The sequence below is a fragment of the Ptychodera flava genome, chromosome 10 (genome assembly GCF_041260155.1).
Source record: "Ptychodera flava strain L36383 chromosome 10, AS_Pfla_20210202, whole genome shotgun sequence".
Lineage (NCBI taxonomy): Eukaryota > Metazoa > Hemichordata > Enteropneusta > Ptychoderidae > Ptychodera > Ptychodera flava.
The window spans coordinates 12144082-12205335 of NC_091937.1; the positions used below are offsets into that span (position 1 = coordinate 12144082).

The 61254-nt window shown below is 35.9% G+C and overlaps 2 protein-coding genes across 4 annotated transcripts; one reads left to right on the forward strand and one right to left on the reverse strand.

The window, feature by feature from the left end:
• Positions 1-12744: 12744 nt before the first annotated feature.
• LOC139142015 (1-acyl-sn-glycerol-3-phosphate acyltransferase gamma-like) lies at positions 12745-34622 on the reverse strand. Of its 3 annotated transcripts, none has more exons than XM_070711799.1 (10): positions 34545-34622; positions 34304-34437; positions 31200-31444; positions 29450-29619; positions 20242-20403; positions 19802-19955; positions 19565-19670; positions 18859-18937; positions 17680-17896; positions 12745-16826 (listed from the first exon to the last, which is right to left on the reverse strand). In XM_070711799.1, exons 3-10 carry the CDS (start codon positions 31378-31380, stop codon positions 16729-16731), a joined length of 1167 nt encoding a protein of 388 aa, XP_070567900.1. In that variant the 5' UTR covers positions 31381-31444; positions 34304-34437; positions 34545-34622; the 3' UTR covers positions 12745-16728. The 3 variants fall into 3 exon arrangements, with proteins under 3 accessions (XP_070567900.1, XP_070567898.1, XP_070567897.1); XM_070711797.1 differs by lacking the exon at positions 29450-29619 and adding an exon at positions 28750-28922 and having other exon boundaries at positions 34545-34621; XM_070711796.1 differs by lacking the exons at positions 29450-29619; positions 34545-34622 and adding an exon at positions 28750-28925 and having other exon boundaries at positions 34304-34443.
• A 202-nt stretch (positions 34623-34824) lies between these two features.
• On the forward strand, positions 34825-46292 carry LOC139142016 (tyrosine--tRNA ligase, cytoplasmic-like). Its single transcript, XM_070711800.1, has 14 exons — positions 34825-34945; positions 35497-35576; positions 36938-37087; positions 38218-38393; positions 39076-39121; positions 39976-40140; positions 40398-40449; positions 40782-40822; positions 41502-41646; positions 42372-42593; positions 42956-43047; positions 43941-44134; positions 44859-44997; positions 45409-46292. The coding sequence occupies exons 2-14, from the start codon at positions 35520-35522 to the stop codon at positions 45517-45519; spliced, it is 1590 nt and encodes a 529-aa protein (XP_070567901.1). The 5' UTR covers positions 34825-34945; positions 35497-35519; the 3' UTR covers positions 45520-46292.
• Positions 46293-61254: the final 14962 nt, after the last annotated feature.

Below are 61254 nucleotides of genomic sequence, written 5' to 3' on the forward strand. Positions count from 1 at the left end.
CACCAAGCTTATGTTTTTCATGTATATTTCAATTGGTAAAAAATTTATGATGTTGACAATGCTGCTGGTGATGTACATTACACACCAAAAACAAATTGTCATGCAAAGATGTCCACCTTCTACACCTTTAATATTTGACCTTTGACCTGAAGAAATGATTCTTCACCTTCTCCATACTACATGAAGTGGAAATTATATTTTAATGGCTTTTTGTTTTTTTTCCTTTTCTTCCTTTTTCAGTGAATAATGACTTTACTAAAACTTGGCATCACGTAAATCAATCCATCCAGTCCTCTGTTTAATAGTTGGGCCATTCCATTGGTATTCAGTGGTAGGGGTGGGTCACTAATTGGGGATGATACATAAAAAGAATCTGTTCTTTATGCAGACAACGTAAAAATATTTCACTCGTATATCACGCCAAAAACTCCATTTTTGCATCAGTTTCTTAAATATCGCACCAGGATGCAATTTCTACTTTAAAATTTTGTTGTGCATATTTTTTTATTTTACCAGCGATATACAGAAAATATGAATTTAATCTAAATTTCTATCGTCCTAATAAATGATAAGAAAAACTTCTTTTAATTGCTTTAATTTTTGTTGAAACTATTCAGACTATTGAAGCTTTGTAGGGTTGACTTTATCACACAAAAAAGCATGCATTTGTTTAGAAATATTGATTTGGAAATTAATCTCAATCAGAAGCACTCATCAGCCCTTGATTTTCCTACAGTGAAGCAACGAGCCAATTCTAATCCCTTGTCAAATACAAACCAGCATTTCAAATATGGCCCTGGGATATTGATTTTATGAATTGATTTTCACTTTGGATGAAGGATGTATTGAAAAACAAAAACGTAATTGTATTCCATGGCTATAAATCCATGAACAATTCACAAAATTATAAGCCTCCATGAATCTGAATGGGATTATCAGGGGCTTGATATCGTTTACAAATATCTCCATGACGACAAAGACTTGTGTAATCGACCAGGTAAGTCAAAAAATACACAGCATTTGGTGCAATGGACAAGCGGCATCCACTACAGAAAGCTATTGATTGGTTGACACAAGTGATCATCGCAACATTGTTTGTATTGTTATGCAAATTAGGTACAGGAGACATCTTGAGTAAGGCCTGCCGCTGAATATACACACAGCTTTCAAGGGGTGTTGCTTCTTTCATCAATAATTCACAACTTGTGCGGTGCATATTGAAATGGCCCACTTCACCCGTTGACCGCATAGGACAGGCTGTTGCCAATGGCGATAAGTGTACACATTGCAAGTTGAATGACCACACCTGCCCTTTTTAGCTCCCATAGCCACTATTAGTGCAAGATGCGAGGTATAATGATATTCAAATATGCAGATTACACTAATGAGCATTGTTTCGGTATTAAAATTCTATGCTAATGACCCTTAATCAATGTGGAATATTCATGTACCTCGGATCTTGCATTGTATACATAGCCATATGTATATATGGCAATGGAAGCTATTCTTATAGGCTAGGAAAATGTCTGTATGTATGTATGTCTGTATGTCTGTATGTCTGTCCGTCAACATCAAAAACTCACAAACCGCTGCACATTTCATCTTGATATTTGATGTGTACATGGATGATGGGCTGTAGATGAGATTTTGTTCAAATGAAGTTGTCATTGCCAAAAATATGCAAATTAAGTGAAAAATGTAAAAACAGTCAAAATTGAAAATCTCAATAACCACTGAGCAGATTACATGAAAAATTAGCATGTAAGTACTTTGGGCTGACCTGAAATAATTGTGCTTTTTTTGATTTTTTGGATATTGTTGAAAATATACAAATTAGTGCCAAAAAAGGCGTTTTTGGTAAAAAATCTTCTTCATGAACCGCTGGTCAGACAGCTTTGATATTTGGTATACAGGTCCCTAGGGATAACCCAAATTGGATTTGTTCAAATTGTGATGAAATATGCAAATCTGTATTTTTAAGGAATTTTTTTGTCATTTTTGGTCAAAAATTTATTTCATCAAAACCGCTGGTCAGACAGCTTTGATATTTGGTATACAGGTCCCTAGGGATAACCCAAATTGGATTTGTTCAAATTGTGATGAAATATGCAAATCTGTATTTTTAAGGAATTTTTTTGTCATTTTTGGTCAAAAATTTATTTCATCAAAACCACTCGTCTGACAATTTTGATATTTGGTATACAGGTTCCTACAGATAAACTAAATATGATATATAGAATGTATGATGAAATCTGCAATTTTGTATTTTTGGTGCAATTTTTGACATTTTTGGTCAAAAAATGTGTTTCTCAAAACTACTTGTCTGATGCCTTTGATATTTGGTATACAGGTTCCTGGGGGTTCTCCTAGTGTGATATAGTGAAATTTGATGAAATCTTCAATTTTTGTATTTTTGGGTCAATTTTTGCCATTTTTGGTCAAAATATTTGTTTCTCAAAAGTTACTCATGTGATAGCTTTGATATTTTGTATACATTTTTATACATAATTATGATGAAATCATCAATTTTGTATTTTTGCAGCTAATGTTGCCATTTTAGGTCAGGCCATCCTGAAATGAGCTATCAAAGATCTCAACCATCTTCATCAATACATATGTCACAAAAAGTTGCTCTCTACATAACACAGCAGAGCTCTGTCGACTATTGGGTCGCTTGTTTTTTTCAAAACAGCTGGTCCAACAGCTTTAATATTTGGCTAACAGGTCCCTAGGATGACCTTAGTGAGATGATTTCATACAGTCAGGAAATACTTAATTTGTATCTATGTCTATAGTAGCTTCAGGGACATTGGCCCTATGTTTAAGATAATGTTGTGATTCAGTAAGCATTTGAAATGGTAAACTGTATTTGGTGTTGAAATGCGGTAAAAATAATGAGAAAACATAGCTGAGGTGATTTCAGCAGGTTTGGTTTCAACAAATATATTCAAAGTTTTTTTCAATGTTAAAGAGTGATGAGGGGGGGGGGGGGGGGGGTCCTGGCAGATTTGAAAAAAATCCAAACAAATGTCAATAGAAAAATCAGCCACAGAAGGTTTGTCAAAAGAAAAGGTGGGATAGTGGGAAAAAAAGAATGTACAGTGTATCGAGATAAAAAAGATGTTCCTCATCAATCTTCCAGACAACCCCCTTTTATCAAATGGTACACCCCTGATGTATTTTTGTGTGCCATTAAACATGCAGTGTATCAAGTTAGGTAAGGATTTGAAAGGAATAGTCAAGTTCACCACAGTTTAACTTTATCTCTTGTGTCATCATCCTTGTGTAATTGGTTAAGTTTGTAAGTTTCTCCAGATGTGGATATACCAGCTGTTCTGGAAGAAAACAATGTTTACTTTTCCCTATAGGGTTTCTGAGTTAATGATTGCATGTTGAAATCTCTCCATGTATCTGGTGCATGGGCAAAATGTAAATATTGGTTGCATGTTATGTATTTCAGTCTATGTCAAATATTGTAAATGAAAAATCAAGAACAGTTTGCTGTGTGCTTGTAAAAGATAACATGTATGTCAATTAAATTATATAAAATAATTAAATATTAAATTATGTCAATTAAATATTAAAACTGCCTTGCAGTTTGATTGTCTTAAAAATTATCACAGAAGTAGAAAATGAAAGAAACTAATCATATTGCTGTAACATATTCACCCTGAGTGTCTGTAGGCCTATACTTAACTATTTTATCATTACATTCAGTTTTTGTTATATCTTTATCACTCTCCATGGGCCAAGGCACACTTGGGGTCAATGTCATCACTCTCATGTGTTTCAAATTGGGAACAACGACATAGACCTATTTGCCCATAGATCTCAACATATACACTTCAGTGATACTTCTTAATGACCACATTTCCCTGCCCCATCAAGACTAATACTCCTATTACAAGTGGGGACTGTCATTGTCAATGACTTGTTTAGTTAATGGTTGTATCACAGTATACGATATTTCTAATTCTGTATTTTTTCCATTTTATATTCTGAATAAATACATTAAACATATTTCACTGTCTCCAGTACATTACATTTAAGTATTTTCACTTCATGCACTTTATCCCTTTCACACATGTTCAAATATCTGACCAGAGAACAAACACTAAATAGTCCAGGATGGGAGCTACAGTGTCATTGACGCTATTTTTTTACTGGACTAACTTCGCTGCATCTGAGCAGGAACAAAGAGTTCATAATTTATTGGGAAATGCTCAGTAAGTGTGGCTGATAAACACAGCCCTGTCTTTCTCATTTCTGCATTTCTGCATTCATCACTACAATTTTTGTAGCATCCAGGGTTCAAAAATTGTCATGTAAATCATTGCAAAGGTTTAATTTATAAGAAAACATATTGTGAAAAATCAATAAATCCTACATAAACTGACTGAAGCTTTTCTAATAATGTTTATGGTTGGTGAGGACACTACGTCAGTTTGTCATCGTGCATATGTCAGACATGACAGTTAACCTCTTGTTTAGAGGGTGAGTCTTTCATGAGATAAAAAAAAATTCTGTAATGTGTTTTATGCCGACACATTTTATTTGAACTTTAACCCTTTATCACAAACCTGCTCACGAGCAAAATATTTCTATTTCAAACACTGGAAGTGAAAGAGATATCAGTGAGACTATTTCATTATAGATCTTTTAAATGTCTTATCATGGACTTCAGGGGGGATCTGAACACTATACAAGAACCATAGAGGAAACATGAAAGGGTATACACCATACAAAAGCCTAGAATCATCAGCTATACATCGACATTGTCGAACAAACTGATTTATTGTGAGTTGTATACAAACAAGTGTCAACTCACAACAAATCCATTCATCTGATGACTTTGTTATATAGCATTCTACATGTGTTTGTCAGCATTTTAGTGCTAACCCTCTTTTGGCATAAGAAATTAATAAAAAAGTAAACAAATAAGTAAATACCTTTATTATTATTATAAAGGTAAATATATATTTTAAATATATATATATATATGTATATATATGTATATCTATAAATATAAATGTATATATACATATCTATAATTTTTATATATTTGAATATATAAATATTTACTTATATAATAATAAAGTATGTGTATGTAATATATCTATACATGTATAATATATATATATATATATATATATATATATATATATATATATATATATATATATATATATATATATATATATATATATATATATATATATGAAGGATATGGCTGTTGCATACATAATAAAATGTCAAAAGTCACATTCAGGACTATAATATATAAAGCTGCTGCTTGTTATGAAAATGAATTCTTCAAAATATCAAATGTTACAGCTACACTGGCTGCATTTTATGAAAACAGTTAAGTTTGAAATATCATAAATTATGGCTACATTTGCCCAGAGTAAAGACTTTAATCATTGAGAATTGTAAACATGTCAGGTAGTGTGGTCAAACAGCTCCCTCGTCAGGGATTTTCATTATTCCATGAGAATTTTCACAATTTGTTAAATAGTCTGCTGGAAGAGGTAGAAAGGTGATAAACATAAAGGCAGACTGAATGTTGGTGGGAATTTGATTTTAAGGCACCATTGTGTCAGTGAAAGGCATTAGATAAATTTGTATTAAAAATCATGATTAAAAATAATTTCCATTTAGCTGAAAATTTCCGGGTTAATTTCTCCCTCATGATTTTTTTTTCAATGAAGTGAGCGTAGAATTATGTCTGGATGAATTTGTGCCTTGTAAGATAATTTGCTTCATAGTTTGATGTAGGTCAAAGTTCATGGAGCATGATGCGGCAGTATTCCTATTGTGTTTACAGATAGCCTGGATTTCTTGTTCTGAATTGAAATCCGTTCGTATAATTAGAATTTTTGAAGTATTGAGAGACAAATAGAAAATAACTTTATATTGCTAAGAGAGATAAAGCAAACAACAGCATGTGTACTGATGTCTTGCAATACAGGCAGAGAGTCCTGTTAACAAGATGGTTGTAAAAGTGATTTTGAGAAGAAAGCAATTTATGTACAATTTATGTTTTCTTGCTTTAAAAATCAAATTTTCTTGGGTATGATTTTAAAATTTGCATATAAAAATTCTTTCAGATAATTTTCTCTTTTTTGGCCAAATATCCCTTTTGTTTAAATTAGATTTTTTACATTAGAGTGCTGATCAAATTTGTTTGGCTTCTGTCATGAATGTTGTCAAATGTTCTACTTCCATAATTATTTTTTCTCAAAATTTGAAATAGAATAGTCATTTCAGTAAGTTGCTTTTGTGTTTGATCTTAGGTGCTAAGCAGTGAATTTTCATTATTGTTGTGGAAAAAAAAAACTAACAGCGGTGCTATATCAGCCACATGACTTGTTTCACAATGAAGATGATGGTGACCTTTTTTTTGAATGCAGAGATTCAGTCAACACTGTGTAATACAAGAGAGAGAATTCAAGAGTCGTAAAGAAAACAGCCAAAAGTACATGTAACTCCCTGGAGTTTTGTTTCCTTTGTGTGAAAAGTACAGAATGAGTTTCTATCCTAATCACCAAGCATTGTGAAAGCAGTTCATTTATTTCAACAAAGGAGAGGCAGTATTCCTGCATTCTGACCGGCAACAAGAGTGCAAGTCTGTTTTCAGACAGTAGAGTAGCCAGTATGCAGTGATTGGAATGTGATATTACAATCACTACACCTTCAATACCAGCCACACAACGGGTGACTTGGGCCATGAAATCCAGACTCTAATTGTATAAACATGAAGGTTGTGTTTATGCCATGTTTTCCTTTTGACCCTCTAACCTTCAAATCTCGCCGACACAGAAGGAGTCTTGTTTGCGTAAACAATACGCAGCCACAAACACTGTATCAGCAATGAAAAGGTGTAATGAGAGAGACCCATTTCATCAATAAGTGAAGTTTGGCACAGTTCTAGGACTAGGATTTGTTGTACACAGATCCCGGACACAGATGTCCTCCATGTTTGAGAAAAACAGATTGAAGCAATTTTTTGTATGTTTGCCAAAATAAAAGATAACTGATTTGACTATGATGGGGTTTATCACAAAATTTCGCTATTCTTTCATTCATTCAGGAGCTGTTAAGTTTTTGGCAAAGTTGTATTTTCATAGAGGATGGAAAATAAAGGGAAATTTGAAAAGTTGGTTGAGAGGCAGAGGTAAAAGGGAAAAATAAATTTCAACAGAAGAAACAAAATACTTAGTGTAACATTAGCACTAAAGTGGTACTCAAAGGGACCTAGATTTATAAACAAACAAAATGTTGGAGAAAAGGCTTACAAAGAGCTTGAAAGTGCAACTCAAAATTAAGAATTTTAAACTTGCTAGCTGCTCATACTCAATGTATTCAAGGAAATTTAAAAAAGCAATTATTCCCTTTGATAAATGAATGAAAACCAAGGTAACTAGACAACTGTCGCTATTAAGGAAGTAAATTACCTTAAATTACCTCAAATGCCTTGAATTCATGTCCATTGTCTGTGTTAAGTCTACAGGAAAAAAATTAAACTTTCAATTTCCACAAGTTAACTTTCTCAACAGGTGTCATATGAGTTTGACCCACACATGGAATAGACTAAAACAGAATTTTTAGATTTTTGGAGTCTTACAATCTGTTGCAAGATAGATGCTTTGCCTTCACCGGTATGCATGCTAATATCGTGGTCCGATAGATCAAATAAACCAAGATTACATATTAGGGTAGTATGCGCCTCAAAAGTGAAAGACCTCAACTGTTGCTCAAACTTTCCTTAATGAAATTTTCAATCATTTTCCTACCAAATCAAAAATAGAAATCAAGGGGTAAGCTTGCAAACTATAGTACTACTTGAGAAAAAATTGCCTGACATTTACTGATATTTGAACTGTATGGGGAAATGAAATTTTGATTTTTGGAACTATGACAGTGAAAATATTTGTGACTCTAAGAGTTTTACAATGAGCTGTCACAAATGTCACCAGAAAAAATTGTAGAAATTTGAAAGTTTAAAATATCTGTCCTCCAGGTGGATTCTATTTTAATGCCTTTGATTAATTTCATTTCAAAGCGAATGGATTCCTATTAATTTGAAATTAAGGACTTGTGCAGTACTAAAATCAAAAGTATTTTGGTTTTACTGAAACAACCGACAACTTGCAGCAAAGAATCATGGGTATTTTGATCGTACCAGTATAATATGGTCAATTTACCAACACTATTAGCAATTTTAAAAATAGACGATGTCAGCACGGTTTGAGAAAAATGTTCACTCATGCTCACTGCCTTCGATTATGGCAAACTTAAAGTTCAATTTCCGGTTGCCCACTTTGATGAAAGTTTGATGTGATTTATTTCACCTGGTTAGTGAGGGCGTCATGACGAATGCCTGACACTTGACGCCAAGTGTAGTGACACTGAACTAACAAGTTTTAATTGAGAGCTGACTGAAGTCATTTTTCTCCCTCCTGTTTTTCCCCGTTTAATCTTATTTCTCTCGTAATGTGTTTTAAAGGGTACAGCCCCAATATTTCAATCTATAAAACTGCCTGCAATCCATTACTCTATGGAATATTAGAAATGGAGATTTTGCTGGAAAGTACATTTCTCTTTATTGTCACATCCTGTAACTTTTCACATGGCTAAACACAGGCAGTACAGGAAAGTATGTTGACATCAGAAAGTCTTTATGTTCCCTGCAATTTATATTAGGATGAACTTCGATGAGCGATTTTTTCTGGAAAGAGGATGGCTGACTGAGCAATTTCCAACCATCCTATAGATTCATAATCTGATTGTAAAGTTTAGTATGGAAAGCATCAGAAAATTTATATATTTCATTGTCCTTGTAAAAAGGACACAACGTGATAATATATCAAGTAAAGAAATCTCCAAATTATACAAACATTATCATCCTACAGGATTTTGCAGCATTGATACTATTTGATGCACTGTGCCGACAGGAATGGTCGGACAGTCTTACTATATGTGTTTTCATAAATCTTGTAACGAGCAGAAATATAACTTTTGTACTCACAATGACTCTGATAAAATTTTGAAAGCAACGCAATATTATTCTTTTACTTATCACACAATTGTACTTCTTTGTTGATCAGCAATTACAGTACCTGTATTTCTAAGGTTACAAATGCACAGGTATATAATTGGCATTAGTAAACCTTTGAGTGCCAAAGTCAATTTTTGATGCCTTTATAAAATATACTGAAGTGAATTTTTTTCAGATTTTTGCCAAAATTTTGATAGAAAAGTGTAGCCGATGAAATGTGATGTTCCTTTCGTCAAAAATTATCAAAAGTTAACGGAACAATTTCATAAAGACTAGCAAAAAGATTGCACTAAAATTTTGGCGGGAAAGATTACAGCACCTAAAGGGTTAAGCCAGAGCTGTAATTAAAAAACCTGCTGGGGAAACCTTTCCCAAGGCAGACAATGTATGTGTACTTCACCTGTGGGAGAAATATTTTTGACTTCTTCATAAAAAAATGAAAACAGAATCTTTTGATAATCATAATTCATTCACAGTAAATGTATGTGACTACAGTCTGATTAAAACTTTGCTGCAGGCTATTTCAATTTACTGAAAAATTGATTGCAAAATTCAAAACTGAATACCAAAAATGTAATGCATATCAGTATCAGGAGAAAATTTATTGATGATGGAGTAATTTAGCATTGCCTATTTTGTTCAGTTTAGGCCAAACCAGGTAAAGAAGTTGTTTCTGGTAATGACAATTTTCTAGAAATATGGTGATGACTTTATCAATTTCCAGTCTAGTCATTCACATTGCTGTATTTTCTATGCTTTACTTTTGCTAAGTTTTTACAGATGGTTTCCCATGTGTTTTAAATTTGTATAGCACATGCTTTGTATAGAAATTAATCCGACTGCATCTGGCGTGCAGCCATGTTCCAAAATTATTTTGTTTTGCTGTTTGTCACTATTTATGATAAGCAGAAGGTAAGAAATCATGAATTTAGAAAATTCTGTGATTTCCTTTGAAATCACAACATAGGCACCTAGTCAACTGGTGAAGACATCTCAGTCAAAACCGCTCAGCTAAAGCCGAAGGTATTAAAATGATACAAGCTGACCAGTAACAAATATTATCATCTCTATGGCTTATAGAAGCTACATGTATATTTTCAGCAAAAGATATATAAATCATGTACGTACATGATCAGTATACATAACATCAATCTCAATGCCTCTGTAGCTACATACATATGCCCGTCAGTAAAGGTAAATTCGATACCATTGTTACAAAAATCAGAATTGATTGCATAGGTGTACTAGATTTCCATAACCTCGGTAAAGTGCATTTCACTTTGCATGGAAAGAAGATGGATGTCAATGCGGGCTCAGAGGGCATTCCTCCGTTGTCATGGCAACCGGAACAAACACGACGAACCCATTGAACAGTCGATGTCTTCTGATGAACTTCAAAGGTCGCTGTGACCTTGCCGTTCCGTCTGTCCCCAGGGTTGAACAAACCTGATGTAGGATATTGGACGCTTGCCTGATTTATTTAACTCGGCTGTTTAATGAAAGAATGACAGAGTCCCAAGGTTGGGTGAAATGAGAATCGATAGCCAGAGGGTGTTATCATTTCAAAACCATGCATATTTTGTTTGGTTTAATCTTCTTATCTGCTAGCAGCAGGGTTCAATGTCAGTTTGAAGTGTAATATGATGGAACCGAACTGAAATGGAATAGATGTGATTCTCAATATCCAATACAGCAGGTATTGGGATAATAAAAGGAAAAAAATCACCATTATCTGTTTCATGAAATACTCATTTTGGCCGTGCAAGGACACATTCAGTCAAGTTAAATTTCATCTATTCTGAACATTTGGCAGCCTCGATGTTCATACATGGGTGGACTTTATAACTGAATTGTGATAGATGAATTCCATATTTTTCAGAATCATACTGGCTATTTAACATGATCAATGAGAAATGAAGAACTGCCATATCAGTTGAATAAAATTTTCATTTTGGCCAAACTAGATGTTTTTGATTAGTTTTCTGTCTACAATGAAGAAATATTTGGAATATATAGCCAGACATTGAGGCAGGTAACTTGAACAATTGCTTGCCAAAGGAAAATAGTGCTTGCCCTGATAATTATGACCAACATTCACCACACCCATATGCCGCGGCTCTGCTCTTGCCAAACCAAAAATCAGAAATTATTTCTAACTTCATGACAGCCAGGCAGGTAACAGTAAAAGGCCAAAAATTTACCTGCCTTGGGCAAGAGGTCATTTCCTTCTCTAAATAATATGATTTGCTCTGGACATAGGACAGTTGTGTTCATAATGTGATTCAGTCACAAGACTGTGATGCAATAGATGTCATTTGAAGAAATATATTACATCGCAGCTTAGATATTGGTAAATAATAATCTATTTTTTAAAAGTTCTTTTGTATCCCATTTCACTTTCATTTTTTGTGAAGAAAAGAAATTATAGAGAAGTTTAATAATGTTTAATCAGAGTATTAGAACTTCTTGATATCAGAGTTTGGGCAAGAGGGAAGTTGATTACAAAAAGGCCCTACGTAGATGAATGATTATGAAGTACAAAACAAAACAAAAACAAAACAAACAAAAGTACAACAGAGAAGAGCTAAATAAGGTCTTTACGACATGACTTTGTTATTAATAGGTATCTTAATCACAAAGCAATGTGACCTCTGACCTCAAGTAGAATGCGGAACAAAGGACATGCACCAATGCTCCAATGACGACCAGTTTGTTTACGTTGTGGGTTTTCTTGTTTACAGATATTCAAAATAAACATTCGCAGCTACTGGAGTTTCAATTCAGTTTTAAATTTGTCAGATTTGATGTTTATTTGTTGTTTTATGCAATAAAATTAGCATCAGAGGCAAGAAACATAAATTGGCCATGTATGCAATTGAAGATTGAGACAAAACATAAATGCTTGTTGGCTGCTGTTGCGTACAATTACTCGTTGACACAATTACAACAACATTCCTAGTGGACAATTTTACAACGGTATGCTTGTACTCAAAATACTTCATTGAAAGCTCCATGAATGTTCAATGTTTGATGTATTTTCCCACAGTCACAAACTATATTTTTCATTCTACTTTTAAAATTCATTTGAAAATACCTAGTGTTCAACTTTGAAACACTGCCTGTTATTGTTGTTCACAGAATTCTAGTCCGGAGTACATTTCATTTATCAATGACAAAATTCAATCTTGTACATGATACTTTAGTTTGACAAAGTCTTTGTATTTCAACAGCCCCTAACCTTTTGAGCACTGTAATTTTTCCCCCCAAAATATCAGGGCAACATTTTACCTATTTTTATGAATTTTCTGTAATTTTTTCCAAGATTTTGGACCAAGTGGACATAAACTTTCATGGGCTACACTTTTTGACCAAAATTTTGGTAATAATCAGAAAAAATTGTCTAAAGCTGAAAGAAATTGTTGATGTTAAGGCAACAAAAATGGACTTTGGCACTCAAAGGTTAAGGATATGAAGAAAAAATGTTTTCTGGAACAAAATTCATGAAAGTCTTGAATTCATATGTGTTGAATCCATATGTGGATAGCAAGACATAATGACATACTGTGCTTGATGCTGCATCACGAATGACCACCCCTACATCAACAAAAGTTTGGCCCGATCTTATTATTTTCTGACTGTTCCACTGGGAGATGAGGTATAAAGGAATCCACAACCCACACAGGAGGGACAATTCAGTGCTGGGATAGCATTTATTAAAAATAATAACATCGATTGTTCACTGCTCTCCAGAATTCACAAATAAAATTCCAGGTATACATTAACCTTCATACATGTGAACATCTTCAGCATGGTGAGACCTGCTAAATATTACACAATTCAAAAGTATTGGTAAATGGGTTACCTATGAACTTGGAGATTTATTTTCCAGAATTTTGTATCAACAGGGTGACAAAAGACAACATCAACTGAAGATTCACTATCCTGTTTATATGAGATTAATTAATAATAGATTTTGAAAAAGTGCATACATGAAAACATTTTATATCAAGCTTCTGACTGATGGAAACCTATTCTTGTATGTTACTGAGTGAACTTGTAAATTATGTTGTCATGGAAAGCAAATCCTATTCTAGGTACACAAAAAATCCATTTAAGGTAGTATGCGCCTAAAGGAATCGTTTAACCATACTCTTTTAAAATCAAGCATAGAAATGGGGGTACTTATAGAGAAAGAAATTACCCAAGATTACCAATATTTGAAATTCAAAATGGCAGCCATCCCCATGTTAACTCTGTGGAGAAAAAATAAAATTTTCGATTTTCGAAAAACTAAGACTGTGAAAAGTTAACTTACACCAAGAGCTTTCAAATGAATCCCAACAAGTGTTCAGAAAAGAATTGTTAAACTTTGAGAGTCCAAATATCTGTCCCCGAGGCACATTCTACCTTTAAAAAACTACAGAAACTGTCAGCAGACTTGGCAATAGTATGCTGTTTGAGAGAGAAAACATCCTGGTTGAATATCACCATGCACGGTACACTTCACTTTTCTGCATTACATTGCTGATGCTGACCTAGGCTGAATTGCAGTGTGTCGGAAGATACAACCTCATTGGTTGTCAGATTTGTGTATCTGTTCTTGAAATGTGCCGTGACACCGCTGCAGGTCAGCCCTTCTGATTATTGAAAATACAGCGGTCATCTGTTATCACAAATGAATTTCAAAACAGAAAAAAGTAAAGCTGTTATTATTTTATGGGTGGAGAGTAAGGTCAAAATAAAAATCACAGTTCATTTTGTTTAAAGTAAATAGGGCTGTTTGGAATAACATGTTTGTTACTAATATAGCTGCACGTGTGGAGCATCGGCCATTGCTGCTTGACATGCGGACAATTTATGTCAGTGTTGCATGCGTGGCCGTTGTCGCAGCTTGCAGTCTGTGCCATTAAAGTCTTTCCTGGTATTCATTGTAACATTGGCAATGGCCTGTGATAGTTATTCTCGTCATTACTGCATGCGTAATTTCCAAAAATGTGATCAAAATTTGCAGACAAACATTTATTTTTGCATATTAATGAGAGAATAATGACTTCATTTGCAAACAGCCCTATTACATCATTTGTTACAAAAAATGTATAGTTTGGTATCCTACGATGATGTCACATTGGAATTGTGTGAGAGCTTCATATTCAACTTGAACTTTCCTTCGAAAGAACAAATGACATACTTCCTTACTTGGTAATCAAAAGAAGATAGACTAACAATATTTGGGAAAAACTTTTCCATGATCGACATTATCAAGAATAAATCTGCACAGAAAATGACTTGCTTCATAAAATGACATACAGAATGCGCTAATAATTTTTCACAAAAGACAACACCAACAATGTCTTTGCTTTGGGTTGGGGTGACATCACAGAATTGAAAGACATTGTTCACTAAATTAGACTGGACTCAAGAGCTAACATGACTTAAACACTGTAAATTTATCAGCGGTCAGACACATACACTTTCATAGTAAATCAAGCAGCACCGCGTATAATACAAGAAACATAACCGTCATCATCAACAAGCAGATAAAACAAATTTTTATTTTCCGAGAACTAAAACAGCTGAAATAGTATTTCATGGAGACTGTAGCGTAAAATTGCATTTGAAATAAAAAATAAGCATTAGTTTCAAAAGTACAAATATATGGCATTTTTTAAACTGAAAATGGAAATATTTCACAATATCACCTGAGATCAAAATGTTAATATCAATATGCTACGTGTTGGAGGTATTCTTGTTATAAACAAGCTGTTTTATTGTTAGGAGCCTACAAATAAATTAATTTCGCATTGAGATAAACTGAATTTTCATAGTGAAAGTTAATAGAGGGAAAATTGTAACTCTACAAGAGCAAATTCAAATATCCAGGAGTCTGAAATGACATACCAGTTTGTTTATACGCCTTAATTTATATTTCAAATGGTATGAAAACAGTCTGACCAACTGCATGTGAAAGAATGAAACAAGGACAAAACTGTAAAACACTGGGCCCACATTCACTTCAATTCTCGCTTCCTTAAATAGCTTTTATCTTGTGCTCAGGGGTGAAACTGCATGATATTGAAATGCATTGTGGGTTAACAGTCGACCTCTCACCACAACAAAAGTTTCAGATAGTGAACTCACAAACATTTTAGACAAAACTGTAATCACCATCGTGGCTAAAGCTTCTGCTTATTCGTGTCACTAGCTGTACACATTCATTGTTTCATCTTTTAGTCATTTCTGGCATTAAATTCCAGTATAACCTACAGCTTTATTTTTACTTCTGTAATCATCTGTGTTTTACCTTTTAAAAATCTGCCATATTCATATGGTGGTTGACCCCATGAGACTTTTATGACTTACTTGGGTGGCAAAATCGTCTTTCAAATATCGACAATGCAATTCAAAACTAACCTAGGGGTATGCTTTTACTTATACGTCCTGAAAGGCACCCTCAGATACGCACTGATTGATACCATAAGGAAGGTGGGCCCACTGTTCCTCAAGTTTTGCCAAACAAAGCTCATTAGAACAAAGTTGTTGAAACACTGGATGCTGGGTCAAGAGACAAACAAATGCTACCGGACATGAACCACTTGAACATGACAATATTTTTGATCATTACTGCACCCTCTGTTTGCACATTACAAAATTTGAGTTTTAATATTGAAAAGTTTCTGAAAGAAATCTGATACCAGTAAATCTCAAAGTTGAAGTTTTCTGAATAATGCTGTCCTTGAAAAAAAATCAAATGTAAAAGGTACATTGATTATTATAACTTATCATGGCACCCTGTATTAATTATTATGAAGCTGAATGCCTGCTGGCTGACAGCACTAGAGCGCCCTCTAGTGGCACGATATCCGAAGGCGCCTGTGATTCTGAGTGGGCCAAGAGCTTGATCAAATCATGTACAAAGCAAACCATAGAAAACAACAAATGTATTAACAAAAGCTCTGGTTTATAAAACAGAAATCAAAAGTTTATGAAATTACACCTTGCATTGACGGTTGCAAACCCACTACTGGAGAGTCTTTGCCTGAAATTAGTAATCTACTGTGGTATAGAGGATTATGTTTGGTCAGTAAGCTTTATGTGTAGTCGACATTCAATTATTGCAGCTGACTTCAGAAAAGAGACACATTCAAAATATTTAATATAAACGAATCATGACATCACACACATGGAAAAATTTCGAACAATACATTTTTTATCAGCTATCCATGAACCCTTATATTAATTGTTTCATGATTTGCTAATGTTTTTTGTTTCATGATCATATATATATTTATATATTCAATGCCATTTCATATTTAAATACATGTTTCTACTGCCTAGAGATCCCGTAACCTTTGACCTTTAAAGCCATATATGTACTCACACATTCATACACACACATATATATAACCTCATAAATTCCTACCATTCAAACATTTGGTAAATTAGCAACCTCTGAGAGAAAGAGTCTAATTAAATTCTGATTTGCACTAATTTGCATTGAAAGTTACATTATATTTCTTCCACTAGAAGGCATTACATTTGCATAGGTCAAAGTTCACTTGGCACCTTCCACACACAGCCATTGGATTTTCCCTTCTTCACTGCAAAGCGATGGCTTGGTGCTTTGCTGGTGGCCTGGCCCACTACGCTTAATGTTGGACTGTGTTATACCTCTAATTCTGTTTCTTCTGTTCACCATTCTGCACTGCACCATACTTTGATCCCCTCTTGGTGTCCGTCACGTGGATCATGGCACGAATCAACAAAATTGCTGTAATGGGAAAAGGTGAAATTTTGTGTCATTTAACCTTTTAATGCCTGACTTTCTGGCAGCATACACACGCAGGATTTACCTTTAACTTTTTGATGTATGTTTTGTTCACTTTGTCAAATTCAGTCCTTTTCCTGCTCTTAAAAATAATGGTAAATACCAGCTGTTCAACTGTCAATACTGTTTGATGTGAATGTATTGTCTGGTGTCATTGTTGACAACTGAATTTCAGTTTCAGTTAAATTGTCATAGCTTCATTTGTACTTGAAGTGTTTCTTTTGTACTTATCATGGTTTCTTGTATACTTGTCAGTTTCATTTACACTTGTTATAGTTTCATTTATACTTGTCACTTTCATTTAGACTGGTCAAAGTTTCATTTATACTTGTCAGTTTCATTTACACCTGTCACTGTTTCATTTATTCTTATCACAGCTTCATTTATACAAGCTATGTTTCATTTACACTGGTCATGTTTGTCTCGGTTTGATTTCTACTTTTCACTTTTTCATTTATACCTGTCATGTGATTATACTTGTCAGTTTCATTTACAATTGTCACTGTTTCATTAATACTTGTCACTGCTTAATTTATATTTGTCATGGCTTCATTTATACTAGCAATGTTTCATTTTCAAATGTCACATTTTCATTTACTTTTAACGGAATCATTTATATCTTTAACATTTCATTTACACATCATTTTCCATTAATACTTTTAACATTTCATTTGTCATGGTTTGATTTATACTTATCATGATTTCGTTCATACCTGTCATGTTTACTTAATATACACTTGCCATGTTTATTTATACTTGTCACAGAAGACAGAAAACACCATGAAATAATACTTACCGAGTACTATGACCACAACAAGAGTGATGGAATACCATATTGGACCATTGATTAAAAGTCTACCCAGGTAATAAAACGATGGCACACAAAGAATTATATTCCAGAAGATTTCAATCATGAGGGTTTTGATGGTGCGAGGTATCTTACGGCCATGGTATTTACCGCCATCAAATCCTTCAAAAGTCTGGTATTTCTGGAAATACTCATATGCTTTATCCTGCAAGAGGAAATATACAACTAACTATCACACAAAGCTCAACTTGCAATGAGGCTCTGGTGCCAGACGAGGTTGAGTTTTCCAAAATTTAAAAGTTGTTCAGAAGATGATGAAATAAACTAAATAATCAGTGTATTTTTCTATTTTTAACCCATTTTTGTGATCAACAGACAACTTGAACAGACGGCGACTTCTCTACTTTTACATGGAAGTGAAAAGTGACTGTTCACATTTATTATTTTAAAATTTACAGGTTATTATACACATATAATATATAAGTGTATGATAACATGTAAATTTCAAACCAATAAAGTACAGTATGATGTAAGGTTTTTGTTCCTGATTGGAATTTTTTCATGAATTTTTAATTCAAAAGACCATATTATTAATCTAAAATCATTCCGACAGTTGTTGTATCTCAGGATTTGGTAAATAACCAACAGGTATTTTTGCTTATTTCAACATGGACAATCGCAGGACTGGTGCAGTGGATTTGTGTATGTGTTGCAGGGATGCATCGTGGTGTACAGAAGCAACATGTGTGGGGGATGTAACATTATTTACACTATCAATAACAGACCAACTTTACTGTACAAATTTACAGGACTGATGCAATGGATATGTGTGCAAGGTGTGGGGATGCAACACTCTTTTACACTATCATTAACAGATGACTTCACTGTATAAATTCGCTGGCACACATACTGAATGTTGAGTGTAGGTCGTTGTACTTGTTGATGTCTGCCCTGTTGATATTGTCATGATTTAGATCATCTACCAGCATGTTGTCTGGTATTCACAACTAGCTAGTTCCTACTTGATTTTACAATGGGCAATACAGCAGTCACATTATAGGTCCTGCACATCCTAGTTTATCTAGGTCACAGTACAGGATATCCACCATCCTGTGTGTCAGGACAAAACACTATCCTTAGAGTGACCAATGATCCTCACAGACTCACCTTATATTGGTAAATTTTATGACACTCCATTGCACATTCTTCTTCAGACGCTGTTGAAATATCGTTAATTGGAATGCGTCTGAAACATCAGAGAAAAGTTAGAGATAGTAAATTTTAAAAATTTGGCTGTTCTATGTTTTGTTTTATTTCAGCATTTTAAAGAACATCTACTGGGGCAACAACTGGTAAAAAGTTTTCCATAACTATTTTGGTCTCATTTTAATGCACTACAAGTGTGTTTTGTTTATATAAAGCATGCTATTTATCAATTCAACAGTATCCTAAGGAATAGATATTTTTCAGGCTTTTTTTATCATGTGAGATATCCTGCTAAAGGTTATCAAAATCCTACCAAAAAGAGAATTTGATTCGCTGCCGTTCAGTTGCATCCACAAATGGTCCACATAACAGCTACATATGTTAATCACTACATATACTGTACATTATAGCTACATATGGTCTACATAGTAACTACATATGGTCTATATAATAGCTACATATGGTCCATGTAGATACGTATGGGCTACATAATAGCTATGTATGTGAATCTATGTAACTACGAATGTATAGTGGGTATACATCTGAATTCAACATGTATGACCTGTGGCCTCTTGCTGCTTTAATGAACTCTATTCAAGGGTGAACCTGGCCATGATGTCAAAGGTCATAACGGCCAGGATAAGGGTTTAAAAGTTCAAAGTCTCACCTTACTAACATGTGACCTAAACATTTCTTTCCCATCACAATGTTGTAGAGAGTTGGTTGCGCATATTCCTGGGAACAGCCCAGGGTACAGTCATAGATTGCTGGAACTGGGAATAAAAAAGAAACAGAGCAATCAGAACCATTCTTATTCAAATTGCTGAAGGTTAAAGGTCAAATGAGGTGGTGCCCCATGGCCCTTGATCATGGTATCACAATATTTCATGACAAATCTACACACCTTTGCCTTTGAATGCTTCCATGACGACGACAAAGCCCTTGGTTCTTGGCAGAAGGTGATGTTTTAGTTCTGGTAGTCCCTTCTGTCGTGCAATCTCATTACTTTTTACTTTCTTTTCCTCAGTGAATCTGGTGCCTTCACAGAATAGCAATATCTTAGAGAGAGAGAATATTTATGTTAACATAAATTTATAGAATCTTTTGTTCAAAGAATCTTACCAAAAATTATCATTAGTTCTCTTGGATACATGCCAATAGCTATATATATAAAGTTTCTGATTTCAAAGTTTCAAGAAACTGATTTCAAGCTTTTTTTCATACTTTACTACATTTTCATGAACAATGGTTTGGCCCAACTCCATTCTTATCAACGGTTATGCTGGACCTTTGTAGTGAAAAATGAGGGGTGGGTTGTTTAGAAATGATGGACAAGTTTCTTACCCAGCAGTGTACTGGATATTCAGCTAATATCTTCAAACATTTGATCAGATACGGCTTATCTCGGGTCCAGTCTCTCTTCAAGAAGACCATTTCCAGCAGAACCCATGACCATCCGATGAACGGAACGTATCGGAGTTCGTTTTTGGCAAATACCTTGGATGACTGCAAAAGATGGACGAAAAGGCATCCATGATGGAAACAGCACTCTCATAATCCTTCACTATAAATAAATAAGTTATATGTTAAATCACAAGGGACAGTGAAAATGCCCGTCCCAAGGGGTGGGGTGTCTTGGTTTCACCACAAGTTTCTTGTTCCTATCATTTGTTATATTTTTACAGTGATATGTTTGACTATGATATTCCCAATAACGATTTACACTACCAACCTTGGGCGTCTTGGTCTTATCTTAGCACTGGTTTTATAAAGATTTACCTTTCTCCTTAAATGTGTCATGAAATTGTCCTGTGATAACCTTACACAAAGTTTTGCCGCTATATTGCTTCTATTATCTGATATGTTTGATTGCCCTAAGCGCCAAAGCAAGCAGGGACAACCTTGTTGGTGCATTCATTGTTGACTTTGTCAAAGTTAATCCACTGATAATCTGGTGCCAGCGTCCACAGATTAGTAACTTTCCCTTGCTTGCTGTGGTGAATTAGGCGATCAAAGGTAACAGATAATAGACACAACACAGTGGCAAAACTTAGCATAAGATTATCACAGGACAAATACGTAAAAAAGTGAAAGAGAGAAAAAATCTCTACAAAACCAGTGCTAATATAAGACCAGGACACTAAACATTGGTAGTACGAATCTTTATTGGGAATATCATAGTCAAAGGTATTAAAATAAACAATAGCAACAAGAAACCCATGTCGAAACCAAGACACCCCTACCCTATCCCCACTCCAAGGGATAGACATTTTCACTGACCCCCCATGATAATACTGGATGAATTGGGTGAAATTAATGGAGGAACTGTCTAATCGTTGTCATCTACGAGGGAAGGTCAGCGACTTGCTACTTTGATTGCCACGGTAAGAATGATGCAGCGATTACTTCTAGTTTCAGTGCAAATGGGGCATTTGGGAACTATACAATGCTATGAAATTTGGAGGCCATGGTTTTCAAATGTGTACTAATAAAAGCTTAAAATTCAGCACATGGCTAAATCATGGCATTAGATTGTGATAAATTTCCAAAATTTACATTGTTACAGCATTGGAAAACCTTGTGCCTTCCCTTAAGTTGTTGCTAGACAGTGGATTGCTTCCTTTTTGACCAATGAGTTATGAATATGGATTATCAGTCTTTTGCACTCACACTTAAAGGTATTCGGTCACCTATTTTTTAATAGCCAATCACAGATTTTACGCGGGTGGCCGCTTTTTAAAAAGGGCGCCTCCACACGACCAGCCATGGCATACTTAGCAGCGTCGTCTGCATGTTCTTTGACATATCAATTATGGAGGACCGACAGCTACAGGTGTTAAGGGGTAGTACGCTAAGCCCCGCCCCTTTACCATATATGGAATATGCAAATATACGGTGACCGTGTACCTTTAAGTGGATAGATAAGGTAGAATGCGCCTTGAGGATAACTCTGAAATTATTACAATACTTTTCTGGTCTACAGCTTGTTCTGGTTCATTTTGAAGTGCTTTGAATAAACAGTTTTCACAGTGTTATTTTTGTGAAAATCCCAAATTGTACTTTTCCCTGTACAGTTAACACAAAAAATGTTGGCAAAATTTGAATTTCAAAATTGGTAAATTATAGATAACTTGCTTCATTCTTGCCAAAACTTTTTCACGGCAAGCTATAATTTTATTCTTAATTTTGATTGAGAGGAAAATGTGAGCAAAAGTTTAAGTCTTTCTGTTTGGAAGTGCATACTACCTTGAAAGATACTGACCTATGTAAGTTGTTAGCAGTTACGGAATTAGAAAACATTTCCATCTTGTGTCATCTTTGATTTGGAGCATTAAGTTTTATTATATTCTTAGATGTACAGCGTTCCTACTTTAGCAAGTATTTAGGATTAACTCTGACAATGAGCTGTACTGTGATTATGCAAATATTGCCTGTAAATACCATGGCAACAGCAAATGACAAAACACAGCTTTGTTCTTGACTGTGATTATGCAAATATTGCCTGTAAATTCCATGGCAACAGCCAATGACAAAACACAGCTTCGTTCTTGACTGGCATTCTGTTTTGGCAGACTTGTGTACCAAATACATATATACTGTTGTTTGATATTAGCTTGTTAGCTGAAAAGTTGCAAAGCTACATAGTACATTCTACCCCTCAAATACCATTTCTCTCCTTTCTGATAAATTTTACCAAATTGAAAACCCTGACTGGTTTAACATTTTCTTTATAAATACTTCCATTAAAGTTAGGCAAAAAAGTTGTAAAATGAACAAAAAATTCCAAATGATTAATTTCTTAAAAATGATTCATTTTTATCGTATCTGATATAATTTGCTTACCAAAATATTGATTATTATAAAATGATATCAATGGTGGTTCAATCATTTAAAAGTGGCATCATCTTTTTGTAACATCCTTTTAAACATGTCATTTTAATACCAATGGCTGACATTTTGCCATGCAATTATGCGCAGAAAAAGAAAAAAAATAGACAAAAGGGCGATTACGTTTTTGAACAGGTTTGTCATTTGATGGCCTTGTGAAATTTTCAGTTCTGAATACTAGAAATATTGGTGGTGTGTAAAGTTACACAAGGTAAAACTTCCGCTCACTTTCAGGACGAAAACGAAATATTTCAAATTAAAAGAATGGCTAATCAAACACTGACAGTCAACATATTCTTGAATACAGCAAATTGAAGAGACCAGTGCAAACCTCAACAAAGGAATGCCTTGAAGAGTCTGAAAAAATTGTATCAAACAGAAGTGCCACCACTAGGTGGCGCCGGACTCAATAAAATGTTTGTCACTGGCACTATTGCTGATATTGAACACATTCAACGACCAAAGGCACAGAGTGCAGTTACATGTGTCTTGCTTCTCATTTACTCTCTAGAACAGCATCTATCGGTACAAAGACAATCTTCAAATGTGTTCGTTCAGAGTGCAAAACACATGTGAGATCATGAATTCTGTGGTCGTGATTTGGAAGTATCCATTTCCTCTTGCTTTTGTGATTTCCACTCATAATTTCATTGGCATTAAAATAAAATTTTACCGAATGTTACCAAAAAGACAATGTTGCTTTAACTGCAGCGGAAATTTAAAAGGACGCAAATAATGTGATAACAGAAAATTTCTGAATGAAGCGGTTGGTGAACATTAACTGGTAAATGAGGGGGTACATGTACGATGTAAAACAAGCACTATGATAATATTCAAATGACCATACTATTTACTGTTAAATATAAACATAAAACTTCATGCATGTCACTACAGAAAATAGGTTAATACAAAACTTCTAGGAAAAAATTGAATATGTCTATAATAATATACTTTAAATGAGTTGCAGCAGACTACAGATGTTTCAACCAATCATACCTTAGGATTTTTCTTTGGTGGCCATCTTGAAAGTCAACACATTTTGTATGCACACAAATACAAATTTATGGGATAATATTGCCACCCTAGAGTCAATACAAGGCAACCCAAAACTAATTTTCCCTATTTTTTAAGTTAAATTTATCCTTGAATAACCAGAGAACATTTTGAGAAAACTTAAGTGATTTTTCTTTCACTTCAATGAAAATTTAACTGACCAAATGAGTCTTGCACATGTTTTTAACCTGAAGGGGCCTAGATGATTAAATACGTGCATGAAAAACAGAACTCATTGCACTTAAACAGAGGGGGTTGAGCTCTCTTTAGATTATCATGGTAAAATTTGCACTAATGTTAAGGCTTGGAATCCATATAGATATTTGCGTCTAATGTTCAGTCGTCGTTTCAGATTTTGTTTTTAAAGCTCATCAACAGTTATTATTTCAAACATTCAAATTCAGCAATTCATCCTATTTTTGGGCGTGGGGGGAATTCAAATTCAAACTTCATTCGACATGTGCATATTTTCAAATATCTGTGGTACCTTACATTTCTTACAGCAAAAACAAGAAGTCTTCAAACACAAAAACAGAAAAGTGCAATTTAGAAATAAAATTGAGTGACTTCACTTTGCTAACCTATTTACTTACCTCACTGTTCTCCAAGAAAATGGCCGTTAGACTAGAAGTAACAAACAAATACACCTACCTGGATGAGCCAATCAGATTGTTGGATTTCAAATGTCAACCAATGGCGGCATTGCAGAGAGAAATATTATGATAGCATGCACTGAAGTGTCTAGATAGCATGATGAAATAGTTATATGAACCTTATCAACATGAGAAACCGTGGAAATTTGAAAAAATGGAATGAAAAACAAACATGCAGTTAATGATATGGACAGTACAATGAACATGAAATGGCAGACAATAGAATGAAATATAGGTAAAAATGTGAGAAACTTATTCAGCAGCCAAAAGGATTTTTCATTGTAAATTTGATCCATTTATAATTTCTGTAGACTACCGGTATATGCACCCATTGTAAAACACATTTTTGCTTTTTCAAAGACATTGTTTTACCAGCTAAATGATCATTTATCATAAAATAAACTTTGTTGACTAGCCCTTAAACCTACAATTTTATGTCAACCTGAGTGATCAGTTTGCTGCCGAAACATTAAAACAAACAAAAGCAATGAAACTGGAGACCTCTAGAGGGTGCTACTACATAGTGGTGAGGTATTGATTTCTAAAAATCATCAAGCTAAAAGTGGCAAAAAAGGAAACTATGAGATCACTAAAGGTTTTTAAAAAACACTATCAAGAGGTAAACAGATAAGTAAAACGTTGTACTACAAAAAAAAAAACACTTCTAAGTTAGTTAGATGTGCAAGATAAATTTCCACTTCAAAATATTATGTTGTGTTGTTTTCTGGACAGCACATGTGAAAATATTTGCCCTGGAGCGTCAATAAATAGTCTGTGTTGCATCAGTATGCCTGCAATTTATCCTTGTTTGGGATTGTGTTTTATATCTGATTTTGGATAGAGTAGAGAGAATGAAGCTGACAAACAAATCTAAACTCTGGCATACGAGTCAAACTGGCATCAATTCGTTTACAGATTTAATGTAAAAGAAATTACAAATATTGTGCATTTCCAGAAAAGAACACAGCAAACAGCAGAAACAAGAGAAAATACTCATTTCGAGAGTTAGAACATACGTTATTGTGAGAACAAAAAAGATATCAAGAATCTAGAACTATGATGCTCAGAAAGTCACAAGGATTTTTAAAGATCATGGTTTTGCTGAAAAATACAATGGAAATATGAGAGCTTGATCTAATTCTAAAATTCAAAAGATATCAATATATATAGAGACTTCCATGAGTGACTGTCATGGAAGGGATACTAGATAGGAACATTTTGATAGTTTGAAAGATAAAGAAAAGGGGAAAAAGTTACAGGTGAATTAAAAAATATTAAAATAATAGGACTTGAAAAGATGTCTGCAGTTTAGTGTTGTCACTACATTTCTCTTCATCATCATTGATATTTAATGCTGTTATTATTATTATTGTTATTGTTGTTGTACTTATATTAACATTACGATTCTTGTTGTTGTTGTTACTGTTGTTTCAAGATAATCGCACTACAGTTCAAAGTTTCTCAGCTGGTCATATGAAACCATTTGTGTAATTTTCTCAAGCATACAACTATCAAAATGTAATTTTTTGGAATTGTTTATTTAATTTTCAGAGAAGAGTTTTGTGATAAGTGTGGTAATCGGAATAACTCACAAAGACTTCTCATAGAATGTTTTTCTACTATGTCTGTAGGACTGTTTTGGGGAATCAAAAATACACATCAAGTGCCTTGAACTGTACTGCCATCACAGTGCCCTACAGCCCTATTGTTTAACCCATTCACCACCATGGTTTAACCCAAGCCCATTGTTATCAATGGTGAGCGTGGACCTGTTCACAGCAAAGTAGGGTGGACAGGTAAGTTTAAAAATTGGACCTCTATATGTCTCTAATATATAACATTATGTTTCCAATCAATATTTAAAAACTAGACGATAACTACTCCTGGCGTTAGAGTATGCATGTTGCTTTTGAAGATTTTAGACTAAAATCAAGTGTGTTGACAGCTTCCATCAATGTTTGAGAGTGTTTTCATTTTAAATTTTTCCTGACTCATCCTACTGATTTCTTCAAAGTTTTGAATAAAAATTCATTACACTATCTGCTTGCAATCTGGCATTGTTCGGTAAGGTTTATGATAATCTGTAGCTGCAAATGATGTGAATGTTCCCAGATGATTCAAAGTCAATGTAGTTTGTCAGATAGATTGAAGATGTGAGAGAAAATAAACAGAACATTAGCTGAAAATTGGGGAAAAAAGATGGATTGAAAAAAGATGAAAAAGACCATATCAAACTTGTCATGTAGAGAATTTGACAATGATAATTTATATTGCTTGAGTCAAAAATTTCTTCAGAAACACTTTCTGAATTTGACTGATATATCATACATGAGTTTTTCAATGAGCAATGGAATATGCAAATAGAGCATTTGCTCATGTATGTGATTGGATGATCTTTTGAAAATACTTGCATACATTTCCATGGCAACAACCAATCAGATGAATGATCTTATGAATATTAATCATCTTAAACTGCACTGTAGCTGTCCATGTACCTTGGCACATTGTTCGAGCAATGAGCACAATAGAGTTTTCAAAACATTTGAATATGATGATAATATGGAAATGGAAGAGGCAAAGATTTTGAACACGATGTTGACAAATCTGTAGCAGTCTTATGGTGCAAAGTAGCATGCAAAGTACAAAATTAGTCCTTTGCGTTTTGACAATTTCAATACTGTCACATTTGAAGAGTCCCCTTTTCTGAAAAATATACACAGGACTGTTATATGAGTTTAGCCTTCTACAACTGGCTACTGTAGTGGCCTGAACAGACAGAAAATTGGCGACTTTTGATGCACGTTTCATGTATTTATCATGTAATTTTAGAATTGACTTTATGAGACAGTTCCCAGGCTTTCCAACTTCTTAGATATTTATCTGTAAAAGTGGAATAAAGCTCTGAGTATTTTAAATGGTATGAACTGTCAGTCTCATCGACAGCACAGTGTTTCCCTCACACACAAAGGTCAACAATAAAAATAACACCGCAGCATGGTACTTCTGATGATATAGCTTGTGACATAGCCATGCATGAGGTATGAAAAACTCAAACTTCAATATTTTCATGTGAACCTACACATCCCAGCTATTGAAAGTGATGGGCATTTTTGTTTTGCTTGAATCTTCGACATGCAAAATGACATACACAAAATGGAGGAACAATTGAGATCAGTATCAGTTCTTTATAAACAAGTTGCAAATAAAATATACAACAAATGGATAAATAAAAACACAGGCAAATAATAGATACATTGCAAATGTTGGCCATATCAGACAATATGGTACAAGGCAGAGCTGTTTCACCATGCAGACATGAAAAACCACTCTATTGACTAAATATAGACTAATCAGTGTATCCTCCAGTTAACAAACTCTTCGAGTCAAATTAGGAGAGTCTGAAAATTCCTTGGCATAATCCCTATGCCAGTAACCAGTATGCATAACATGTGAGATTTTCTTGCACCAGTGAGGGCGCTCTTGAGATGCATTACTTTTGCTCAGAAGGTACACTGGATGCTATCATTGTGCTTTTCATAAATTGGATGAAAAAAGCTGTGGGTTTTCATGATTATTTTATTACCATGGTACAGGAAATATTGGTAACAATGACAAAAAGACTGCAAAATTTTTTTTTATTTGAAATAGATTGGAGCAAAAAAGGAGACCGAGATTTAAACAAAGGACTAATTTTGTATGAAGATGGAAGAAAGCAGTCTGAGAGCGGTGCATTCATAGTACAGGGATTATAACTGTAACTTTTGACCATGATTTCCATCAGTTTTGCTCCGAAACACAAGAATATTTTCCCATTCTTCTCCCTACAGTGTGTTGTGATACAAAGTTTTGAACTTGCTCATATACCGCATTGCGTACAAAATATGTCTTGTCATTGTTGACAAGTTGTGACTTCTTGTCAATATTAACATTGGACAATACACAGGTTGTGTGGACAAATGAATTAAACCCAGAGCTCCATTGGACCATGGTACAAACAAATTCACATGCACAAACGTGTACAGATATGCACGCATTTCCTGCGCGTATACATTTTGGTTTGTTTGTACCATCATCATGTGATCTCCTGGGTGTACAAAGTTTGTAGAACACTTATGCTTTTTATTTCAGAATAAAACCATTGAATATTTGGCATTTTGACATTATTGTGGGAGTAGAATAAGAAATTCTATCACACAAATGGAACAAAACCGATGGAAAATACATCAGAAGCTACAGCTGCTGGTTTTAGTTTACTCACCCCGAGAACGTTGTAGCGTTGGCATACGATCCAGCCTAGCAACCAGTCTATGTCATGTTTGTGGTTAAGTATCACCAGGTTGGACTCTCTACCCAAATGTCTGTCAAAGAGCGCTGCATCGGAATAAACGATGCAGTCGGTACCGGAGAACCACTCGGCAAGATACACCACTTCTGCTAGAGCGATAAGGAAGACGGATCAGCGTGAGAGAGAGCAAGTGTGATAAATGGAGACCGGACCGGAAAGGCGACACCTTCTGCATATTGAGTCATCCAGCACACTGTGACAACCCTTTCACCGCCATGGTTTGGCCCACTTTCTATGGCAAAGTCGGACCTCATCACATGGAAAAAGGGTGAGAGGGTTGACAGTGATTTGCTCACCATGTTGCCACATCAGTTTTCATAATTTACATAAATGTAGGCACACATTTTTGTTTCAAACAGCTGTGATCCTACATTTCCAAAAATACACCAATTCCTTATCAGCAAAACATTACTTTTTCTGTAAATTTTTTGTGCAAATTTCCCCCCTTATTAAACACTGCTGTTGTTGATTGCAATATATCTATTTTTCATGACAGAAAATGCAAAAATGGCTGAAAGCTAACGAGTATGCCTGGCTTGTTGACTTTTTATGCACAAGATGTTTTCTCTCCATTTACCAGCTCCAGTGCTTCACCACAACTTCGCATACTTACACCAAGAACACCAAATCGCGAACTCAGTGCCCAACACAGTAGCCAATCTATATCCTCGTGATGGTTGTTGATACAAAGCGCACTCTCTTTGCCCCAACGTTTGCTGTCTTCATCTGTCCCATAAACAATGCAGTCGCTGCCGGCCCACCATTCACAAGTGAACACCAACTCTTCATAGAAAAGACCACGGGTGTTAGTGTCCGTGTTCAATAAACAGAACTGCTCATGCATTTGTATTCCTCAACACTTGGCTTAACCAAACTTAGAGCTTGCATATAATTCTGCTTGATTATTCATTCCCCCTGCTAATTCTATCTCATTGTACGTAATAAAGGAGACAAAATTCAGCAAGCTCATTAAATAGAGACACTTTAGCATTCTATTCACACCTGTCATACTTTTCTTATACTTTATATTAGCATATCTGATGTCTAAGACACCTGCTAACACAGGCTACTTGCCAACTTGCACACAAGTTTCAAACATTTTACTTTCACTCTATTTGTAAACATTTGTTGTATGAGCTGAAAATAATTATTTTTAGGTCAAGGTCAATGGCTATAAATAGAGCATGGAGACATGTGCTTTGGTTTCCTAAAATACCATACAATCGGGATGGCTTCATCTGAATGCATACTGCAACTAGAAACTGGAAATATTTACAAATGGGGAATATTTCAAATAGTTGTATGGTAATGTATGTAATCACAAAATAATATTCGTTGACGCAAATGTTTTTCATTTCTAAATGATAAAGCTCTAAAATCCAAATCATTATTCTGTTAAACCCCTGGCTTGAAAAGGCCCAGGATTGGGATTAATTGAACTGTTAAGAAGATTATGCGTATCTGTCTTTTGTCTTTTTTTGATATTGCAATCATTATATAAATATGTTGCTAGATTTTGGATTAAATCAGCAGGGGGGGGGGGAGGTTAACCCTTTCACTAGCATGGTTTGGTCCAAACCAATTGTTTTGAGCAGTGAATATGGACCTCATTACATGGTATAGGGGTGAACAAATTAAGCTCTATTTACTGGTATGTAACTTACCCATAACCAAGAAGGATTTCTTAAATTTCACATTACAGTCCATACTGAAAAATTAGCAATCACTGACAAATTTGTTGATAATATTTCTATGACCAAATAGATTGCTAGATCTGTTTTTTTGGTTTTTTTTTGCTCGAGGGCGCTAAGGGGAAGAGCCCTCTAGAGACAGACCTCACAGATCTCACAGACAGCTGAGAGAAATTTACTTACACTGTGATTTGTTTTCTATTTTGGCAATTTCCATAATAGATGATGAAATCTGATTAAACCACATACTTTTTACATTTTGATGATGAGGAGTTGTCATGTTTTTCTACTTTTGTTCAGATGACACTATATCAACAAGCTAAATACAATTAATCATTAATTGTAACTAATATTACACACACACACACACACACACACACACACACACACATATATATATATATATATATATATATATATATATATATATATATATATATATATATATATATATATATATATATATATACACACATGTATGAATATATATGTGTGTGTCTCAGATTTCCTGAAGTGAAAGTGAAACAGGAAAAATCAACAAAATATGAAACAGAAAGATATTTGAAAATCATTCTCAAATACAGGATTGAAATAAAACCCTGCATGACACATGATCATCAATTTCATAACAATAAACTAACACTTGACAAACACGCAGTTCGAATGACTTACGACTCCAGTGCTGGTTGGCCAAAGTACAGTTGATGCGTCTGTAGAGATTCTTGTGGAAGGGCCAGATGACCAGGGAGCAGCACTGCAGCAAATTGATGATGATGCCACTGACGATGAAAGTGTAGCCGAAGAGAAACAGACCCAAGCAGAGCAAGATGGTCCTGAAAAATCCTTGCAACATGGCTGGAGGTGTTAGGCTTGTAAAGGTCAAAGTTCAAAGATTGCCTGGTCCACTTCTAGTTGCCCTATAAAAGAGACCACATCAAGTTTGGTGACCTGCTTGCAGAGACAGTGTATACTACCGGTATGATGAAAATGTACTATGCTTCTTACTGAGACAGTGAATCTATGTGTGAATGCACTATACTGCTTGCTGAGACGGGATATATTATGTGTAACACTGTAAATGCACTATACTCCCTATGTGTAAACGCTCTATGTCCCTTACTGAGGCAGGGTATACTTTATACTATGTTTAATCACGCTATGTCAACCTAATACCCTGTTCATACATTGCATCATAGAACTTGAAGCGAGACTAATGTCTATTACTGCATGGTTTGATTAGTGTATGGATACAGTCTTGATACAATAAATGATGAAAATTTCTAAAGAGTAACTTAGTGTGATCTAATAATATTATTTTGTGGTCATTTATATTTGTCGCAACAGAGTTGTGTTTTAAACAACAGTGCTTTAATTAAGGCATGGTGAAGACAATTTTTTATCAATTTAAAAAAAATTTGTCAATAACAAATAAGATAAATATCATTTCTGATATGTTGGGATAATATAAAGCACAATATGTAGAATACAGACTTGTCTATTAGTCACACACTATCACTGCACCCCCATTGCTCACAGCAATGTAACATTCCAACAGCATTACAAACATTTATACAATCTGTGTAGTGCTCTATTGGTTGATATGATTGTGAAACTCACAAAAGAACTATTGAAACCAACAGAAAATTTCCATACAGAGAAAATAATTTTTCTCTTGAAAGCACGCTCATTTTCAGAGTTTATAAATTCCACGGGAGACCTTTCCTGTTTACACATAATAACAAAGTCACTATTTTCAAACAGTAGCTGTTCAAGAATGTGACAGAGATGCATGTACAAAGACAGATGAGACAAATGTTTCTTAAACATGTTAAACTGAACTGGGAATTTTCTTTACAACAGACTAAAAAATTGAATGGGTATTGCATGCAGCCAAATGTAGACTTTGAACTTTTAAGATAGCGGTGATACAATTGCACTGTGATATAGTAGAGTCTTCATGAATAATATTGATTCAGTGATAACTCTGGAGATAAACTGATGTAATTTCAGTCATTGTGACCTACCCTGATATGTGGCATGTCAGTTTACTTCTGTGAACTGGAAAATGGCCAATTGATGTACGGTCACAATGACTTTTTGAAAAAAAAAACATTCAATAACATGCCCTGACAGATGTCATTTGAGTCTTTCTGACCAAGCTAGGTCACATAGTACCATTGTGTGGCTGGTCAAGGTGACCGATGAAAGGCCGAGTTTGAGACATTGTCAAGAACTCCTGACTACAGACAAATACAAAGAAAATTCCAAAACAGAGAAGCGAATTTGGGATTTGAGAAACTTTCAAGAATGTTGCAAGACGGATTAATCTTCTCTACTTGTACATGTATTTTGAATACTTCTGATGAATATTTGACTGTGTGATCATAACCCTTACAGGGGTGTCATGGAGTTTGCCCTTTCACAAAGTCCAACCAATTAGGAGCTGTGGCATTCATGCACTTTTAATATTCAACAGATCAAAGTACATCACTGATATTCGTTCCAATTTTTGAACTTAAAACATACAGTCTCAGCACAGCTCTGCAAACCATCAAATTTGACTTTTTAGAATAAAAAACTACAATTCAAAAAATCATTTGATTTTTAATGATTTTTCTAGCTTTTTATAACTGTATGATGAGATGCTCACTGTGCATGGCTTTCTTTAGCTATGTGAGACAGAGTGAACAAAATAGGAAATCTTTGAGAATTCTGAATGTTTGCGTCAAACACCAAACTTAATAGTTTGATAGACGCACAGTCCCTCCACACGCGTGTGTGGAGGGACTGTGATAGACGGTACTGGCGATTTGCAGATGTCCCCCACACTTTTGTAGCATCCTGCCATTAAGTGAAGCAGTAATTTTTTTTGTCAAAGATTTGCGTATTGTTAATATTTGAGTATTGTTAACTTCCTCTTTGACTGAACACTGACAACTGAATTTTATTTTTCTAGTCAGAACAACAAAAATTTCAGTGTATGATAGTGATGATAGCTGTAACCTTTAATTATAATTCGATTACTTTTTCCTATTAACTGAGAACAATTCATTCTTTTGCTTCAACACGTTGAAATTACTTGGGCTGTCAAACATTGAACTTGAAGAGTCTTTGATAAGACTTTGATATTTTCTCGGAACATTCAATATCAACAAACGACTGAGAACATCTACAAGTAATATAAACAAAGCCTTTGAAAAAAGAAGAGAAATCAATATTTCACCGGTCGCCTGATTCAAAATGACAGAACGGACTTCGTTCGGTTGATAATTGTTATAATGGCAATAGCAGTGTTATAAAATACTTGTAAAATGGTCGTAAGACACAGCTGTACATCTGGGATGATCTGTATATACAGATCTTGCAGTAAGGCGTGCTGAAAACAAGTGGCCCGCAATCGGCCTACATGATGTACTAGTACATCGGTACGTACGTGTACCAAGAGCCCAGTGTTCACTGTCAACGGCCGGTACATACTATCTTCGCAAAACCGGTAACCGGAGAAGCAAAACCATCCCACACAGTTGATACCAAACGCGCTGGTTTTAAAACTGGCCTAATTAAGGCTTGTAAACGTTTGCCGCGCTGCAAAACATCGAACACACTACAAGATTCAACGCCAAAGGCCAACCAAGTATTTACAAACTTGTTCGTTGCAAAGATTTCGATTGCCTTTGACTGTATTGACAAATTCGAGCTTAAAATTACTTGTAATCGAATATATATAAAGACAAACGCATGGTATTAATCAAAAGGACACCAGAAATGTTACTTACCGGCTGTCAATAGCCACGCGATTGCAGTATTTGTAATGCAGCTGCAACTGTATCTATAAATCACCTCATCCCGATAACCCCAGCATAGCGGTCTCGCCCGGTCTTCTCCAATCGCCTGATCTATCCAATTTACCCTTTTACGGTACAAATGTCATTGGAACAGTTTTAAAGTTAAGAATCTTTTGACACTTCACAAAGACCTAGAAAATCAGAAAAGAAAATAATCAAATGGTGTAATTACATTTATATGCCTCAAAGTCACACATTTTGCACTAAATTTCTTTCGAGATTTTCCAATAAATTCAGCCGTAAACGAGTAAGCCCTTTTTTAAGACTACCTAAAATAACATAGAAATAGAGTATGGCCTCCTTTAACAATCATATTTTATTTAAGTAGAAAACGTCTAACCGTAAAATATGTTTACCAAAACTCGTCTTTATCAATTAAAATTCCTTAAAAAGGTACAAAAATTGTAAAGAGTGAACTTAGAATGACATTTGGTCCACAGATGTACCCTTTCAATTTACTGTAGTACACTTTATTTCACTAGCCTATAGGGTATTTTTTTCCGGCCGGGACGTCTGATGCAAGCTTGTTCAATCCGGCGTGTAGTGTGAAGTTCCATATTTTCTTTGCCACAGGTAAGCCTTTAATGTTTTTCAGTTGAAAATGCTAATGATTTAGAGAAAAGGGGAGTTTTTGAGAGAGAGATCAAGTTCTCCAGGATAGGCAATCTTGCGATGTGACTGGGCGTTCCTATGTTACCGTATGTGTGGTGGACTGTGGACGCTTTCGATTTCGCTGCAGCCTGTACACCTCGTACAAATGTCTTTTACTTTTTCACACATTGGTGCAGCGTCAATGCTCACTTTGTGGTTGTGTCATCAGTAGGATTAAGTCAGAGGAACAGACATCCCAAACATAACTGTCTATTAAGTCATATGAAAAACAAAAACAAGAACACGTGCAGCAAAGTACACCGTAACATGGTATTGTCAGGTTGAAAATCATTCCTATAAAAGATGAAGATTGACGGGACATACAACTCCAAAAGTGCAAATAACTGTATTTAGAATTCGAAGCTTTACTTTCGCGGAGAACAAAATGCCGCCACAAAATTTGAAAGAGAATAATCAAAACTTGCTAACAATAGCTTTCAGTCATCTTATTGTTTTCTTTCGTTTTTGTCCAGATTGTGAAGTGTGTACCAACACAATGGCGACTGAGGAAGAGGTTAAAACCAAGCACAATTTCATTACAAGGAATTTACAGGTTGGTCACATATAAAAAGGACAGTGAACTACTCAAAGGTTGTAGCAAAAGTCTATAAGTAGTATAGGATTACTTGTGTTGAGAGGTATTCTCGACTTTGTTGAAGTTGTATTATTTGTCACTATGAAAATATTGACAGCAGGCTCAACGTTGATCAGAACCTGAGTCATCACTTGGTATCTGATTTATGGCTGTAGAATTTTAAAGATAATAATAAATGTTTTAGCTTTTTTACACTAAATTTTGTGCTGTGTACCAATCTCACTTTCTTGTTTGATGGCTTAAAGCAGGACAAAATACACAGTATGTAGCTATGGTGTACGCAATCCCAACAGTCTGACAGAGCTGGCTAATTTGAAAAACCAAGTTTACAACTCCAAACAATATTGTAATCAACCATCTGCCATCAAATCCCAAAATAAAGTTTCAAACCTACTCTCGACATTTCAAAAGTGTAGATTATAAATTTATATTACCTAAGTGTATTCTTCATTAAATTAAAAGCGGCTTTCAGGTTGTAATATTTTACTGGTCAATAGAGTCAGTATGGTACTCATATTGGCGATATAATAGATAAACCATTGAAAATGAACAGGCCATTTCTAGTACCAGAGACTTCATTGTACAACAAGTTAACCATTAAAAAAGTGCGTGTTACTTCCAGCAGGAGATATTAGAAATATAGCTGCAACTGAAAGAGGAAGAGCTCAGATACAGGATTATCAGTTTGTGTAAAAAAATTATAGGATTTTGATTCTATCTTGTATTGTCATTCAATCTGCTGGATTATAATATCAATCATTATTAAAACTTCCATTTTCACTTCATTTTGGAGTGCTGTTAAGTTAGTCGGCACTTGAAAGTGAAAGACTTTTGCACAAAGTGTCTAACTTTTAAGTTATTTTAACCATTCTCTTACCAAATCAGGAGTCATCATGCAAAGTTTTAGACCAAAGAAAGAAATTACCTAACATTTATCAATATTTGAAATTCAAAATGGCAGCCATGCCTGTGTTAACTCTCGGGGGAAAAATACAATTTTTGAGTTTTGAAAAATTGAGACTCTGAAAATTTTTCTGACTCCGAAAAACTTTTATATAAGCTGCCACAAGCTGTAGACCAGAAAAGTATTGAAAAAAAATGGAGAGTTCAAATATCTGACCTGAAATGCATTCTTCCTTAAAATTTCTATGGGTAAACAAAATTCTTTCAATTGCTAATGAATATGCAAATTATGCATTGTTATGTAAATAAGCACCACTCTGTATTTTCAAGCTGTAAAATAATGTAAACGAAACATTCATGTCATGGAAGAGTCACTTCCAAATTGTACATTTGTAGGTTTGTCTTTCTGTTTACAGGAAGTTCTTGGTGATGACAGACTGCTGAATTTACTGAAGGAAGGTAAAGAGATCAACATATACTGGGGAACAGCCACAACTGGTAAACCTCATGTAGCCTACTTTGTACCAATGAGCAAGATTGCAGATTTCCTTCACGCAGGATGCCATGTAATTATATTTTCTTTGTATTTTGTCCTAACAGACAGCTATAGTCAAACCCTGTCTTATAGGGTACCTATACAGAGCAGTCACCTCTTTATAGTGGTCACCTTGTGGCAATCCCGTAGCATTTTACATGTTAGAGGCCCTCTATAGAACAGCCACATCTCTTATGTGGTTAGTGGCTTCATGTTATTGGTCTAAATTTAGTATAAAACCTGTGTACCGGTATAATGGTCAGCATACCTGACTCTGAATAACCTCTGTCAACAAATGCTTAGATGAAAAAAAAAGAATCTTTTCACATCTATATCACAATTGTTTCAGAAATTAATTGCATGTACCATGATCATAACGAGAATATGATATTGAATTTATTACAACTTGGCTTTCCTAAATTCACCATTGAGCACATCTCTGTCACTAAAAATAATGCCACACCCACTCTCTACAGAAACACCACATCCATACAGTGGTCACTTTGTGTGAATATTGTAGATAGGTTTCATTGTACGGTAGTTTTTCCTCAACTCTGCAGTATCAAAAAATATTTTGGGTAAGCATCTATTTGACAGCGTTTGTCTCAACATATTATCTTTCTGGGTAAGTAGAACAGAGAGCAATACAATGGTGGAAATCAATCTAGTTCCTTCTTTAAAATTGTCATCGTTTACGCAAATACCAGAAAACATAGCATGCACTCAGTATGTTTGATACAGATTTACTATAGTGTGGTAGTTAAGGGGTCAAATACAGCTAAAAGGGCCTATAGCTATAACTGTTTATGATTTCTACAAGTTATATTTGTTTTTAAAGTGAAATACAGTTTCTTGGTGATAAACAATATTCCACTTTTCAACTTAGCATGTGTGTAATCTGCATCCTTATTGTTGACAGGTGAATTCTGGTCCAGACTAGAATTCAAACTTAAACAATTACTGTGCATTTTGCATGCGTAGAAGTTGCGTCAACAAGCTAAATAGCAGATATTTCAACATTCTTTGTGGAGAAGTACAGGAAAGTGTTGTTGACATTAAGAACAAATATAGTGACAAAAATCAACAAAAGTTACAGCTACTGGCCCTTTAAAAATATCAGAGAAATTTCCATTAACTGTAATAAAATGTCATTTATTTTAGGTGACCATACTTTTAGCTGATCTTCACGCCTACCTTGACAACATGAAAGCACCATGGCAACTGCTGAAGCTGAGAACACAGTACTATGAAGCTGTCATCAAGGGAATGCTGGAATCCATCGGAGTACCTTTGGAAAAACTTAAGTTTGTCAGGGGTACTGACTATCAACTTAATAAGTAAGTCATAGATTGGCCTACTAATGTATCGAAGTTTTTTCAGTTTTCATCAACAACCTGGCAATGTGTAGTGTCTCAGGAAGCTTCTAGCTGATTAGTTGGCTGAATATCTTTGCACATCAAAGAAGCATTTCTGAACAGCTAATCAGCTACACAATAAGCTAAGTTTCAGACTCCTAAAGTTTCTGTATAAATAATCACAAGCCATCAATGAACCATAACTGTAGAGTTATTTAGTCGCTAGTCCACAATTGATTTTAATTGTAAATACAGTTTATTCACAAATACACACCTTGCAAACTGTAAACTGTAGACCATGTAGAGAAATAGTGGTCAAAATTTCATTAAGTTAGGGGGCCTAGTCAAGATCAGGACATGCATCACACACAAAGCTTTGCCTGCTCCCCTAGCTACACTAACTGCAATAATGAGTTGTTTGAAGTACATAATTACTCAACCTGCAGTTTTCCCCCTCCATTTTACCAGCCTTCATTCCTCCATGAACAGCAAATATCCAAAGAGTCTTTGCCCTTCGTTTCCTGAAGAGGCTGTCAATTTCTTGACATTTGCCAATAGTCACTTGCTGTAAAAATGTGATGATGCAATTTTAGTTTAACAATATAACATTGAAGTTTTGAATTTTTCAACTGCTATTGATATAGTATGCATCTTTGTATTTCAGGGAATACACACTTGATGTATACAGATTGTCTTCTCTTGTCACTGAGGTAAGATATCGGCATGAATACCTTACATACACAACCTGCCATTCCTCAAGAAAAAAGTGAATGATATTGATGATGGCTTGCAAAATGTGACTGTAATCTTAATGCTTTGAGAAGTACCAGATTATAATTGTATCTTCTATAGTTCATGCATGTAGTACGCCAGTCTGATTAAAATCAGATCTAGAGATGGCGATATTTCGACCTTAGTTTATTCTTTGCTGTTCTTGTTAGTTGTTAGTCTGCTCACTATAACTGACCCACTGCCGTGACCTGAACAGCTAAACAGTCAGAAAGAGGTGTACAACCACAACTTGTTATGGATTGCAGCATTGTATTTGAACACAATCTCTGATGGCAGAGGGTCAGATATAGTGAGGCAACTAGCAGCTAATAAGAAGGGAAAGAACAATCAAAGGAGGAAACGTGACCATCGCTACTTCTGATTTTAATCAGATTGGAAGTATGAGAGTGATTAAATTGAGCTGTTCTGTTTGTATTGCTCTAGGAGCATTCCTTGATACACATGGAAAGAATTGGATCTGTGATTTTGTTGTTCAAGTTCGCATTTGTGTCTTTGTATTGTCAAATCGTGCTAATTAATCAGCTTGCTTAAACAAAGCACTTTGCTTTGCCTTGAAATGCATCTTCTATAAATTTAGTTGTGCCCCGCTTGTGTACATCTTACAATGAAAATGCTTTATCAACATTGACAGTCTTACATTCAATGCAGACTTATGTCACGACATCAAATGACTGATTGTTTGTAAACAAAATCTTTGAAAAGCTTGAACTTGAATAACTGCATGCAAAGGATGGCAAAGTTGTAAACATTTGTGTCCCTTTCATTCACACAGCATGATGCCAAGAAGGCCGGTGCAGAAGTTGTGAAGCAGGTTGATCATCCTTTACTCAGCGGTCTCCTGTATCCAGGGTTACAGGCTCTGGATGAAGAGTACCTCAAAGTTGACTGTCAGTTTGGTGGAGTCGATCAGAGAAAGATTTTCACATTTGCTGAGAAGGTAAGCTGATCTCCATTGCTTTGCATTATAATTTTGAACATACAAGATATGTGTGGGTGTGTGGTCTGGCATAGATACTTTCAGTTTCAAAAAGTTTTGCAAAGCTCTTTGATGGATCAAGATACATATGATACAAGTTGTGCTTCGCTTTGCAGTCAGAGACTGAATAATAGCTCTCATAGCTTTACATTCTCAAACAATGTTATAGAATTGCTTGTCATGAAATGAGTGCGCTTTTGTGTGTTTTATTTTTCCAGTATTTGCCACAATTAGGATATGCAAAAAGAATTCATCTCATGAACCCAATGGGTAAGTCATATTAAAATCATTTCTTTGCCCAGAAAAGAAGGAGGCAGCAAATATTGGAAATTTCATATTCTTCACCAAACGTTTTCATTACAAATTGGCTCGCAGACTTGAGTTGTGGCTGTCAGACTTGTGGCGATGGATTTGTTAGAGTGTGATAACGCAGTGTGTGCAATACCTCTTATAATAGTTCAATCCAACAGTTATACAGAACAAAGGTGTAACTTTAATTGTGCGGATGCTTTACACTTTTGCTTGATGCAAGATCCCTCAGGAATTACCGGTATAAGTTAGTTTACATGTCAGGATATGAAACTTTTGCTTGTGTTTTCTAGTGCCTGGTTTGACTGGCGGCAAAATGAGTTCTTCTGAAGAAGTAAGTAGATTTATTGTTGAATACAAATGTGAACAAATTTTTGAAGTCTTTTTATTATTCTAATTTACATATATTAATGGCTTGAACATCTTTTTCATCAAAAGCTGGATTCCCGAAATAGATATAACTCACCTATGCAAAGTGCAGTAATTAGCATTTTTGAATACGCAATGATGTGATGATGAAATTATCAATAGAGAATATTCATGAATCTAAATTTGCATTTCGTTTGTGTTGCTATTTCTATTTGTCTGCATGTAACATATATTGACTCAGGCATTTGCACAGATATGTGATGGTGAGGTTGTGTCAATTGAAGTTTTAAGGTCCTTGATAGATAGATAGAGAGAATTTAATAAACCTGACTCAGAGGGCGCTATCACAGTCTTTTCTATTAACCAGTATCTACTCATCTTGATGCAAATGTATCTTTCAATATCTATACATGAAAGTATCTATCAATCAATCGATTTGTTGATCAATTTGATCTGCTTGTCTATCTTCACCTGTTCACCCTAATGCTTCATAAACAGGTCCACACTCATCATTGATAACAAAGTGGTACACTATCATTGTTGTTGATAGGATGGGTTTACCTATATACTAGGAATACGGAAGGGAGGACTCATGGAAAATTCATTAATCACATTTAATTTCTCCAATATTATTCTCTAACCAGGATTCCAAGATTGATCTTCTTGATAATCCAGCCGCTGTGAAGAAAAAGTTGAAGAAAGCATTCTGTGAACCAGGCAATATCGCTGACAATGGTGTCCTGGCTTTTGCTAAACACGTAGTCTTTCCACTCTTCAAACAAGATGAAAGTAAGTTATATCCCAGTCTCTCTTTCATTTCTCTCGGAACAAAGACTTGATTCTTCAAGGGGTCCATGATGCTGCAGTGCCAAATTAAACAAGTTTTTACATCCCAATTTCATCAAATTATACAAACCATGCCTCTCATTTTCTGTCATGTTATGGTTGATGAAAAGTTGAATTTTGGAAAAAAACAGTATTTCGAAATTTATCCAGATCATGTACCAGACATCAGGGCTGGTAACTTGCAAAATTTGCTTGCCCTTCCAAAAAGTCGCCAGCTCTGATTTCTAGATTATTTCTAAAGTCAGCAATGTATCCTAATGTAAACGAATGTATGATTTGCTATTTCATACTGTTTTTTCAATCGTTTATCCATCCATCCAAAATTTAGGATATCATTTAATACGGATGCTCAGACTGTTATTTAGTTCATGTTCAAGTAATTAAATTTTCCCCCAAAACCAGACCCAGTATGATTGACTTTTTTTCAAGCCAATGCCAAAGTTACGTGTCTAGGGCATATCATCAGGCAGTAATGTCAAACGCTAGAAGCCTAGGACATAGGCAGTTGAACTGTAATCTGGTTATACCATATCTGATCATCCAAAGGTCTTTTCGTATTTCGTAAGCCACATCCAATTTTCAGTCTTTCTCCTTTTCCAGCGATTGTTAAAGTTTCCACACAACAATGGTCTACATTACATATTTTTTGTTCTTCATCACGTAATCAGAATTTGTAGTACCAAGAGATGAGAAATTTGGCGGACCAGTGGAATATGCAGGCTTTGACTCACTTGAGCAGGCGTTTGCCAAAGAGGAGGTGCACCCAGGTGACTTGAAAAATGCAGTTGAAAACTACCTCTCAAAGTTACTTGATCCGATAAGAAAGAAGTTTGAAGACAAGGAGATGAAGAAACTGGCAAGTTCAGCCTATCCACCACCTCCAAAGACGAGTAAGTGCTCAAGTCTTTTACAACCAGAGTTATGGTACTGCTCAGCTATTTTAATAATCTGATTCAAATCAGATGTGGAGATGGCGACGTTTTAACTGTTGCTTATTCTTTGCCGATCTTGTTAGCTGATAGTTGCCTCATTAATTCTTGGTGTATGAATAGTGGCAATACTACCATTTAACATCAAAACAGCACCTTCAAAATCAAAACAAAACAAACCAAACCAAAAGAAAACAAAGTAAACAAAAGTTGGCCACAGCATCCTGTTATGATGTCTTCCTAAAGTCTTCACCATGGCCATGTCAGAAGTATTTTTACAAATCTGTTAATGGGATCACTCTTAATTGTTTGAAAATTAACAGAAGCAGGGAAAGGTGGCAATGCAGCGGCTGAGGAAGAAATCACACCAGCAAGACTTGATCTCAGGGTTGGTAAAATCAACTCTGTGAAAAAGGTATGCACTGTAGTGCCTTTATGATCTTAAGTAGCAGGAAGAGAGTTCAGTTGACAGACTGATGATCTAAACAGACAGATAGACAGAGTGACAGACTTGGAGATAGAGTGATAGACAGATGGACAGTGACAGACAAAGACAGTGACAGACTGAGACAGACTGATAAACAGTGACAGACAGACACTGAGTGTGACACAGACAGTGGCAGACAGACAGTCTGACCAACAGAGACAGACAGACACTGAGTGTGACACAGACAGTGACAGACTGAGAGACAGTGTGACCAACAGAGACAGAGACGGACTAAGGGAGACAGTGACAGACTGAGAGAAAGACTGAAAAAAAAAATATCAGCACATTATGATTATAGTATGAAGATGTTTTAGGGGGAAAATATATGTGACCAGTTGAAACAAAATTACAGAAAAACATAGTTTAGAGACAAATGGTCATTTGCAAAGAATGCAAAGATTGTAATTAATGATAATGAATTATGACGGATATTCTCTATAACTTTCTTTATAGTCTCACAGACAGTTCATTACTTAACTATGTGCAACACACAAACATTTAACCCTTTGAGCGCCAAAGTCAAGTTTTGTTGCCTTTATAAAATACAGTCCAGTCAAGTTTTCTCAGATTTTTGCCAAAATTTTGTAAAAGCTGTAGCCAGTGAATTGTCATGTCCGTTTAGTCCAAAATTATCAAAAAAAAAATTACAGAAAAATTCATAAAAATAGGTAAAATGTTGCACTAAAATTTTGATGGGAAAAATTACAGCACTCAAAGGGTTAAAGAGTGATGATTACTGTTGAATTGACATGTGAACATAGATCTTCCATGGAACTTTGATTGTCCATCTTATGCAAACTTTGTAACTCTGACTCAACCAGCATCCTGATGCAGACACTCTGTACATAGAAGAAATCGACATCGGTGGCGATGAGACGAGAACTGTCGTCAGTGGACTCGCCAAAATTGTACCCATGGAGGAACTCCAAGACAGGGTAGTTGTCCTGTTGTGTAATCTGAAACCGCAGAAAATGAGAGGAGTTGAATCACAGGCTATGTTGATGTGTGCAACAAAGTAAGTCACGTAGAGGGCGCAGTGGATAATTGAAAACATGGGCATGATAAGCAGAACTAATAGCATTTACAGGGGAGATTTGTTATGCTATTTTGAATTTTTTGGCAAATTGGCACAATGTACTAAGGTCACACTTAGAGACACCTATGGGCCTGATGCTCAGTCAGGGTTCAGAGTTTGTTTTGAAGTGTTAGTTGCTATAGAACCTGTCAGCTGTGTAAACTTCCAACAACCTAGTTCAGCAGTTTATAGTGTTTTGGGAAATTTAAATATGTCATGGGATTTTCGCACTTCTAAGCTCTCCTCCAGCTTAGGGAATTTGAGGTCAAGTACAGTTACTTTTCTTTGTGCTTGTACTTGTGTGTATGGTCTCTAATCTGCCACTACAAACTGAAAGTGTGTGTGCTGTCACCTCATACTTGATGGCACTGTTTGGGTATATTTCATTCACTCTATAGAGGGCGCTGTTGACACCAGTATGACCTAACTGTTGTGACATTGAAGTGTCACAAGAATGACATCACTTCAGTGACTTCACTAAAGTGAGGTCATATTGGTGTCACTATGACATCACAGTATGACCTTATCAGTGACACCAATTACGACATTGAAATGTCACAACAGTGACATCACCTCAATGACCTCACTACTGTGACCTCATCACCACAACCACACAGACATTGAAGATACACTGACAATGATTGATTTGACTTCCTTCCCACAGCGAGGATGTGACGATAATTGAACCTCTCGAGCCTCCAGAGGGCAGCGCACCCGGTGATAAAGTCTTCATAGAAGGTTATGACAAGGGCACACCAGATGCAGAGTTGAAACCAAAAAAGAAAATATTTGAAAAATTACAGGTAAGTCAGCCATTGAAAGCATATCATAATTTAATAAGGTCTACTCCTTATAAATGATAACAGTATATACAACCAAAAAAATAAGGAAAAGCAGATTTTTCCTCGTGGTCTGAGTTTGAAGGGCCCTTTCTTCAATCTTTGTACTTTAAAAGTATATTTAAAACCGTGATTTCAGTGTGCAAATGAATCAATATTTTAAATGTTATTTTACCCAGTATATTGTGCTATTTGTGTAGCTGCAACAACAGCCATTCATCTAGTCATTTGTCTGTCATTTGAACAAAAAAAGAAGAAAGAAAAAATACCATGTTGTACAGAAATAAAGATTTTGCTGGGATGAATGTAAAACATTAATTTTGGCTAAGATCTTTCCCCTCAGTACACTGATTTTCCTTGTTTCCATAATTCCAGGTTGATTTCAGGACATCCTCGGAATGCGTAGCCGAGTGGAATGGAACACCGTTTATGACTAAACTAGGAATCGTCAAAGTGAAAAGCCTGAAAGGATCAATCATACGATAACGTCTCCTTTTTCAGTGTGTTTGTGAATAGATCACTGTAGTAATTTTGTCACGTCCTTCATATGTGAAAGCAAAATTCTCCATAAAGTATTTGTATGTACTGTCAAAACAGCAACATTTGGTATCTGCTATAATTATTGTATATTTAAGTACAAGCTTTGCAAGCCAGCTGGCACAAAAAATGAAAATCGCAGATCCTTATTATTTTTTGCCAAGAATTAAAATTGGACAAAAAGTATCTTAATAATGTGAATAGCGATTAAAAATGGAGTTGATGCTTTAATGAGGCAAACTCATCATAAATATTCAGGAAATGAGATTTCAGACTAACTGTACTTATTTAATGTCTGTAAATATCATCAGCAAGGAAGATGATGAAACCTACATGGGTTGGCCATCACTGTCTGCAGATCTGCTTTCATACATAAATCCCTCTTAATACGCATTCCTTAAGACATCACAAATTATCCCTGGTAATGTACAGCATCTTGTAAGCTTGTAGCTTATTTGTTGGCTGAATATGACTGACATCAATGAGTCTTTTCAAAACAGCCAATCAGCTACACTATAGCCTTACTTTCAGACTCCTTAAGTTGCTGTGAATAATTACAATCTACAAATTTGGAGAGTGTGCATGTGCGCGTTAGCAAATATGTAACTTGTGTCCCTGCCCATCTTCTTATCAACCATCATGTAGATTTTGTTTTAAGAATAATTAAAAGAAAGCGCACAAATATCTAAAATATTGTTGTTTGACTTCAAAGCGATGCTGAATCTTGTAGAGGTTGCAGTGAATGTTTGAGTCAGAAACAGAAACTTTGAGGTTTTGTTACTGGTGAAAGTAACTATATTTTTGGGGAAAATAACCTGCTCATGAATACATAAAATCACTTTCTTATCCTTCTGAATGAGGATTTCCATAAATGACTTTTAAGATATTTATAGCAAATGATTTTGGACATCACTTTTGTTGGCTTTTAGCCAAGAAAAAAATCCAAACCAAAAGGTATCTGATGTGCAAACTGATTGAGTCAGGCTATAATAGAGAAATACAGAAAGTGGTTTGTCTAATCAGTTGACAAAATGTTAAATAAAGAACATCACAGATAGTTGAAATTAACAAAGGTGATAGAATATCAGCGATTGGTCGAATAAATCCGAATGATTCAAAGTAATTAAGTGATCGGTAAGTAAAGCTTTGAAAGAAAATCTGTATGATTGTTTAGTCTTTACATGCCTATTGCCGAGAACATTATATGACCACCAAATATGCAAAGGCCAAATTTTAAAATTATATGTATTTCACCGTAGGGGCATCCACTATAACCTGACTTGTGCAGTTGGTCTTCCTGTGCATGAGTGAAGGAATCCCAATAGATTAAATTACACAACACCTCAACTTTCCAACTATGAAATTTTACACGTTGAATAGGATTGATGAAAAAATCATAGATTCGACCTTTTTAACTGAAATGATATCTCCCTGCCAAAAAAACAAACAAAACAGAACGGCAACCACTATAATTTCCCCAACTCTACCACTTTCTACAGTGCGTTTCATTTAGGTACCGCAACTCAGCCAATGAGACGGACACATTTCACCTAAAACACAATCGATTAGCTTGGGTATCACGACACATTTCAAAGTCACGACTCCTTGATTAATCACAGTAAACCAGCATAGGGCCGCCGCAGTGTAGACTGAGAGATACACTTGATCTACAATGTAACTGTTTTTACAATTTCAGCCAACAGTTAAAGAGCTGAAACTTTAACCTTGAGATGATATCCCTACTACACGGGTATGATTTTGGGTATGATTTTGCGATACCCTTCAAAACATGACCGTAACAGATATTGAGTCCCTATATTTTTTCTGTTAAAATTCCATTTCATATTCTAGGGATCCGAAGGCTTCTGTAAAATACAGGTTTGTTACCCTGTGTGTGTGGTGTGGGGGGGGGGGTGGAAGGTGCATGTAGACGCCCCCTCGGGCCCATGGCCTAATAAATTGTTAGTAATGCTAGCTGTATCAGCAAGACAAGGAGGCATTGACAATTTTCCAAACATGTCTTATCAAAATTATTTTATAGAAAAATATTTAAAAAGTATATTTATAAAAATAGACAGTCATCAACAGTTTATATTACTTTAAGGAGACAATGACAATAGGACTACATAGGCGTGTTTTAAATTATTTTTATAGCTGTGCATTAGTTCATTGCATACGAAAAAATGCTCATTCATGATGAACCAGTATAGCAAAACAGGCAAGTTTAGTGACTAGAGACAATAAAACATGGTAAATACCCAATTTTTACATTTACTTTCTTCTTCAGCACATTGCAATTAGTAAATAACATCCATAAATCTGATTTCCTTCCTTGGAAGGAAACCATATTTATCATATTTTCTTCCGGTTAAAAATACTGAATTACCAGAAGAAATCGATTTAAAGTCATCTAATGACGTAATTTTTTACAAAAAACTTATGCGTTTTAGAAAGACCAGTATCTAAGCTTTCTAAAACTATAAGGTATATGGCATTTCAAGCCAGTTTACTCCATCAGGGAAAGAATATTGTACCCCTAACCCCAGCTTTTGCGCACCCCATACAGATACACGCAATTCAAAATTGACTCCAGAGAAGTAGTGTATTGTTAAATAACTAATGTTAACACTTATTTTCTTGTTTAATATGTAGAAATACATAATGTTAACACAAAAAGCTGTAAAAATTTTGCTTCACAAAAAGTAAATCACGATTATTACATGGTTTTTTGGGTATAAAATTTCAAAATTGTCGAAAAAAATTATTTTAAAGTCATCCTATTATATGTACAAAAAATTATTTTGCTAAAGTTGGTGTTTTTCAGAAAAAGTATCTGAGCTTTCAAAAAATGTACGGTTTGTGTTATTTCATGCTAGTTTACTTAATGTAGGGGAATGTATAGTACCCCTACCCCTACCCATTTTTCGCCAATTTTTTGCGGTACATACAAATCAAAAACCAGCCCAGACAGGTAGTGCATTAGACTTGGTTCAAGTCTGTGATTTGTGAATGTTTGAGTGGAGTGAACGCAATGATTTTTATTTTGCTTTCATGTGAAACGCGCGCGTGAGTGGAGTGGACGCTATAACAGGGGTGAACGCTATACAGGGGAGTTTCACCCGGTGAATCCTGCAGAAACTAACTCACTACACTGCGCAGACTCAAAGGTAATGCATTCAATGGCTGGGAAAACCTTGCATGGGCTTCAAAATTCCGAATAGGTTTGTACGAAATAGGAGAGACACAAGAGAAACTATTTTAAATGATTTTTTTTAATTCACCGACTTGAACCAAGCCTAGTAGTGCATCCCAAAATATCCAATCTTTTTTCTTGTTCAACATGTCCTAAAGAACAAAAAAATACCCATTTAGTAGGGCGGGGGGGTGCACGGTGGGCCCCTCCAGCCAACAGACTACAGGGACTGAACACGATGTCGACTTCGAGATATGACATGAACCTCAAATGTCGATCAGTTGTCAATGCAAGAAACGAAGTTTATTTCATTCATTTCAAGTTAAAGTTTCGTATTAACGTTTTATTTCGAGAGCACACGTTTCTGTTGAGAAAAACTTCAGCTCTTCAACTCTTAGCTGAAATTGTACAAAACAATTAAATTGTAGATCAAGTGTATCTCTCGGTCTAGAAAGAGGGGTTGCTCCATGCTGGTTTACTGTAATTAATCAATGGGTTGGTAGCTTTGAAATGTGTCGTGATACCCGAGCTAACCGTTTGTTTTGTACGTGAAATGTGTACGTCTCATACGCTGAGTTGCGGTACCTAGGTGAAACGCACTGTATCTCCACCAAATTCTAACGGTCTCCTTGCGGCAAACCAACACCTTGTGCCTTGTTATATACATCCTTGATGTATACATGATTTGTGAATGTTTGAGTGGAGTGAACGCAATGATGTATGTATGTATGTATGTATGTAAGGCTGTGAACATAATTTTGTCATATTTAGTATCAATTTGTTGCAGTATTGTGTCCTCTAGACTGTACTAGGATGCTGACACAGCCCTGTTACAGGTGTGTGCACATCCTAGTACAGGGATATGCCAGGTTCTCTGTGTACCCCGGGGCTCGCCATAAATAGTTGCGTTTCCACAGCTACGAAGGTGTTTGATTGTTGTAAATGATAGGTGCGTGAGTAGGTGGCGTCGACGGGTAACGATGAACTCTCGTATTTGCTCGGTTTTGGACCCAGAACGACTGTTATGTTTCTGTGAGACTTTCTCAGTCCCCTCAGAACTTCAGATTATATCGGGGTAGTTTTGGACGGATTAAAAGTCTTAAATTATATATCAGTGCAATATGGAAATCCTGTCACGACATGCGACATGCGACTTCAAACCTGCGACCTGCATCCCGCGTGTTTGTCAAACTGCGACCTGCGTAGGGTTAGTGTTAGGGTTAGGGGTTAGCCTTATGGGTTAGGTTTAGGGTTAGGGTTATGCGCCAGTCAATGTAAACCCCCGTCCCCCCACCCCCACCTCGGGGTATAGTGGGGGATTTGGAAATTAGTCTTGTGAAATCTGCCAAATGCCCCACCCCTTTGGGCAAGACAATCTGGAAAATCCCCACCTAAACCAAGTAAATCCCCCACATTTCCCCCACCCCCATGGGTGGGGAATTTGTAAATTCCTACACACAACCACTCTTTGGAATTTTCATGTCGAAACAACCTGCATCAATATAAAAAGTTCATGTCCAACTTAAAAACAATTTTTATCACTTAAAACAGGGTTTTGTGACATTTATGCTGTTCACAAATGTCTATCACAATCAACACAAGCTAGATCCAAGAAAATAACACACTTTTCGCATTTGTTTTTCAGCCACTTACATGCACTGTGACCAGATAAAAGTAATAATTCACCTATTTTGGAGCAAGAATTTACAATATTTTTCTGTCTAGTTTGCTTGTATGTTGTCAGGCATAAACACATTTCAGGCTAGAACAAATGATTTAATTAGATCAAAACACCAGATGTATCACACAAGACATGTCGCCTCAATAAACTAATTAAAGTTGATGAACAAGATACATGATGTCCAATCTCACAAGTGCCGCTTTTTTGTCTTCTCGCTCTCATGTTACAAGCACAATGACACATTCTACGTCAGTCATGCACTGATTTAAAACAAGCAGAGGAATGAAAATTCACAATGGTCCATGTTTATTAATCACAAAACACAGCACAAAGATACTGTGTAAAAGTCAACAAAACAGATGATCAGAATGATCACACTGATGAAACAGAACTGTTTCGCTAGCTGTATGGGTCTTCATGAACAAATTTGATAATACTATCCTAACTTTAACGTCTGGAAATAGAACAAAATGCAGATGATCAGAATGATCACACTGATGAAACAGAACTGTTTCCCTAGCTATATATGGGTCATCATGAACAACGTCAGACGTCACAGTATGTAATTTTACCCACAATTCACCTTGATTTGTACTATCGGAGATTGCCAGTTGAATAATTTCTTTGGTTCTACATAGTAACAATAATGTGAACCACATATTAAACTATCTATATTTATTTGGAAAAAATATGTTTAGAAAATAGAGTCAAAGTTTCAAAATCATCATTTACAAGCCACAGAAATCACAGTGCGTATGTACTGCAAATGTCATACTCGCTAGGAAGCAACCAAATGACCAACTGAGGTGGCCACCCTCTGGTAAAATTTAATATGTAAATTTATGTTGTCCTGTCAATCGAAGAAAATCAATATCTTTTTGTGCGGCTAAACAGGTGCTAAAAGTATCCCTGTTTTACCTCAAACTATTCTGTATGACTGGTTACACAAGTGCGTCAAAATTTTATGAAATTCCTATCTCCTCTCTCAATAATGCATAATTTTCAACACAATTTGAAAAGGTAATTGACAATAACAGTCTGCAGTCTTCTTAAAAGTATGTTTTCAAAATTTCTATTAGTAGTCTACAATTTCCTCTGCACATGTGATCTTTGCCTGGCTTGACTGGGGAATCTGAGTGTACAAATCAGAATGAATCATGGGATATTTGTAGTACTGTGGACGTGTCACTACACTTGCACCGTACATGGCCATGCATACAATGTCCGCAATTACCACAGTGACTGAAATAAATGGCATTCTGGCCTCACAAAAATACTTTTTTTATCTACAAGAAAATGAACAGATGCACTTTTATAATCGAGAGTACAAAATATTTGATATAGACTCTGGAACTCAGCTGACTCTATCGTCGACCGAGGATGACGTCCAATGTCTCACACAACACACATGCAAACCATTGTGAGGCAGTAGAAGTGAAAATACATATAGCGGACATCTAGTACAATAAGAGGGAATCCCGTCGTGACCGAACATGTTTTCCAAATACACGAGCAATTTAAGTTTTATCAAAAAAAGAGGTGATCCGGAGGTCTTTTTAGTGCTGGATCATGTCGATGACACATCGTTAACGTCCGAAATGTCACACTCACGTGGAAAAATGTTGTGGGAAATTTCGCGTATGGTATGTTCAATTTTCCAACAAATGAGAATACACGGCGGATGAAATCATTTATTTGGTTATCGATATTTCAGCCATCAATCATAAATATAGTCATACACACCTCTGAATATTGCTGCATCGCGTTCATCAATAGCCTGTAGAAAAGAGGCATACAAGCCCACATGGCCTTGACAACCACCTTCCGCCATGCTACCAAGTGTTTCCCCTGGGTTCCAAAAGATTGTAGCAAATTTGGCTAGACCTCGCCAAACCAGATATTCAATTAGACAAGCTGATATCACTGATAGCAAATGACGTCATTTCTCTCTAACTGATATGCAAAAATACATATTTGTCTGCATTTTCCACAAGAATGACAGAAATAAACCCTGTTAGTGCTACTAAGGATATTAAAAAGTCACACCAATTTATGGTTCAGATTACAAGGTGCCAACATCAGCCACACATACAACATATAAAATTTGTCCGAATTTCAAGCGATAAGGCAATGAAAGCTTTATTCAGCATTTGAATCCAAAGCTGTGTTTAAAACTTTTTGATTGTTTGATTGTCCCAATTCTTTCATATTGTTCTGAAAGATATGGGGGATGGAAATTACAAGTGTTGCTAACTGCCTTGAAAGTCTTAAATTTGTATATCATATCTCAGTTTTATTTTTGGAGTAAATAAACGCACCCCTTTTGAGGGTATTCGATCTGAGCTAGGTAGATTCCCTTGTAAAATTAAGCTCAATATGTCTGTGATAAGATATTGGTGTAGATTAAATAATTTACCAGGAGACCATATTTTGAAAAATGCACTTAGAGAAAATATACACATCAATTCTCCATGGGCAAAATTTGTTCATCACGTTTTGGAAAGTTACAATCACAGTCGTGTTTTCAGTGCATTTAGAGTAAATTCTTATTCTCAGTTATATAAGAAGTTAAATATGAGTATGAAAATCAATACTTAGAAACTTGGAAGAGAACCCTTTTCAATGATTCAAGGAAGAATGGAAGTGGTAACAAATTGCGCACTTATAGAATCTTCAAGACCAAGTTTGGTTTTGAAAAATATTTACGAGATATTTCAGATTTCGGGTTACGTAGAAGTTTAACAAAATATAGACTGAGTGATCATAATTTGCGTGTTGTGATAGTAATGTCATAAATGACGAGTTTCACTTTTTATTCACATGCAAGTATCATATTTCTGAGAGATCAATTTTGTGCCAGAAAAGCAGAACAGATTTTTCTATCACTGTGAGTGTTGAAGAAAAAGTAGAAAACATTAAAAAGATTATGGAACATAATTTTCTGAACCTTGCTATATTTATAAGGAATTCTGGTGTTTACTGACCCCCTCCAGTAGCTACCTACAGTTAGCTGGTTACAGTTAGAGTCATATGTGTACTTCAATTCAATTTACTTGGATTTGAATATCCATTTGATGGTGTTCAGTTTTGGAATGTTCTTTCATCTGAAATGTACCATACCACACTCTCTGTCAGTGTGTGTTGAGTAATAAAAGATTGATTGATTGATTGATACTTGTCCAAAGTTAGGCGTATGCGATGCAGCTATATTTAAATTTAGTAACAAACCTGTAATCGCCATCAGTGCTGTACTGTACAGTGTACTGGTGTAACGCGCTATAGACAACGGCACGAAACCTGCTTCAGCATACCAGTTTTTCAAACGAATCAGATATCCATTCTCATAGCTGTTCAAAAGTAAAATACTCTCAGACTTGAGAAATGTGTGCATTTAGACTTTCGATACATTTGCTTTACGCGTGAATTTAGCATGGAGCTTTGGTAGTAAAGCGATGCTCGGACAGCAGTGCACAGCCTATCGATGACGCTTGGGTCAGGGGTCATGTGACCAAAAAACGTCAGTGCGTATTCACGGCCAGCTTGAATCATGCCACGGATCGCGGAAATCATGGATCATAAGGGAGCCTTCAGTAATTACAGGGGGGGTGGGCCGGGGGAATTTCGCGAACACCTGTACCGTAAAATGTGACCCTCCCCCCAATCCTCCTGTCTAAAATGTGACCCTCCCCTTTGTCCGACATTCTAAAACTTGACCCTCCCCCCCAACCACTGCGGTATTCTCCCGGGAATAACTAAAACAGTATCAGCTAATTTACATAACAATTGGTTCAATTGTTATGTTAGGGACAAATTACAGAGGGGAGGGCTGGAGTTTTTGGAGGGACAGTTGCAATTTATCACGCAAGAATTTTTGAAGAGATATGGTATTTCATACAGTTTAGGGAGGGTCACCATATTTTGTGCAACTATAAGAAGGCAAGATGTAGCTGATTTAGTGCTTCATCCAAAAATATCAAATCATAATACATGGAGTCTATCAGGCAAATGATCGACAATTTACCCCCACGAAACATGCTATATCTGTATTTTATATATGTTTGATAATGTATTTAAATGAACTTTGCTTGTATAGGGAAGTAAAATGAACATTTGTCTACAAGAAATTGATTTCTGAATTTCATCTAAAAAGTTGGTTCACTATCCATGGTGTTTATGATAAAATTATGGATAGTTTTTTCCAATACAAAAATAGGTGAATCTTTGCATTTGTGTACTCTTGATTATTGATATTAATTTTCTTGATTAGACTAGAGTGGTTACAAGTCTATGGTTGTGTAAGAAATTTGATTTTGGAATTTCACCAAATGTCATTCAATACACTATGCATTGGGGTCTATGATGAAACTATGAATAATTTTTTTCAGTACAAAATTAGATATATCTGTCTATTTATGCATGCTTGATTATTTAGATTATTGTTCTTGATTAGACTACAGTGGTTACAAGTCTATGGTTGTGCAAGAAATATGATTTTGGAATGTCACCAAAATGTCCATACACTATGCATTGGGGTCTATGATGAAACTTTGAATAATTTTTTTTCAGTACAAAATTAGATAAATCTGTGCATTTATGTATGCTTGATTATTAAGATTATTGTTCTTGATTAGACTAGAGTGGTTACAAGTCTATGGTGGTGTAAGAAATTTGATTTTGGAATCTCACCAAATGTCAATTCACTATGCATGGCGGTCTATAAGTGTGTGCGTATTTTGTTGGTGATTTCCTATTCAGGAAATATCACACGGACAATCAAAGTTTTGGCCATAATATCAGCTTCTGTCAAAAGTGACCCTCCCCCTAAGACAGGTTTATAAAAAGTGACCCTCCCCCTTGAACTGTTTTCTAAAAAGTGACCCTCCCCCAATTCCCCCGCCCCCCCTAAATCCAAATGTCCATGTCTATATATTACGTAAACAGAATCCTAAAATATAAAACATATAATGTTTTGATATGAAAAAACATCTTTTTGTTTCACTGATGATCAAGTTAAATGCTCAAATATCGCGACAAAACATGCGCATTTGCACGATATGAATGCAGAAGTACGTCGACCCACAGTCGCTTGGTGGGCTATTCAGCTCTGGGACTATTCGCCCCATAGACGAGTGTGCAGAAGCGAGGTGTTTCTCGCTTCTGTACACTCGTCTATGGGGCGAAGAGTCCCAGAGCTGATTAGCCCACCAAGCGACTGTGGTCGACCTGGCGGACGAGCGAGCGCCTTCTCTGAAAATCTGTTTACGATATCACGTCACAATACACTGAAAATTCTTCTTTAAGTTGCGAATTCATCTTTAAGGAAGCCAATTAACACAGTTTCTAACGTCAGTAAAGATATTTTCTTGTTGGCAGCAATACACCATGAACATTTTCGTTGTTCAGGAGTGCCTTACTCGCTCTACGTTGTAAAAAAAGCCATATGTGTGTGCTTTTGACCAATATGCCGTCGTACCTAACTTTTCCAATTCACGGTCGACTTTCCTACTCTGATCATAATCTTTCTTTCCATTTCATAGCTTTACTTGCGCTTAGAACCTGCGTTAGGGGTGGTTTCTCCCCCATATTGGTGGAGCTGCCTAAGTAAAAAAAGAAAAGTTTGCCGTTTTTGCTTAGTTTCACCATGGATGTTTGACATCCATGGTTTCACCGTCACTACGACCCTTCAGTGTAGTACGACACTGTACTGCACAGTGCACGGAGTAATCTGTAGGGCACATGCATTGCGCGTAGTCCAACCATAGGGGATTCGATCCACAGGCACCCCTTACCTGGGTAGTCTGCTAAGTAGATCGATTTTCGGATCGATCTATTGATCCCGTAGTCGATATGCCCGCCACTGCAACCTAAATATCCGAAAATTTATCTACTTAGCAGACTACCCAGCTAAGGAGTGCCTGTGATTCGATCTCCGATGATGACGGTGATGATGATTAAATATTTAAAAATGAAGATAAATAAAAATATATTTGGACTCAGTTAATTTGTTGTTATTGTTGTTGTCGTTGTTGATACTATTTGCAGAAAAGAACAAAGTATGCGCTGCAAATTTCAACACAGCCTAACTATACATATGCGTTGCAGCCTAACTATACATGTGCGTTGCAGCCTAACTATACTATGCGTTGCAAATTCAATACAGCCTAACATTCCCAAGGGTTGTCACTTCATTGCCACACACTTTTTTTCAATCGCCAAAAATGCACCTAGCAAGCATCGAAATCGGTAAAATTCGACGTAGGGTCAAAGCACATTGGTCCTTCTCAATCATACTCAAACATTTTTACCTCTCTGAACACCTGCGGTGTTGGGGAGAGGCAAGGCTCAAAACCTGTCTTCTTGTCGGGGGTCCGACTTCGGGGTACGGTTGCAGTGGGCGCTCAGCCGCAGAGATGCGTCGGCTCTCGGCGGCCCAACGTTGCCCTGGCCGGCGGCGATGGGGAGAGGCAAGGCTCAAAACTTGTCTTCTGGTTAGGGGTCCGACTTCTCTAAACCGTAACTTAAACCCTAACCCTTAGTAGCCCCACAGAGTAATATCATAGACAGAGTGGCAACAGCTATTGTTTAAGGCGTGAAGCGGTTACGTAAGCAATCCATGTTTGCCTCGCCTCACGAAGCTCTTGGCTGTCTTTTCCGAAGAGTGCCGACCATGCACCCTTCGGTAATTTTCGGATTTTCACCAATTGTTCAGCGAAAGTATGTTCGACAAAGCTTGTGTTGTTGTTGTCGTGTGGTGCTGATCGGAATTGATGTGCTGGCGAAAACGGAAGTGTTTTGAGCTTCAGGAAAGTGGGTTTACCGTTTTAAAAATTCCTCTCATATTTTTATGAATATATAATGAGTGTGTTTGAACAAAATTTGAAAGTCTTTTATCGATACTGTCTGGTTTACTCAATGGTTTACGGTCAGTCATACCGTCTTTTACACGTGCGCCAAGAAAGGACATGTTTATGAAACTGCTGGCGTGTTATGTTTTGATTGGCGTGAGGCAGTGTTTCTGGCCTGAGAGCTCACAAAGTAACTATGGTTGCTACGCGACTGGCAGTACGATGCCATCTCGTCGTATGTTTCGCATAATCTCGTGTAATATCAACCACAAACCAAGCCTCCAAAAAGTTTAACCACCTTTTAAGCTCATTTTAATATGAAAAGCCAATAGTCTACAGAGACGACCATGGAACAAAAGGCATGCAAGTGTTGCCACTCTGTCTATGATATTACTCTGTAGTAGCCCCTACCCCTAACCCCTAACCCTAACCCTAACCCTACGCAGGTTGCAGTTTGACAAACACGCAGGACGCAGAAATTGGACAGAAATTACAGGTGGATCGCAATTTCTTTGCACAAGCGTGTGTGTACAAAATTTTTATATTTGGTTTTAACTGATAATCAGCTGTTGATAATATTGATTCACTATACACATGGTATTCCGTGAAAAAAACTATGTAATACTTTTTCAATACAAAACGAGCAATATCTATGCATTTATAGACATTTGATAATTTACATAGGCCTAAATGTACGTAATAATAATAATAATATTTTTTTTATTGCTTGCTTGTAAATATAGGATTTACATCACATTTGTGGCTATAAAAGTGTGATACAAAAATAAGTTAAAATTTTCTTCAATAAAGATAAAGTATTACAGTATAATAATAGTAGCTAATAATAAGTAGGTATTTCTTTGTTTATATAAAGTAAAAATATAATCTGCAAGTTGTTCATTAAAAGATAACTCTTGTTTTGTTAGTAGTGACATGTTCGTGCTAACGTCATGCCTCGAAGACACACTGGACGAGAGAGTGGTTGTCTACAGAATTGCTGAAGAATGAATTGTGCATGAACGTAGAACAAGTATTCCAGCCAATGTCAACGCGCTAACGATGCTAGTGGTTCACCTTCCAGTCGGCTTTGTACTACACGGACTGATTACGTGACGAATGAACTAACAATGATAAGAATCAGTATTTCAGAATACGCCCACTCGTAAGGTCCGACAACAACGTACAAGTTGCGTGACTCTTTGAACAGTTTTGGTGACCGAATTTTCTGGTACTTTGGAAACCACCTTTTTCATAGGTTGATACGTTAGACTTGTATGCAATCTCCCAGTAACTCACCTTTCAGACAAATTAAAGGAAATTATCAATGACACGTCGCATTTTCGATTGATTTTCGGTCGATTTCGTTTTATTTTCACAGGTAGAGTAGCTGGACTTTGAGTTTGTAATTTGATGTATTTTCAGTGATTTTATTAGTATTTCTGTAAGTATTTTAGATGCGTTAATATCAGCGTGTAATTTTCAATGTAAAATTATTTATCATGACACTGCATGCTAAGATGTAAAATATGTGATTTATGTATCGGATAAAGCCCGAGTACGAGGGTTCTTCTGGTATATAAAGTCCAACCCAACGATAAAATGTCGAGGCCGCAGGCCGAGACATTTTATCGTAGGGTTGGACTTTATATACCAGAAGAGCCCGTGTACCTGTGTTTTATCGAACTTAAAAACTATCGCCCCTAACTGATATATTTTCGTTTTCAATGTGTTTACGTCAACCGTCCCCTTCGTCAATGTAACATGTTTAGGATATGAATGAAAACTTTTATTTGTGAAATAGCCTTCCAATGTAATGGAACATGCTATAAATGCCCTTATGTTTGTACCACAGCAGATTTTGTGTTGCAGCTGGTGTCCGCTGTGTTACCAAATTTGAATATCAGGGAAATAACGTGCCAGATGTCTACAGAATATGACATGTTCACTTTTGATTGGACAGTACTTTACTACGGCGCTGTCATTCGTTTCTGGAATTTGGTGACCAAGGCTTTACGAGTAAATGAAACACCCTGAATTGAGCACTCTCATTGGTCAATCAACAGTAGTTAGATTTTAAGCGTATTTTAACCACACCGCCTTACAATTATTGTTGATGCCACGGGTGTCTGTAAATGTTGTAACTAGCCATAACGACCTGTAACGACCAGAAACGAGCAGTAACGAGCAATAACGACCTACAACTAGACAGAATGAGCCAATAACGAGCCATAACGAGCCACAAAAATATGATCTGTCCATACATTAATCTACAAGCGCAGTTCCCGCCAATCCTGGAAATCCCGCCCTCTACACTGTCTACAGCATGTTTGGACATGGACGAGCTGCAGCATAGCAATTACGGTCAATAACGACCAGAAACAAGCAGTAACGAGCATAACGAGCAGTAAGGGGCCAGAACAAGATAGAACAAGCCAATAAGGGGCAATAAAGAGCCCAAAAATATGATCTTTTCCCCAATGGATTACTCATGCTAAGGGATAGAAAAGAAATTATAGGACGGGAGGGCCAATGTTTTTCAACATGATGCTGAGGAAAAATAGTGAACTTCAAACGTGTTTCCATGAAAAATAGTGACGCACATCAATTTACTTACTCAAAAAACCCATACCGTGAACCTTTTAAAGAATAGCTTTATCCCTTGAAAATAATCAAAATAAAATCAAATTAAGTAAACCGTTGCACAAAAAACCCTTCCTCTCCACCCAAGGGGACTGATTTCTTTCCCCTGTGGTTTTGTAAGGGAAAAATTGTTTATAGTTTATCCCTGGATTACCATGTAAAGTGAGGTTGTAGTTTTGGCCTGAAATTCACATATCAATTTTAAATCTCAAATATTCACTTCCAAACACCACATTGAAATTGAGCAACATTTACAAATGCAAAGACATAGTCAGTATTGTATCGCAAAACGAGTCCATGCTTTTCTCATAGATTGCCATATAGTAGCTCAACAGCTTGAGTAAAATTAGAAAAAAATCATATTTCATGCACACACATGCACTTCTTACCTCCAAATTTCTATAAAGCACATATATCAGTTACCAAACATATATAAATGTAGGGATATCGCTTGTTTTTTCGGGAATTTATCAATGGTTTGCCCAACAGACTCCGGATTTAATTTTTAAATGGGACCCTCCCCTCATAATTTTTCTCCAGTCCCTTAGGCCTACCATGATCGCCGACAAGGGTCAGAGTTCAGGCACAGGCGACCCAATAGGTTCTGAGTTTTTCACACTGTTTTCTCTATCATTTTCTCTTCTTTCTTCATTCTCTGAATGATCGGAATAATAAAATAAATGGTTTATATAACCTAACCTAGCCTCTGTGACTCTTTATTTATTTTACACTCCATTACAAGGACGTATATCTCTCATACACACATGCTGTAATTAATTAGTCAACACAACTAATTATGCTAATCCGTGGACTTATCAGGGATTTTACGGGTTGGTCAACATCGCGAAAGATAGGAATGGTTACTAAAACGGGAAGGTAAGAAGCTCTCCTGAAATGTGTCCAGAAATTACCAAATTGCGGCCAGTCATGACCATTTATCCACAATCTACTGCAGCCAATGTATTTCGATGGCCGAGGAGAGTCAGCTACTCTAATTTCAAACGTTTAAATGATCGCGAACAGTGCAAACCTGCCAGTGCCTTGCCTGCAGTTCATGGCATGAGGACGTCCGTAAAGCAGGAAGTCGGAAGTTGAAACCTTTGACCTTTACGTTGTTTATATGTGGGCAAACTTGTAAACATATTTCCCAGGGACAAGTCTGATTTTGAATAAGGTCAAAGTTCGTGTACGTGGTTCTCTCAATCGGGTGGTGTTGCTAAGGTTTTGTCTGCCCACCGTCCGTGGTGGAGGGACGGTGGTCTGCCCGTAATAATATTTTGCTGTATTTTTTCTCACAAACATTGGAAATTCGTTTAAGTTTTAAC

Coding starts and splice junctions, on each gene's coding strand:
- LOC139142015 (XM_070711796.1), bottom strand. CDS start 31,380: ATGTTGCAAGGATTTTTCAGGACCATCTTGCTCTGCTTGGGTCTGTTT. Junction 19,956..20,241: donor AATATCCAGTACACTGCTGG/GTAAGAAACTTG, acceptor TCTCTCTCTAAG/ATATTGCTATTCTGTGAAGG. Junction 19,671..19,801: donor GGAAGCATTCAAAGGCAAAG/GTGTGTAGATTT, acceptor TTTTATTCCCAG/TTCCAGCAATCTATGACTGT.
- LOC139142016 (XM_070711800.1), top strand. CDS start 35,520: ATGGCGACTGAGGAAGAGGTTAAAACCAAGCACAATTTCATTACAAGG. Junction 40,141..40,397: donor TTTTCACATTTGCTGAGAAG/GTAAGCTGATCT, acceptor TTATTTTTCCAG/TATTTGCCACAATTAGGATA. Junction 42,594..42,955: donor TCCACCACCTCCAAAGACGA/GTAAGTGCTCAA, acceptor GAAAATTAACAG/AAGCAGGGAAAGGTGGCAAT.